We start from the raw sequence: 72,089 nt of genomic DNA, 5'->3' as shown, positions 1-72,089 counted from the left end.
CGTGTGTGTGATGCATGTCTTCTAGCCCCACGTCTTTCTCCCTTTTATTTACCAGCTTATGATGGTTAGATTAGGGCACGTTTCAACTAGCATACTTATGCTCACATGTTTGTGTCCATTCATCTGTCTTGCATGCACCGGGCTCGGCGCATCATGCTAATTGCATTGTATTTCAATTCCAATTTGAATACATGTATCAAGTTGCATTTCACATGACATCTTAGAATAGCCGAGCCTATTTCTAGTTGCATTTTGCATGTGTTGCATTAGCCATCTTAACATGAACTAGGATCATGTATTTGATTACTAACTAGTTTCTGTTTTGGCTTGGAGTACTAGGTAAGCATTTACGCTTTAGCATCCTTGCATATGTGTGATTATTGCCATGACAGCATGCTTACCATGAGGCTATTTGCGTATGTGATATAACTGCCTGAATGCCTGTGGGTGAAGGTTGGATTGCTTGAATAGAGACAATTCATTGAAATCTGTATTTTAGCCTACTTGCGAGTAGCAAAACTCAAACCATTTTTCTGAACAAACGGATATGCAATGCTTTGTTCCAAATTAGGCGATCTAGTCTATACTTGTTTTGCTGTGTGCATCACATAGTAATTCTAGCTAATTAACCAGAATAAGAGCACATGTGTTTTCAAAAACAAGATATCATGTTTAGTAGTGGCCGATCTTTGATCGGGCGAGCGGGGGTGCTCATAGCTGACCTTCCCCAATCGTACCTAAGTTCCCGAGCCGAGGCAACTTTGGTGATGATGGACACGTGGCCTTAGGCAATGAGTCAGTGTTTCCTAAATTTTCCAAAAATAAAATATTTAGGTGGCGACTCTGTATCTAGCAAAGCAGTCCATGTTTGGCACTTCTTTCTAAAAATCTGTTTTCAAAACGATTTGCTAGATTTGGACTCTTTGGTGATTTATCAATCTCACATTGCACATTGTGAGATCAGATTAAGAACCGTAACGATTTGAGTCCTGAACTGTCGTGAGCCCATACGAATAAAACGGGATTTTCCTCCCGGGACGTTCGGGGACGTCTACACCTACTTGCGAGTAGCACCAAACCATTTTCAAATAAACAAAACATGAAATGTCTTGTTCCAATTTAGGCGATCCGGTCTATACTTGTGTGTTGTGCGCATCACATAGTAATTTTAGGGTAATAACCGGAATAAGGACACATATTTTCAAAACAAAATATCATGTTTAGTATAGGCTGATCTTTGATCGGGTGAGCGGGGGTGCTCATAGATGACCTTCCCCAATCGTACCCAAGTTCCCGAGCTGAGGCAACTTTGGTGATGACAGACACGTGGCCTTAGGCACGAGTCAGGGTTTCCTAAATTCCCCCAAAATAAAATATTTAGGTGGCAACTTTGTATCTGGCAAAGCACTCCATGTTTGGCACTTCTTTCTTAAAAATCAGTTTTCCAAAATGATTTGTCGGATTTGGACTTTTTGGTGATTTATCGGTCTCGCATTGCACTTTGTAGGATTAGATTCAGAACTGTGACATTTGAGTCCGAACTGTAGCATGAGGCCTTCGGGGCATGTCTACACCGGCTGGCCACTGATGCAAATCTCAGTAGAATGTTGGTAAGGTGGAACAAAATTGTTCTGGAAGTGTTCAACTGTGCAAATAGAGGCTTTCGGGAGCCAAACGGTGGTCTTTTCGGGTGATATTCGAGCATGCAAGTGCACGTCCTTTGTTTCCCGAGGCAGAGTAGTTAGATGCTTAGTTTAATTACTTAGTTTACTTACATTTGTGTTGTAATTATTTAGTGAGCTAATTAATTCATTTATTGTTGTAATAATTAGTTAATTAGTTTAACAATTTATTTGGTTTGTAATAATTAGCTTAATTGGCTTTAATTAGCTTAGCTTAATTAGCTAGTTAGTTTAATTCATTCGGACCCTCCTGCGCGAGGGCATTAATGTTGTAATAATGTGTATGTCTTCCAACCCCACGTCTTTCTCATTTTTATTTATCCGCTTTTGATGGTTAGATTAGGAGCATCACATTTCAATTAGCATACCTTATGTTTGCATCCATTCATCTTGTATTGCATGCACCGAGGCTCGGCGCATCATGCAAACCGCATTGTCATTTCAATACATTTTTGAATATGTGTTTAACCACATGTTATAAAAATTGCCTCATATACCATATTAGTAGCTGGGCCTATTTGTCACATTCTTTGTATGTGTTGCATTAGTTATCTTGTATAGTTTGGAATCATGCATTTTTTCTAACTCTTTTATTTTATCTTAGCTTGGAGTACTACGTGAGTTTTTAGTACTTTAGCATACTTGCATGAGTGTGAGTGATTGTCATATCTAACATGCTTGCCATGAGGCTAAGTGCTTGATTGCTATAACTACTTAAATGCCAGTGGATGAAGGCTTGTTGCTTGAATTGGAATGATTCAATGGATGTACGTTTAAGCCCACTGTGTCTAGTGGCAAATTCACAAACTTTAAGCCCACTTTGTTGAGTGGCAAATTCAATCCCTTTTCGAAAAACAAACATGACATTGAATTGTTCCAATTTGAGTAAACTAGTCTATACTTGTGTGTGCGCATCACATAGTAATGCTTTCCTAATAAACGAAACAAGAGCATATAATGTACATAAAAATCATATCATGATTAGTAGAGACCGATCTTTGATCGGGGGAGCGAGGGTGCTCAATTCATGACCTTCCCCTCTCGTACCCAAGTTCCCGAGCCGAGGCAACTTTGGTGATAACGGACACGTGGCCTCTGGCACAAGTCATGGGTTTTCTAAATTTCCCCCAAAACAAAATATTTAGGTGGCAACTCTGTATCTGGAAAACAGTCCATTTTTGATAATTTGATTCAAAATTGATTTTCTAAAAAGATTTGTCAGATTTGGACTCCTTGGTGTTATCAATTTCACATTGCACTTGTGAGATTAGATTCAAAACTGCGGGAGTCCAAACTGTAGGGCTTTCTTTCGAGCTTCCGAAAGGGGGGAGCAAAAAGGTCGAGCTACAACATTGATTTTGATGAAACTTTTGCACCGGTTGCTAGACTTGAAGCTATTAGAATGTTACTTGCTTTTGCATGTTTTAAAGATTTCAAATTGTATCAAATGGATGTTAAAAGTGCTTTCTTAAATGGATGCATTTCGGAGGAAGTTTCTGTTAAACAACCTCCTAGTTTTGAAAGTCATAATACTTGGATCATGTTTTAAAACTTTCAAAAGCTTTATATGATTTAAAACAAGCTTCTAGAGCGTGGTATAAAAGATTAAATAATTTTCTACTTGACAAAAGATTTTCTAAAGGAAAAATTGATACAATACTTTTTAGAAAAACCAAAAAAGATGATATACTAATTGTTCAAATTTATGTTGATGATATTATTTTTGGTGCTACTAATGAAAATTTGTGCAAAGAATTTGCTAAAGATATGCAGGGTGAATTTGAAATGAGTATGATGGGGGAGTTAAATTATTTCCTTGGTCTACAAATTAAATAAACTAATGATGAAACCCATTTAAATCAAATGAAATATATCAAGGATCTACTCAAAAGGTTTGAAATGGAATTATCAAAGCCTGCAGCAACTCCAATGAGCATATCAATAAAAATCAACAAAGATGAGCAAGGTAAATTTGTAGATGAAAAAAAATATCGAGGTATGATTGGTTCCTTACTCTATCTTACTGCAAGTAGACCCGATATAATGTTTAGTGTATGTATGTGTGCACGTTTTCAATCCGCGCCAAAAGAGTCACACATCACCGCAGTCAAACGTATTTCCAGATGTCTTGTTGGCACTCCAAATTTGGGATTATGGTATCCTAAGGGAGCTATTTTTGAACTTTTTGGTTACTCGGATGCTGACTTTGTAGGATGTAGACTTGATCGAAAAAGCATAAGTGGTACTTGTCACTTTCTTGGACACTCACTCACTTCTTGGCTTTGCTAAAAACAAAACTCAGTGGCTCTGTCAACTGCTGAAGCATAATACATTGCTGCCTCTAGGTGTTGTGCACAATTGCTTTGGATGAAACAACAACATCAAGATTTCGGACTTCACTTTGATCATATTCCTATGAAATGTAATGACACAAGTGCCATTAACCTTTTAAAAAAAATCCTACTCAGTACTCACGCACTAAGCACATTGAAATAAGACATCATTTTCTAAGAGATCATGTACTCAAAGGTGACATTGAACTCGAATTTGTGCCTATAAATTGTCAATTAGCCGACATATTTACCAAGCCTCTTAATAAAGAACAATTTTCTTATATTAGAATTGAACTTGGTATGATAAATGCTCCTATATGATGTTTTTTCTTTTAAATATAAATAAATAAATAAAATTTAAATTTAAATTTAAAAATAAAATAAAAATAATAAAATTAAATATATATTATATATATTCTCTCTCTCTCTCTCGATCTCACTCTCTTTCTCTCTTCTCTCGTTCTTCCTCTCATCCTCAGACACCATCTCCATCCTCACCATCGTCCACCACCAGATCCACCATCCACAACATCATCCATCACTTTCATCACCACCATCATCTACCCAAATACTTCACCGATCTACCGAGATGCATCACTGCTCTCCACAAAATCTTCATCACCGATCTTTGACATCATTTTCAATTCCTCATGTTCCATTATCGATCCATCAAGATTCGTAACTAATTCGCCAAGATTCATCACTGATCTACAAAAATTCATCCCCAATCTTCTCCATTATTTCTGATCATCAACATCATCGTCGATCAACATGTTAAAATTATTGTTGCACTGTGTTATATTTTTTATATAGTTGTATGTGCTCCAAACTCTCTTGGATTTAGTAATAATTGCTTCTACCATGTCTAAAGAAATTGTTTTTATCTGTATTTTCTCTTTTTATGCTAGTGCACTTGGTGTGGTTGTTTTTGGCCGAATCTTAATGGCACTCGGTATTAAAAATTAGTAATCTGTTTTTTACAATTTGTGTAATTTTCTTTTGTGCATTAATTTAAGGGGAGATTCATATTATGTAATCTATTTAGATTACATCAATGAAATAAAAATAAAACATAAAAATGCGAATAATCTTAAGAGGGTGTTTGTATATTTTGTGCATAATTTTAGGGGGAGTATATATAATTTTTACTCTATCTACATCAACGATTTTTTTTGCAAAGACAAAAATAATTTTCAAAGAGAAATGCTTGTAATTTTATTTTAGAAGAAGAAAATATTACTTGATTACATGTAAGTTTTCAGAAGGCTGCATAGATTTTTTTTGTTTCACTTCTCTTAACAACTTCTTATGAGCCTCCTTTACATGACTCTCTCTATTTTCGACTTCTTTGAGTCTTAGCATTATAACCGTTGCATAATATTGCACTGCATTCTCCAACTGAGAATTTTTCCTTTCTAGCTCTTTCTTCTCCTGACGAATATTCACTAGTTATTGTTTTAACAAGCGCACCTCGTCTCTCCATTGTTGATTTTCTTGTATTCTTGTCTGTAGTCGTCGAGCCATATTGGAAACCGCAATCAGCGCTTGTGTACTAAGAGCCATAGTGTTATTAATAGCATCGATATCATTCCGATTACCAACAACACTAGGACTCTCAGTTATCGAAATAGCGTGTGACTGCACCATTGGTAACCTCTCATTTGCCTACATTACAGGCACCTCATGCATGTCAGAACCATTAATGGCTAAGGTAAGAAATGACATGATTACACAAGAAAGTAAAAATTTTTTTTCTCTCACAACACTTGATGATTTTGTATCTCTGCCTATCATCTTTATCACTTTTTATACACTCCTTTGATCCAATACTCAATGCATATCTACTCAAATCTTTTGTTTGTTAACATTTTGGGCACTGATGCACCATTTTTTCAAGAGATGCTCCAAAATCCCCACAATGATGACGACAAGACATAAGAACAATTATTATAATTTTTTTCATCTTAGATTGTTTTCTCAAATATGTTTGTTTGATTTTTGTTTTGATTACTGCCAATTATTATTTTATTTTATTTTTTTGTCTCTAAAACCTTTCTATCTCCATATTTTATTTTGATGATGTCAAAGGGGGAGAAAGTTACCAGTTTCAATTATCACATAATTTGTTGATTTTTATTTTGTGTCAAATCCATACAAATATTGTCATCATCAGAAAAGGGAAGATTGTTAATCATATTGTTTAATTTTGATGATGTCCAAAATATTATTTGAAAATTTTGGATTTTTTAATATACATATTATACATTATTTGACACAAAATGTATAATATGTATAATATGTATATTAAAAAATTCAAAATTTATAACATGCGGTTAAACACGTATTCAAAGAATGTATTGAAATGACAATGCAGTTTGCATGATGCGCCGAGCCTCGGTGCATGCAATACAAGATGAATAGATGCAAACATAAGGTATGCTAATTGAAATGTGATGCTCCTAATCTAACCATCAAAAGCGGATAAATAAAAAGGAGAAAGACGTGGGGTTGGAAGACATACACATTATTACAACATTAATGCCCTCGCATAGGAGGGTCCGATTGAATTAAGCTAACTAGCTAATTAAGCTAAGCTAATTAAAGCCAATTAAGCTAATTATTACAAACCGAATAAATTGTTAAACTAATTAACTAATTATTACAACAGTAAATGAATTAATTAGCTCACCAAATAATTACAACACAAATGTAAGTACACTAAGTAATTAAACTAAGCATCTAACTACTCTGCCTCAGGAAACAAAGGATGTGCACTTGCATGCTCGAATATCACCCGAAAAGACCACTGTTTGGCCCCCGAAAGCCTCTGTTTGCACAGTTGAACACTTCCAGAACAATTTTGTTCCACCTTACCAACATTCTACTGAGATTTGCATCAGTGGCCAGCCGGTGTAGACGCGCCCCGAGGGCCTCATGCTACAGTTCGGGCTCAAATGTCACGGTTTTGAATCTAAAAGAGTCCAAATTCGGCAAATCGTTTTGGAAAACTGATTTTTAAGAAAGAAGTGCCAAACATGGACTGCTTTGCCAGATATAGAGTCGCCACCTAAATATTTTATTTTGGGGGAATTTAGGAAACCCTGACTCGTGCCTAAGGCCACGTGTCCGTCATCACCAAAGTTGCCTCAGCTCGGGAACTTGGGTACGATTGGGGAAAGTCATCTATCAGCCCCCCCGCTCAAAGATCAGCCTGTACTAAACATGATATTTTGTTTTGAAAACATATGTGTTCTTATTCTGGTTATTACGCAAAAATTACTATGTGATGCGCACAACACACAAGTATAGACCAGATCGCCTAAATTGAAACAAGACATTTCATGTTTTGTTTATTTGAAAATGGTTTGATGGTGCTACTCGCAAGTAGGCTAAGACGTGGTTTGAATTTGTCACCTCAAGTGGGCTTAAAAGTTTCCGGATTTGCCACCAAACATAATGGGCTTAAAACTGATTAGCCACTCAACAAAGTGGGCTTAAAACGCACATTTGTTGAATCGTTCTAATTCAAACAACAAGCCTTCATCCACAGGCATTCCAGCAGTTTATCAAATAAGCATTTAGCTTCATGGCAAGCATGCTAGACATGGCAACACTCGCATTCGTGCAAGTATGCTAAAGCATAAAAACTCACCTAGTACTCTAAGCTAAGAACATATGAGTTAGAAAAATATGCATGGCTCCTAACCATACAAGATGCCTAATGCAACGCAAGCAATATGTAATTAATAGGCTCGGCTACTAATATGGCATATGAAGCAATTTGATAACATGCGGTTAAACATGTATTCAAAGATTATTGAAATGACAATGCAGTTTTAATGATGCACTGAGCCTCGATGCATGCAATACAAGATGAATGGATGCAAGCATAAGGTACTCTAATTGAAACATGTCGCTAATCTAACCATTAAAAGCTAGTAAACAAAAGGGAGAACGACTTGGAGTTGAAAGACATATATGCACACACACACAGTTATTACAACATTACGCCCTGGCAAAGGAGGGTCCGAATGAAACTAGCTAAGCTACACTACTTAACTAATTATTATAAAACTTGAAATGAATTAACTAACTATTCTATGCCAATTAATTATTACAATACACTTAGCTAATTAATCAATTAGACTAAGCTATTTAATTAATTAATTACACAACATGAACTAATTAACTAATCTACTTAAATAATTACAACATTTGCATGAATTAGTTACAACTAATTAACGAAGAAAATTAACTAAATGGCCTCGGGGAATGAGGGATGCATGCATGCCTGGTTTTTTTTTTACCCGAAGAACAACCACTGTCTACCACTAATTGCTCTGTTGCATAACACTTACACTATTTTCCTCCTCCAGATCAACATTGCTCTGCTTCAGAAGCACAATACTGAATTTTTCACTGGTGGCCGGCTGACCACAGATGAGGGTTTGCCAGCCAACACTGAGGGGTTGCCGGCTGTGGAGAAAGTGGTTCGGAAATACTCTTTAGATCCAATGGGACGCTCGAGATCCTCAGCGCGTAGCCTGAAAAAGAATGAACACTCTGGTCGAGCGTGCCGGAATTAGCACTCCGACGGATAAGTCAGTGTATACTCTCTTGGTTGCTTGTATTTTAAGTTAAGCTTACTTTTTCTCACATGCCTTTCTTTGACTGTTGTTCCTCTATTTATACTCGCTTCCTGGGCCTCGGGGCCTGGCCCACTTTTCACCCATTATCCTCTTATTTATTCGGCTCCTCCCACGATGAAGCAATTATCACTCGGCTCCATAATCCAATAACTATTCGGACTATTTATTGTATTTGGCCTCCGGATCATGCAGGTGTAGACTCGCCTGCGAGAACTCCCAAGAAAATCTCATTTTGTTCTCTAGCTATTACAGTTCGGACTCAATGTCATGGTTCTGAATCTAATCTCACAATGTGCGATGTAAGATTGATAAATCACCAAAGAGTCCAAATCCGGCAAATCGTTTTGGAAAATTGATTTTTAAGAAAGAAGTGCCAAACATGGACTGCTTTGCCAGATACAGAGTCACCACCTAAATATTTTATTTTGGGGGAATTTAGGAAACCCTGACTCGTGCCTAAGGCCACGTGTCTGTCATCACCAAAGTTGCCTCGGCTCGGGAACTTGGGTACGAGAGGGGAAGGTCATGCAACGAGCACCCCCGCTCGCCCGATCAGTGATTGGCTTGTACTAAGCATGATATCTTATTTTTGAAAACACATGCGTTCTTATTCCAGTTAATTAGCTAGAATTACTATGTGATGCGCACAACACACAAGTATAGACTAGATCGCCTAATTTGGAATAAAGCATCACATATCTGTTTGTTTGGAAATGATTGGAAGTTTGCTATTCGCAAGTAGGCTAAAACACGAATTTCAATGAATCGTTCCAATTCAAGTAATCCAACCTTTATCCACAAGCATTCAGGCAGTTATATCACATAAGCAATTAGCCTCATGGCAAGCATGCTGTCATGTTAACACTGACACACATGCAAGATGCTAAAGCATAAACATTTACAGTGTACTCCGAGCCAAAATAAAGAACTAGTTACTAATCAATGCATGATCCTAGTCCATGTTAAGATGTTTAATGCAGCACATGCAAAATGCAATTAGAAATAGGCTCGGCTATTCTAAGATGGCATATGAGATGCGACAAATCGATATATGTATTCAAATAGGAATTGAAATACAATGTAATTAGTATGATGCACCGAGCCCAGTGCATGTAATACAGATGAATGATGCAAACATGCATAGCATAAGGATGCTAAATGAAATATGCCCTAAAACTAACCATCGTAAGCGGTTAAGTAAAAGGGAGAAAGAAATGGGGGTTGGAAGACATGCATCACACATACGCACGCTTATTACAAAATTGGCCCTCTCGACGGAGGGTCCGAAAGAATAATACAAACCATCTAATTAACTAACTAACAAGCTAATTAATTATTACACAACCCTTAACTAATTAAACAAATTAATTAAGCTATGAATACAGTAAAATAGCCTCGGGAAGAGAGACGAATGCATGCTCGGTCGGCTTCGCTCGGAAATCCGTTGCCATGCCTCATGTTGCCTCTATTTGCACTGCTTTGCACCTCTGAAAACTGTGAAAAGTCTTGTGATGCTCTAGAACCACTTCATGGACATGCTGCGAGTCCATCGGCCAAATGGAAAGGCCATCGGCCAAGAGATAAAGGTCATCGACCAAAAATAAGGCTCTCGGCCATACATTGTTAGCCGATCGACATTGAATATGGTCGATTGACCATTTGTTTCTGCTGACTGCTCATTTTGCTGCAACAGAGGACAAACAGAGCATGTCAATGCATTTGCAAGAAAATGTTTGTAACCACACCCCTTATCATGTTTAAGACTCAAAGGAGTGTAGTTCTCGACCCTCGGGCCACCAATCACGCATTCTAATGCATAATGGCCAAAGGAGCCAAGTGTGCAATTCAATATCAAATGAAATGCACAAAACACATAAGGGGCCCCAACCTCTATCATGCTTGATCAAGAGGCAAGGGATGCACACATAATGCAATGCAAACATGCAAGCATGATGCGAACAACTCAAGCATGCAACAAGTAAACATGCAACAACATGAAATCCAAGCATACAAACATGCATGCATACAATGTAATAGGTATGCAACAACAATACCAACAACAAGCATGCAATGACATGTAATCTAACAAGTATGCGAGGTGCTTGAGCATGCAACAACGTGTCAATTAGTAAGCATGTAATAACATGTAAAGATGAACTTAAACCGAAATGGGCAGACCTCAGCCATGCCCAAATCAGTGGCCAAAATGCTATGGAAATGAAGACAAAGGTACATACAAACATGCATGCCAATTGCCTATCACCCAAGCATAGGAGAGCAACTTTCAAGAACACTTAAAAGAGGACAAACATGGACATATGGCATACATGGTAAGCTCTGAAATCATGTATGGAGAGGTGCCAAACCAACTAAATAATGCAAGCATAGTATGCAAGAAAGCCCAAAGCTTGGAACTAACCAAAGGACTCAAACCATGGCCATGAAAAACATGAAGCAAATGGCAAGTATAATCCAAAGCAGTCCTAGATCATGTCAAAATGAGCCTAAAACATGCAAGGACCAAAGCCAAAATAAGCTAGAACAAAGGGCCAAAAGCATGAGGCATACAAGGCTACAAAAGGGGTGTTACACTACACCTATCAAAACCAAATATGGCATGACATAAACCAATAACAACATAGTTGTGGCATGGTAAAACAAGACCAAAAACCTACTTAGATGGCATCCAAATGACCTAAGCATGGAGGCATGCACAATGGTCCATTCATAAGGCATAAAACATCAGCTCTTTAAAGCATTAAAGGAGTGATAAGTGAAAGTATATAAGCATACTATATGGATTGAAATAACATAACAAATGATGCCAAATCACTAAAATGGCCAAAGTAAAGAATGCTAGTGACTTGGACACTCAAAGCTAACAAGCTAGATTGCATGGTAGCTATACAAAGCATGACATCTATGATCAAGACAATGCAAAACAGAGCTTTAGCATGTTAAAACAAGGCTAAATGCTTTTGGAGTTGAGCCAAAATCATGCTAAAAACATGGCTTAAAGTACAAAGCATGTTAAGACAATTTCATGGAAATGCACTACAAGTGCATGAGGCATGCAAAGGATAACCAAACCAAACCTAAACAAAGGTATGACATGGTAAGGCAACACCAAATACATGCTGAAATGGAGTCAACATAAGCTAGAAAGACATGCTCAAGCATGAAGCATATAAGACTAGTTTGTGTGATTTACACTACAAGTGTATTAGGCATGCATGGAGTGACAAAACCAAGCAAAAATAGTGTTGTATCATTGCAAAACAAAGCCTAATACATACTGAAATAAAGCTAAAACAAGCTAAGCAAACATGCTACCAATATAAGCCATTTATACTAGCATACAAGACAACAAGGAGAGGGGATGACCCTCTCCTATTTAAGACCTCAAAACCACCTTTCCACCACTGAAAATCCTCTGGATTTCAGTGGTAGAAAGGTCATGCAAAGCCAAAAACAAGGGCCAAAAGGGATGGCCTAAAACAAGGCCTAATAAGGCCTAAGAGGGGGTAGATGATCCCTAACCAAAAAATAACCTTAAGCAAAGATCTAAAGCGTCAAAAATCAGAACTTATTGTAGTTTAGAGTCAAGCTTAAAACAATAAGAAAAAGGGTCTAAAAGCTTAAGCAAGAATGGGGTATTAAAATAAGTTTGCTCACCCTTGTAGAACCTCTTCAAGAACACCACTCCAGCGACTTTTCCATGCTTAAACCACTCCAAGAACTCTGAAACTAACTCCCTATTGCTAGGTGCTCTAGTGCAAAAGTAAGACAAAATCACACTTTAAGGCACAAATACACACACAAATCAAGAGAGAGGGAGATATAGAGATAGATAGATACAACTTTTCTAACCCTATTTTTCAAAACCTTTGAGAAGGGAGGAGGAGCTCCCTTCTTATAGAATTCCAAATTCTAAAGCTTCCTAAACAAGCTAATTAAGGGGCAAATCCCTCAATACACGTGTATGGAGGGGGGGAATTGTGGATGCTAGCTATGACAACTGGCATAAAATATTTGCATAAAGTAGATGAACAGGGCTCGATCAGAAAATATGGCTGATCGACCAACATAAGTGCCGATCGACCAAAAAGAGTGTCGATCAGCCAAAACTTTTGGCCGATGATAAGAAAACAAGGCCGATGGCTTCATGCCTTGGCCGGTGGGTTGAGAGAATGGCCAACAAGCCACCCTCTTCCCTTAAAAGCAAAAACACAAATGCTTGGTCCACAACCAAGCACAAAACAGGCAAGTTGAGAGATCTTGAGGCAAGGCGCGTTACCGAGACCTCCGAGAACTCAAAACGAACACGAGCATGGATGATCATCGAGTGTTCAAACGATGACGTCCAAGTCTTGAGGACGGTCAAAAATGGGGTGTCTACAGCAGGATAGGGCCGAATAATGTCTGTTTCCTAGGCCTCTAAGTGTATACTCGGCTCATCTAATTCTGCTATTATTCGGCTCCCTCAATTGCCCCCCAAACACCCCATTAACAACAGTTAATTGGTGTGTTTGGTTTTGAATTTGAAAATTCAAAAAACATAAGTTAGGCGGCTTCGCCTATCCCAATGTGAATGTCAGAACGCACACGCCTTTCGGTCATCATTATACGTTCCAGCCTCATTCGTGCATTTCTTGCATTTATTACGATTTGAAACTCCGGTCTCTTCAAATGTATGCTTTTCGAATACTTGAGCCTCCTGGACTGCCAGCTGATATTCTTCCTCTGTCTTGCATCTTCTGCAACTTCTTCCTGTCTCTCCTTGTCTCCTTTGCCTCTCATAAGTTTTCTTCTCTTCTTTTTATAATCCTATTTTCTGTGTTTATTTTCGATTTAGTATACCCCTTAGTCCTTGCTAGAATGGCTAAGCATTTGAAAGACCTCCTTTTTGAGCATCGTATTTCTGGGTTCTGACGCCATTTTTCTATCCCCGATGATGTCCATTTGTCACTCATGACGGACAACACTCTTGATATGGAGACAGATGATGAAAATACAATTGTCTTTCCTCTCCTATCCATTACGGAGGGCGGAGTCCGTTTTTCTCTACACCCATTTCTTAGGGCCGTTCTCCGCCACTGGGGTCTGATTCCTTCCCAACCCAATGTAAATTTTTTTCGAATCATAATGGGGCTCGTAGAGGTGAACCGGTGCCTTAGGATCAACCTTGGCATTCCTACCATTCGACACTGCTATGCTTTAGCCAAATCCTCCGGTCGGCATGGACGCTACTTTCTCAAGGCCAAGGACACTGATCATCACTTGCTAACCATGCTTGCCAGCTCTGGCAAACGAGTTGATGATGTGACGGTCCATGTCCGAGGCAACTGGGAATTCAGCGAAGGCGAAGATTGCCTAGACCCTATACCCAGACGGAGAGGCAAACCAGGTTACCGTGTAGCTCCTTGCGTTTATTGATCCTTCTTTTACTTGGCTTTCTCTCCAAGTCTAATCTTTTGTTTGTCCAGGTAATAATTTGAAGAAAATTCTGATCTCAGCCGACGACGCAGTCCTCGCAGAAATTAAGACTGCACTCAAGTTTTTTGGCCGTCTAAGCATACAAAAGCAAGGGAGAGCCACCCATATACTCCTGAAGTACGAGCCAATTTACACTACGTTCTCGACTGTGGAGAACATTCCGATCTCATCCGGCGAACGACATCTTACGTCTCTTGTCTTCCCCCGCTTCAAAAACCTTAGGCAAATTGGTTTTCAAGCTTCTGATTCGGAGCAAGACGTAGAGCCGGCGGTCGAGGTGATTGCCAAAAAAATGAGAGAGTTTGCCTTGGAAGCTGAAGAGGTCGACGAGGCTCTAAACTCAGCGTTTGAGGCAGCCGGCCTTAACCAGTTCAACTCTTCGTCCATTTCGGGTCGGGGGGAATTTTCCTTCGGAGATATTTTTACTAGTTTGGAAGATCTTCCTGACTCCTATCCCGAGAATATGGTGAAGGAATCTCTTTCCCAATTGGCACGAAAAAGAACGCCGAACGATTGGCTGCCCGGCAGAGGGACGAGACCATTAGTTCCAAACTTGCCCTCCCTGAATCCTCCGAGCCAATTGTTGTGGTTGAAATGGCTCAAACTTTTACCATCGAGACGGAAAGGTCAGTTGAACGGTTGACTTCAGAGGCCGATAAGGGGAGGGAGAAGCATCCTGCCGAGGCCGAGGCCGTCTCTGAAGAACACGCAGTCAAAAAATGGCCGCGCTTAGAGGAGTCGGGTGTGTTTGTGTTTTGTGGTTCAGCCAAAGATAAAAAAACATATTGATCTCCTCTGACGCATCGACTGTGAGAGACCCAGTCGTGGCGTTGAGCTTGGCTTCATCGGCCTTGTTGCCGGCTGACAATGAGGCTTTTCGGGCGAAGCCGAATGTGTTGGCAATAGCATTAGCCGCTCAAACGGTTCTTCTGGTATATAGCTTGATCTTGTCTTTTGCGTTTCTGCATATATTTTTTTGGTTTTAATTTTTTGTTTTGCAGATGGTCGGAAGGATAACAGAGATAGGCTGACGCCAGCATGACGTCGTTGAACAAATTGGCCATTTAAGATTTGAGGTTGAGGGCGAGCGGAGTAGGGCCGAGTTTGAAGCAGCGAGGGCGACGATGGAAAGTGCAAGGGCGGAGGCCGAGATGGAAAGAGCGAGAAATGATGAACAGCATAGATTGCCCGTTGAGCAGAGCGAAAACGCGAGTGATGAAGTGCCCAGGTCAGCCCAAGAGGTGATTGCCAGGCTGGAGACCGAATTGGAAGAATTGAAGAAGGCAAAAGAAAAAGCCGACTCCGAGACTTCCAAGGCGTACGAGGCTGGGCAGGGCACCGCCCTTACAAATTACGTGGAAGAAGTCCCCAAATTTGAGAACCGGGGATTCAAGCACGACTGGCTCAAAGCCCTTGTTGCTGCAAATGTGACATTGGCTATGCCGATTCCATACGAGCAAGTGGACGTTGAGCTGCTGGAGTCTGACCCCGAGGAATGATTAGGGCGACACTCTAGTTGTTTTTGCCAAGGATTTTGAATGTATTTTATTTTATTTTATTTTATTTTTACTCAAGGTGATCTTCATGTATAAAGTGATAACTTATCTGTATTCAGTTTATCAATGAAATTTTTCCTTGCTTTGCATTATTGTCTATATTTAATTGCCGTTATCAATGAATGTTTTTTGCTTTTCACTATTTTGGGGAGCGCTACTGCTGTGTGCTATACATTAGATAATCGTTCCATTAAAAAGATGGATAATTCAAGAATTGGGAAAAAAAGGGTAGCGGCAAATATTCATGATTTAGACTTTGGATTTAATTGAATAGGGTTAAGAGCATGCCCTTGCATTTGACCATATCGGTGCCAGGCCTTGCAATATGTGTGAATGGTAAAGGCATGAGATCCTTTCGGCTTCATGAAATGGCTGAAGCACGATCCTTTTGGCTCAAGGCCGAGGGATTTAGCCGATTCGAGTAGAGAACCATTGGCCGTTAGGATTAAGGAATCTGCCCTTGCCTCAGATATGAACTGGACCGCCGAATGACTCCGGTTCGTGAAATGGTTGAGGCACGATCCTTTTGGCACAAGGTTGAGGGATTTAGCCGATTCGAGTAGAGAACCATTGGCCGTTAGGATTAAGGAATCTGCCCTTGCCTCATATATGAACTGGACCGCCGAATGACTCCGGTTCATGAAATGGCTGAGGCACGATCCTTTCGGCTGAAAACTGAGGGATTTAGCTGATTCGAGTAGAGAACCATTGGCCATTAGGATTAAGGAATCTGTCCTTGCCTCAGGTATGAACTGGACTGCCGAATGACTCCGGTTCACGAAATGGCTGAGGCACGATCCTTTCGGCTCAAGGTCGAAGGATTTAGCCGATTCGAGTAGAGAACCATTGGCCGTTAGGATTAAGGAATCTGCCCTTGCCTCAGATATGAACTGTACCGCCGAATGACTCCGATTCATGAAATGGCTGAGGCACGATCCTTTCGGTTCAAGGCTGAGGGATTTAGCCAATTCGAGTAGAGAACTATTGGCCGTTGGGATTAAGGAATCTGCCCTTGCCTCAGATATAAACTGGATTGCCCTTTCGGCTCAAGGCCAAGGGATTTAGTTGATTCGCGTAGCGAACCTTTGGCTGTTAGGATAAAAGAATTTACCCTTGCCTCAGCCCAGATATTAAGGTTAAGGAATTGCCCCAGTTTGGGGTAAATCTAGAAAGCCGAATACCGGCAGCTTATGGAGTGCGTGCATTAATGAGGTCGCCTCGAGAATGCGGTGCGCCCATGAATTATTAGAGAGGGGGTTGTGTCCAAACAAAACTCAACCCTGTATGTTGAATGTGGGCAGAGAAGAGTGAATGTCTAGCAGACTATTCTTCAACAGTAAAAGAGATGGCACAACACTGGTGGAGCTGGACTCAATAATGAATCGAGGTGGCGAACCTCCCCTAATGGGAGTTAGAGCATCTGCTGAACATGAGAGGCGTCACTCTCCACGTCGACGAAGCAGGTCACCCAGAAGGGAGAAGCGCTAATGAGGAAGTTCCTCTTGCCCGTGTAGTGAAGCTTGTGGGCCACCATGCCCATTGAGTTTTGCAGTTTTTGTCGAGAACAAATCGATGACAGAGGCAGATTCAATCATCCGAGATTCAAACGTGGCAGTCGAATTTGCACGCCAGATTTTTCCGCCAGAAGTTCAGCAGTTGATGGTTAGTCGACAAGACTTCGAAGTGTTCCGAAAGGGCATCCATGGGGCGGTGAAGGGGCTATACACCGCCTACGAAATCGGTATGCGCCTTCGTGCTGCTCGACGGGAGATAGAGTAGAGGGATGAACGTATTCGAAGCCTAGAGGCTCGCGCGGAGAAAGCCGAGCGCGAGTTGAGAAAGGTCGAGACTGGTGGGGAACAGTCGGCCAGAAAGTCTAACTTGATCATGGAGGAAATGGTGACCCAACGGTTAATAAGTCATGCGATCACCAATCAAGATACAGCTAGCATGTTTGCGATTTAGTCTGCCAAGACCAAGGCTTACGAGAAAGGCTTCCACGAAGGCCAGAAGGTCGGGATAGAAAAGACCAGGGAAAAAATCGCTGAGGAGGTCTGCCGATACGAGAATCGGGGATTTCAGCACGGGTGGATCGAGGCACTTAAGGCCGCGGATGCCCTCCGTGTAGTATGTGTTGAGTCAACATCACCGTTATATTATGGCCGCAATTTTCCCTTCGAGGCATACGAGATAGAGAAGAGCGACGGTGAAGGTGGTGCCGAATAAAACCTTATGTAAAAATAAATACATTTTGTATTTATTTATTAAATTATTATTTAATTAATAATATACTTGAGGCCAATGTAATGTATTCGAAATTAGTCTAATTCATGAGTGGATTTAACTATGATAGTATGATCTTTTTATTTTAGATCAATTTGTTCGTAAAATGACCATGACTTCAATAGTTTGCACGAATCGCTCCAAATTCAAAGGACTTAGTCGGTCAAAATGTCAATTCCGTAAGGTGCTGCGAATTCGGCCCAAACATATGGCACTCCGAATCCGGAGTCTCATTCGGCCCAGGCGTGACTTGCACGGATGGGGCTCCGAATTCGAAGACTTGGCCAATCGGGGCATCCACGGAGGGCGCTCCGAATCTGGAGTCTTATTCGGCCCAAAAGTGTCATGCACTGATGAGGCTACGAATTCGGAGACTTTTACTTGGCCAATCGTGATATCCACGAAGGGCGCTCCGAATCCGGAGTCTTAATTGGCCCAAAAGTGTCATGCACTGATGGGGCTCCGAATTCGGAGGCTTTAACTTGGCCAATCGTGACATCCACGAAGGGCGCTTCGAATCCGGAGTCTTAATCGGCCCAAAAGTGTCATGCACTGATGGGGCTCCGAATTCGGAGGCTTTTTGTCTTGGCCAATCGTGAGATCCACGAAGGGCGCTCCGAATCCGGAGTCTTATTTGGCCTAAAAGTGTCATGCACTGATGGGGCTCCGAATTCGGAGACTTTTACTTGGCCAATCGTGACATCCACGAAGGGCGCTCCGAATCTGGAGTCTTAATCGGCCCAAAAGTGTAATGCACTAATGGGGCTCCGAATTCGGAGGCTTTTTGTCTTGGCCAATCATGAGATCCACGAAGGGCGCTCCAAATCTGGAGTCTTATTCGGCTCAAAAGTGTCATGCACTGATGGGGCTCCGAATTCAGAGGCTTTAATCGGAGGACTTGAACTGAGTTACACAATGAGAAAAAAAACAAAACTTTGCATTGCAAAAGTGAAATCTGTACATGGCGGATCATTCAAAACAAATATCATGCCCCACAAGTCGGGACTAATGATAGAATTTTCGCAAATGCGAGGAGTTCCAAGGGCGTGGCAGACTCCTACCAAACATGTCTTTGAGACGATAAACCCTCGTTCCCCCGACTGAGTCGATCTGGTAGGGGCCATCCCAGCTAGGACCTAACTTTCCATCAGCCGGCTTCCTGGCAGCTAGAAGCATTTTCTTTAGGACCAATTCACCTGGTACATAGCGGCGTAGCTAGACGCGTTGGTTATATGACTTAGCAAGCTGCTGCTGGTACCGGGCCATGGTAGCAAGGGCACGGTCTCTTCGTTCTTCAATCAGAGTCAATCCCAAAGACAACATCATATCGTTTCGGCCCATGTCAAAAACTTTTGATTTCAAGGTTGGGAGGCTGATCTCCAAGGAGATAATTGCCTGTGTTCCGAAGCACAAAGCGAACAGCGTTTCCCCGGTGGACCGTCTCGAGGTTGTCCGATGAGCCCATAATACACTCGGCAGTTCTTCAACCCATCGGCCTTTTGCCTTGTCCAGCCTCTTTTTGATGCCGTCCAAAATGATTTTATTGGAGGCTTCAGCTTGGCCATTACTCTGTGGATAAGCTAGGGTGGAGAAGTAGGGTCGTATACAATACTTGTTGCAAAGCTCGCGGTGGACTCCGCAATCAAACTGGGTGCCGTTGTCTGATATAAGTGCTCTGGGAATGCCAAACCGCGTCATGATATTTCTCCATACGAAATGCTTTACGTCGGTATCTCGAATGTGCGTTAGTGCCTCCGCTTCCACCTATTTCGTGAAATAATCAGTCGTGACGATCAGAAATCGCCATTGAGCGAACGACCAAAGGCTAGTTATGGAGCTTAGCTCTTTAGCAGGCAGGTGAATCAGAGGAGAGAACTTCTAGCACTGTTCGCACTTTTTCACGTAACACTCGACATCGGCTCTTATTGTCAGCCAGTAATACCCCGGTGTCACAGCTCGATGAGCCAAAGAGCACCCGCCAAAATGTGCGCCACAACTGCCTTCATGTATTTCAGTCAAAGCTCTTCGACTTTGTCCGGATGCACACATTCCAGGTATGGACTAGAAAGGGATTTTTTATAAACCTTTCCTTGCAGATCCAAGTAGTATCGCGGGGCTTTGTTTCGCAGCTTGTTCGCTTCTTTCTTGTCCACTGGGAGTTGTTCGGAAGACAGGAATGCAACAATGTGGTCCATCCAACTCGATCCTGACTCTATGACATTGACCTGGACTTCCGCCGAAGGACCAATGATCGGCTCTGGGATGAAACCTACTTCGATGGTCCGTTTAATCTCTGAGTTAATGGCAGAGGCTAGGCAAGCAAGGGCATCTGCATGTGTGTTCTGATCACGTGTTATTTGATTCAATTCATGATGGTCAAATTTTGCCAGCAAGGAGTTAGCCGTTTTCATGTAAGCTGCCATACGGTTATTTTTGGCCATGTACTCCCCCTTTAGCTGATTGATCACTAGTTTTGAATCACAAAATACAAGTAACCGCCGAGCATCCAGAAGGTGTGCATTTTGCAAACCAGTTAGAAAGGCTTCGTATTCGGCCTCGTTATTAGATGCTTCGAAGCCGAGTTTGACGGCCTGCTCAATTATTGCGCCGTCGGGAGCCATGACATGACTCCGGCTCCACTGCCCCATTGATTGGATGATCCATCACAATACAACTGCCAAATGTCCCCCACATAAATTCTCCAATTCGGCTTGGGTTGAGTTTGGTCGGTCTTGAAGTCGGCAACATCCCCAGTGAATTCAGCTACAAAATCAGCAAGCACTTGCCCCTTGATTGAGGTTCTAGGAAGAATTTGAATACTGTACTGGCCGAGTTCGAGAGCCCATTTCAAAACTTGCCCTGATGCTTCTGGACTACGTAGTACTGATCGGAGGGGGTAATCTGTTAGTACCCCAATGCTATGCCCTTGGAAGTAGTGCATCAGTTTTCTTGCCACCATGACGAGGGCCAGGATGAGTTTTTTCAATGGAAGGTAACGGGTTTCGGCGTCAACTATTGCCTTACTCACATAACACACTGGTCGCTGCTCTCCAAGCTCTTCCTTCAACAATACGGCGCTGACAGCTCGGTCGGAGACGGCAGATATAAAATGAGCGGGTCACCTGCCGCTGGTGTTGTCAAAAGTGGAACAGATCGGAGATAAGACTTCATATCGTTAAAAGCGGCTTCACACTCGGAGGTCCATTCAAAAGCTTAACCCTGCCGTAGTGTCTGAAAGAATTGTCGGCAGCGGTCCGTGGAACGACTGATGAACCTGTTTAGTGCGGCGGTCATCCCTATCAACTTCTGAACCTCCTTGACCGACTGAGGGGAGCCGAGTTCCAGGATTGCAGTGATTTGCCTCGGGTTGGCTTCCATTCCTCGGTGGTTGACAATGTAACCCAAGAATTTACCAGAGCCGATCCCAAACGGACATTTGGAAGCGTTCAGCTTCATTCTGTATTTGCGTAGAATGCCGAATGTCTCTTCCAGATCGGCTAGATGAGTTTGCTCTTCTCTGGACTTGACCACCATATCGTCAATGCAAACTTCCATGGTGTGGCCAAGTTGCACCTTGAATATGGCAGTGACTAGTCTTTGGTAAGTTGCCCTTGCATTCTTTAGCCTAAAAGGCATAACCTTATAGCAATAGGTTCCTCTTGGGGTGAGGAATGCAGTTTTATCTTGGTCCTCCAAATGCATGGCAATTTGTTGGTAGCCCCTGTAGGCATCAAGGAGGCTCATACACTGGTGACGTGCCGTAGCATCTACAAGTTGGTCAATTCTGGGTAGGGGAAAACAATCCTTGGGGCAAGCTTTGTTTAGGTCAGTAAAATCAATGCAGACACGCCAAGCCCCATTTTTCTTCTTCACAACCATAGTATTCGAGAGCCATGTAGGGTAGGTCATTTCCCTGATAGCTCCTGCGTCAAGCAACTAGTCAACCTCTTCAACAACGGCGGCAGTGTGCTTTGCGGCTGACCGCCAGCTTTTCTGTATAATCAGCTTACATTTGGGGTCGACATTCAAACGATGCTGAGAGACAGATGGATCTACTCCCAGCATCTTATACGGCGACCAGGCAAACACATCAAGGTTGCTGAGTAAGAAGGTAATTAGCTGCTATCTGTCGACTTCGTTCAGAGAGGTATCGATCATGAAGAACCTGTCCAGATTCCCGGCAATTTCAATTCGATCCTGGGTTTCCGTGGCCTTTTCGCTTGGAAGCCATCCGACATTGTCAAGTCTCTCTCGATTCGGTACCTCAATAGAATTCACTTCCAGCTCTCTTGGTGTCTTCGCGACAAGGAGATAACATGCTTGTGCCGATTTCTGCGAACCATAGATTTACTCAACGCCTCTTTCAGTAGGGAAATAGAGCAATCGATGATAGGTGCTTGGCACGGCCTGCATGGTGTGCAGTCAAGTTTGGCCCATGATGAGGTTATACGGCGAGGGCAGCTTGATGACCAAGAATTCCACATCCACTGTTCGCGAGCTTGCTCGAACTGGTAGTGTGATTTTGCCGAACGGATACTTTGGATTGGCGTTGAAGCCAAATAATTGATAAGGAGCTGGAGAAAGATCCGATTTGGTGAAGCCGAGTTTGGTGAATGTCTTGTAATACATAACTTTCGATGTGCTCCCAAGATCAATGAGTACACGCTCAACGGTGAATTGGTTTACGTGTAACTCGATTACCAAAGGATCGATGTGAGGAAGTGTCACTCCGGCCAAATCTGAATCATCGAAGGCAATGCTCGTAGCTTCATGGGGCCATTTAGCCGGGGTGAGTTGACTTTGAGGGTCGAGACGCGATTGAATCGTATGCACCGCGGATGTCGCTGGTAGGCTGTTATAGACTGCCCAAAACTCTGATCCGCGCGCAAGGGCGCGAATTGTAGTTCTAGCTACTACAGTTCGGATTCCTGTCACGGTTCTGAATCTAATCGCACAAAGTGCAATGTAAGACTGATAAATCACGAAAGAGTCCAAATACGACAATTAGTTTTTGAAAAATCAATTTTGAAGCAAAAAGTGCCAAACATGGACTACTTTGCCAGATTTCAGAGTCGCCACCTAAATATTTTGTTTTTGGAAAATTTAGGATACCCTGAGTCATGCCTAAGACCACGTGTCCGTCATCACCGAAGTTACCTCGGCTCAGGAACTTGGGTACGAGAGGGGAAGGTCCTGAAATGAGCACCCCCAATCGTCCGATCAAAGGATCGACCTCTACTAACATGATATGTTATTTTTGAAAACACATGTGTTCTTATTTCGATTATTAATCTAACTTACTGCGTGATGCGCACAGCACACAAGCATAGACTCAATCGCAAGAATTGGAGCAAAACATCTCATGTTTGTTTTTCGAAAATGGTTTGAAGTTGCTACCCGCAACTAGGCTAAGACGCGGATTTTGCCATCCTCAACTGGGCTTAAAAAATGATGATTTGCCATTTCAAGTGGGCTTAAAACTCACATTTTGATGAATTGTTTCAATTCAGGCAATCAAGCCTTCATCCACAGGCATTCATGCAGCTATAGCAGTTAAGCATATAGCCTCATGGAAAGCATGCTAAACATGGCAGTCACTTACACGCATGCAAGGATGCTAAAGCGTAATCACTCACAGTGTACTCCAAGCCAAAATAGAAGCTAGTTAGTAATCAATGCATGATCTTAGCTATGTTAACGATGCCTAATGCAACACATGCAAAAATGAAACTAAGATAGGCTTGGCTATTCTAAGATGTCATGTGAATGCAACTTGATAACATGTATTCAAATTGGTATTGAAATACAATGCAGTTTGTATGATGCGCCGAGCCCGGTGCATGCAAAACAGAAGAATGAATGCACACATGCAAGTATAAGGATGCTAATTAAAATATGCCCTGAAACTAACCATTGAAAGCAGGTAAGTAAAAGAGAGAAAGAAATGGGGTTGGAAGACATGCATCACACACATGCACATTTATTACAAAATTATGCCCTCTCGAAGGAGGGTCCGAATAATAAACTAACTAGCTAATCTAAGCTAATTAAACTAATTATTACAAACCAAAACTAATTAACTAATCCTAGTTAACTAATTAGTTATTACAACACGAATTGATTAGTTAAGCGCATTAACTACTTAAGTACAAGACCAAAGCATTAGCTAGCTAAGTAAAACAGCTAAGTAAAGCAGTAAAAAGAGGTCCTCGGGGTGAGGGGTGCATCCATGCTCGATCGCCTCGCTCAGAAATCCATCACTATGCCCCGAATTGCCTCTGTTTGCATTTGATCTCTAGAACACTACACAAACCTCCAGATAGCTTCTACTTCAACATGGGAACCTCCAGGAGGGCTGTCGACCAGAAAAGGGTGGTGTAGACCACCTGTCGACCACCTAAGTATGCTGCAGACCAGAAAAAGTGGTCGGCCAGCTACTTTTTTTGGTCTGCCGACAGAAAATTCTGCCAAGCTCCATTTTGCTGCAACAGAGAACAAGAAGGGGCACAATAATGCATTTGCAAGGTATGTGTGCACAACCACCCTCCCTATCATTTCTTAAGCTCAAGGGAGTGTGGTACTCGACTCTCAGGCCACTAACCGAGCATCGCAATGCACGATGGCGAGAAGCCAAGTTTGTACAATTCAATGTCAATGAATGCACAAAAAACACATAAGGGCCTTAACCTCTATCATGCATGATCAAGAGGGTCGGCGACCGAGAAACGCAATATGTTTCATCACTTCAAGTACAAAACATGCCGTATTCCTTGTGTTTGGATCAACACTCGATTCAAACACAATGCAACACATACAACATGATCAACCTATCAATGCTAATGGCATGCAAAAGATTCCAACGTATGAACAATGCATGCAAGGCAAGTTTAGAAGCTTAAGGCATCAAAGCTAGGAAAGGGCATCTCACAAGAGGCATGCGTAGACGTGCCCCAAGAACTCTCTGAAGGCTCTGCGCTGTGAGGGCGCAAAATTCTAATTTGCTCTCTAGCTACTACAGTTCAGACTCATGACACAGTTCTGAATCTAATCTCGCAAAGTGCAATGCAAGACCGATAAATCATCAAAGAGTCCAAATCCGGCAAATCGTTTTGGAAAACTGATTTTTATAAAGAAGTGCCAAACATGGACTGCTTTTCCAGATACAGAGTCGTCACCTAAATATTTTATTTTGGAAAAATTTAGAAAACCTTGACTCGTGATGTTGAAATGCATGACAATGCAATTGAAAGATGCATGACAATGCGTGATTGGAATGCATGACAATGCTAATGAAAGATGCATGACAATGCATGATGTTGAAATGCATGCCAATGCAAATGAAAGATGCATGACAATACGTGAATTGAAATGCATGATAATGAGCATAATTTGATAAGGTGCATGATAATGCAAATGAAACACGTGAAACAAACGCGGATGAAGGGGGGGCAAGACAATGCGACCTAAGGGAGGTGCACGACAATGCAAGCATGGCGTGCGTGACAATGCATATAGTACGTGCATAACAATGCAAATAGGCGCGCGTTACAGTGCTCATAGAGACATGCATAACAATGCAAGGGGTGCGCGCTACAACGCTTATAGAGACGTGCATAACAACGCAAGCGTAGTGTGCACTACAACACAAGACAAAAACATTGTAATGCAACGCATTTAAAGAAATTTTCGAATCTCGCAAGATACAAAAAGGACATGAAAAAGGATACACCATACGCGTACCAAGCATCGCACACGGAAGGTACGATTTGAGGTTGACACGGAGGCCGATTTGAGCTTTAACAGCATAGTTTCTTGCACTTTCTTAAGGAATTAAGGTCCCAAACATCATATCTGACCCAAACAAGAGTGTGGGAGGTGCATCGACCACAAGGGGAGGCCACCGGCCAACCATCGGCCATAAAATAAGCTCATCAGCCAAATATTTAGCCGATCGGCTAACAATTTGGCCGACCGGCCAAAAATGGCAGTTTCGGGGCAGTTTTGTCCTTTGGCCACGGGTCTTTAAATATAAGGTTCCAAACCTTATATTTCCACTTCGCCCCAGCTCGAAAATCCCTCCCCTTTCTTCCTAGGTGATTTTTCTTCCTTCGATCCGTGTTTTTCTCTTGTTTTCGACTCTTTTCCATCGTTCAATTCGCGAAACTCTCCCCGTTTCGCACACTTTGAACTGAACAAATCTTGGTTTCAGTGCCCTTTTCTTGGTTTCCACCGGTTGGGTTTTTTTTCCCCGAGTCATACCTCGATCTTCATGCCTTTTCTACACCCTAACCTTTTCTCCCATTTTCACCCTCTCGGGGTTGACTTTTGGGTTGACTTTTCACATTCTTGCCCATTTTTGACACTTTCGTCCGTTTTCGCACTTTTCTTGAGATGGCTGACGACATTCCATAGGGTGGGAGTCCTCCAGAGATGGGCGTGGACCCCGAGGTCGAGCTCCTACCTCTTCACGTCCGACCATTTGATCCGGCGACCTACAGGTCAGTGATACATGTGCTCCCTCCTGATAGCCTCCGCCACTTCAGGAGCTATGCGCGGGGCGTTCCATTAGAGCTTTTGTTGCGCGAGCCAGAGTCACATCTGTCTTACAGAACCGCTGAGGTATATTCTTCCTCTGTTTCATTTTCTGCAAAGTAGAACACATAACTGCGAGTAGGCCCCTTCTTGCTGCTCTGGTAGAGAGGTGGTGGGACACCACCGACTCCCTCCACCTTTCTACCACCGGGGAGATGACAATGACTCCCTTTGACTTCTCCATGCTCACAGGCATCGGAGTAGGGGGTGATCCGATCCCCTTTGATGCAGATATGGACGAGTGGGACGCCGTTCAGCTATACTTGCTAGGCACTCACCCACCTCTTGCCCGGGCAGGGTTTGTGAGGTACTCATGGTTCGAGGATCACTTCCGGATCCAGGCGCCTACTACTCGGGAGAAGGAGGAGCAGTATGCTCGTGGCTTTATTACGTTCCTGCTAGGGACCACACTCTTCACCGACCGGGCAAACACCGTCGTTCTCTACCTGCTGAGCGCATTAGTGGACGTGACACATGTAGACGTCCCCAAGCGTCCCGGGAAAATCCCGTTTTGTTCATTGGGCTCACTACAGTTTGGACTCAATGTCACGGTTCTGAATCTAATCTCACAAAGTGCAATGCAAGATCGATAAATCACCAAAGAGTCCAAATCTGGAAAATCGTTTTGAAAAATTGATTTTTAGAAAGAAGTGCCAAACATAGACTGCTTTGCCAGATATAGAGTCGCCACCTAAATGTTTTTATTTTGGGAAATTTAGGAAATCCTGACTCGCGCCTAAGGCCACATGTCTGTCATCACCAAAGTTGCCGTGGCTCAAGAACTTGGGTACGGGAGGGAAAGGTCATGCAATGAGCAGCCCCGCTCGCCCGATCAAAGATCGGCCACTACTAAACACGATATCTTGTTTTTGAAAACACATGCGTTCTTATTCTGGTTTATTAGCCTAGAATTACTATGTGATGCGCACAACATACAAATATAGACTGGATCGCCAAATTTGGAACAAAACATCTCATGTTTGTTTTTGAAAGTGGTTTGCTACTCGGAAGTAGGCTAAAATGCGGATTTTGCCACCCTCAAGTGGGCTTAGATAATATGGTGATTTGCCACTCTCAAGTGGGCTTAAAACTTGCAATCAATGAATTGTTCTAATTCAAGTAATCCAACCTTCACCCACAGGCAATCAGACAGTTATATCACATAAGCAGTTAGCCTCATGGCAAGCATGCTATCATGGCAGTCACTCACACACATGCAAGGATGCTAAAGCATAAACACTTACCGAGTACTCCGAGCCAAAACAAAAGCTATGTCAAGAATGCCTAATGCAACACATGCAAAATGCAACTAAGATAGGCTCGGCTATTATAAAATGTCATGTGAAATGCAATTTGATACATGTATTCAAACAGGAATTGAAATACAATGCAATTAGTATGATGCGCCGAGCCCGGTGCATGCAAGACAGATGAATGGATGCAAACATGCGAGCATAAGGATGCTAATTGAAACATGACCTAAAACTAACCATCGAAAGCTGGTAAATAAAAGGGAGAAAGAAATGGGGGTAGGAAGACATGCATCACACACACGCACACTTATTACAACAATTGTGCCCTCTCGACGGAGGGTCCGAATAACAAGCTAATTAGCTAATCTAAGCTAATCTAATTAAACTAGTTATTACACAACAAAATGAATAACAAGCTACAGCTAATTATCATACAACTCTAATTAATCAACAAATTAACTAAGTAAACAATTTAAATAAGCATGTAAACTAAATGAAGTAGGCCGCCCTAGCTCTGCCTTGGATGGCGAAGGATGCATGCATGCTCAAATCGCCTTGTTTGGAAATCCCTCGCGACGCTCCGACTTGCCTCTGTTTGCAATTGACCTCAGACATTGCACAAAGCTCCAGAAGGCTGAAACTCTACCAAGGGAACCTGTGGGAAGGCTGTCGACCAGATATTGGCCTTGGAGACCAGCGGCTGACCACCTTTTGTGGTGAAAACCAGAAAAACTGGTGAGCCTGCCACTCTATCTGGTCGGCCGACCAGTTTCTGCCCCTGGTTTCTGGTTTTCTGCAACAAAAGGCAAGAGAGAGAGATGACAAAGTATTCACAACACATGTGTGCACGACCACTCTCCCCATCATTGCATAAGCTCAAGGGAGTGTAGTCCTTGACCCTCAGACCACCAATCACGCATCTCGATGCATGATGGCCGAGGAGTCGAATTGCATGACTCAATGTGAAATGAACGAATATACAAGCACCTAAAGCCAATAACTCCATCATGGGTAGTCAAGAGTGTTGGCGACCGGGAATTGAGGTACGTTTTATCACTTCGAGTATGAAACGTGCCTCGTTTCCTGTGTTTGGACTAACGCCTATTCCAAACGCAATGCAACGAACAAGACATGTACCAACGCATTTTTAGCATGCAATCTTAATGCAATGCAACTAAGTCATGCAAACATGCAAGGAATAACATACAAACATGCAACTAGCCTACACAATGCTATGAACTAACAATGGCATACTCAATGCACATGACACTTAGCATACACAATGCACATAGAAACTAACATACAAAATGAGATGAACAAGGCATGCACAATGCAATGATCAATCATGTGACAACATGGCGTACTCAATGCTATGAACTACAATGGCATACTCAATGCAAAATGGACTTAAACCAAAATGGATGGGCCTCAGCCACACACAAATCAGTGGCCAAAGATGATGAAGACAAGGCTCCAAAACTTATGCAAACATGCCTAATGCAATGGCCCCAATCCTACGGCATAAAACACAACTTTCCAAACGCATTGAGAAGGATGAAATATGGAGTGCATGGACACATGTTCCAACTCTAAAATGGCATACAAAATTACTCCAAATGATGTAAACAACTCACACAATGCATGTTGAATGGCTCAAGCACCGAAACTAGTGAAGTGTATTACACTGTAGGCATGCAAGGCAATGCTCAAATGGCCAAACCAACTCCAAACAGACCCTATGTAGGCCAAAATAGGGGTAAAAGTGAACTAAGATGATGGCTTGAAAGGCACAAAAATGAAGCTCATGTAATGGCTCACAAATGGGGTATAATGATGCAACTCTCAAGCACATTGAAAGAGTGACAAACATGAGAATATGGCCAAGAAATAAGCTCTGAAATATCATTCCTCATAGTTCCAAAACATGCAAATACCTCAAGTTAAGCATGTAAGGGACCTCAAAAACTCAAAGCTAGGCAAGGCTATTACACTACAAGCATGCGTGGCAAGCATCATTTGACCAAGAGGCCTCAAAACAGAGGTAATGCAGCCCAAAATAAGAACAAAATCATTTTGGATCTAGGCCAAAATGCTAGAATAGAGGACTAAAACAACATGCATTTCAAGCTAGTAAACATGATTTACACTACAAGCATATGAAGCATATGAGAGGCTGCCAAAACAGCCAAAAAGAGAATCATGGCATGCCAAATGATGGCCAAAAACCCACTGAAACATGACCAATACATGCAGGAATGAGGTACTACTTTGATAAGCCATGAAAGGGATTATTCTACACATGCAAGAGGCAAACACAAGGTGACCAAACTAGTCATAGACAGAGTCTAGGTAGGTCTCAAAAGTCACCAAAAAGGGACTGAGCCAAGCCTTGGAAGTATGAAATATGTGCTCCTTTGAAGAGCCAAAAATGCAAACAAACAAGGCCAAAAGAGAGAGGGTCTCCCCTCTCTGATTTAGGCCCTCAAAACGACATGCCAACCCCTAAAAATCTGCTGGATTTCAGTAGTTAAAAGGCCAAGCAAAGATCAACACAAAGGTCTCATGGCATGGCACAAAACAAGGCTAAATAGAGCATGCAAGAGGGTAGATGACCCTCAACACCAAAAGAGCCTTAAAAAAACATGAAAAACACTTAAATATGAAGCTTTTTTTAGTTGACAACAAAGCCTAAATACGCATGAAAGTATGGCTAAGAGAATGATCAAAATAGAGCTTAAAAAGAGGGAAAATGAGTTACCCTTGAAGCTCAACAAAACCCGCAAGTTTTGGGGACCAAAAACCAACTCTTCAACCTCTAAAAATACCCTCCAAGAACCTCAGATCAATGGTGGGGGTGTGTGGCTATGAGGTGTGGTGCAATAGGTCAAGAACAACACACTTTTGAACCCAAAATATAGAGATATAGAGAGATATATATTTTTGCCTTAGCCAAAATCTGAACCTCTGCAAAGGAGAAGGAGGGTCTCTCTTATAGAGGTTTGAAGCTAAAGCTTCCTCAAGAAGCTAAAAACTTGGGTGCAAATCCACCATACACATATGGAGGATACAGTCTGTGCCTTCCAGCTGGCACAGCTGGCATCCACACAATCTGACAAAACAGGAGGAAACCAGTCGACCAGAAAAGGTGGTCGGCCGACCAGGGCAAGTGGTCACCCAGATAAAAAGTGGCCAGCCAAGGGTATTGGTGGTCTCCACACTGAAAGCAAGCCAATGGTGGGGTGGGAAACCAGAAAATGTGGCCCAAAGATCAAGAAAAGCAATTTCCCGACAAGAAAATCGGCTGGCGGGGAAAAGCGGTCTCCAAGGGGAAAAAGTGGTCTCCCACCCTTGTACCACCTCCCAAACAAGGAAAACAAGGTACATACCAAAAATGAACCAACACGAAGACAAAACGAGAGTTCGGGAGGCAAAGCGCATGGCTGGGGGCCTCGAAAACTGGCTGTTGAGCACAAAAAGTGGCATATGACTGCAAAAGTGGTCTCCCAGACCACAGTGTCCCTGTAGGCAGAGGAACAAGGTGTGTTCCCAAAAAACGTGCCAAACAAAAATGTTAAGCGGTCTCGAGCCGAGGTGCACGACTGACGGCTCCGAAAATCGAAAACTGATCTCCAAACGGGAAACGTGGTCTACAACTACGAAGAGTAGCCTACGACCACTGAGAGATGGTCTGCAAGACCTCTCCCTCCCTCTGGGAAGGGAAGACAAAACTTGGTCCGCGAACCGAGTCAAAGTACAAAGAGTTCAGAGGCCCGGAGGTGAAGCTCTTAGCCAAAAACTCTGAAACCTCGAAACGAGCATGACATGCACTATCATCGAGCGCTCAATTGGTGACGTCTGAGTCTTAAGGTCGGTCAAAAATGGGGTGTCTACAGTTGCCCCTCTTTGACAGAACTCGGAAGTCATAAGTGACGGGAGTGAATGTCAAAGCGCAGAGACTTAGACAAATAGGCAAGATAACAAAGAGATGTGCCCGCAGGCAGGGGCAAAATGCAAAGGACATGCAAGATGCCGAACATAACTTATGATCATGCAAAAAAAGCTGTAACGAAGCAATCATACACAATGAATGCGACAGTTTAAGCAGGCAAATTCAGACCAAACTACATTACCTGCAGAAAGAATGTAAGAAAATTATGCAATTCTCACAGACATGTGCGATAGATACATAAAGGTGAACGAAGTGTGATAGATACACTAAGTCGACAAGCATGTGTAATAGATACAAAAAGCAAACATAGTGTGATAGATATACAAAGTGAGAGTGTGATAGATACACAAAGTGAGCGTGTGATAGATACACATAGTGAGCATAGTGTGATAGATACACAAAAGGTGTGCATAAAGTGTGATAGATGCACTAAATGAACAAAGTATGATAGATACACTAAAGGTGAACACGAAGTGTGATAGATGCACTAAGTGAACAAGTGTGATGGATACACAAAAGGTGAACACAAAGTGTGATAGATGCACTTAGTGAACAAGTGTGATGGATACACAAAAGGTGAACACGAAGTGTGATAGATGCACTAAGTGAACAAGTGTGGTAGATACACAAAAGGTGAACACAGAATGTGATAGATGCACTTAGTGAACAAAGTGTGATGGATACACAAAAGGTGAACACAAAGTGTGATAGATGCACTTAGTGAACAAGTGTGATGGATACACAAAAGGTGAACACAAAGTGTGATAGATGCACTTAGTGAACAAAGTATGATAGATACACTTAAGGTGAACACGAAGTGTGATAGATGCACTTAGTAAACAAAGTATGATAGATACACTAAAGGTGAACACGAAGTGTGATAGATGCACTTAGTGAACAAAGTGTGATGGATACACAAAAGGTGAACACAAAATGTGATAGATGCACTTAGTGAACAAAGTATGATGGATACACAAAAGGTGAACACAAAGTGTGATAGATGCACTAAGTGAACAAAGTATGATCGATACACTTAAGGTGAACACAAAGTGTGATAGATGCACTTAGTGAACAAAGTATGATAGATACACTAAAGGTGAACACGAAGTGTGATAGATGCACTTAGTGAACAAAGTGTGATGGGTACACAAAAGGTGAACACAAAATGTGATAGATGCACTTAGTGAACAAAGTGTGATGGATACACAAAAGCTGAACACAAAGTGTGATAGATGCACTTAGTGAACAAAGTGTGATGGATACACAAAAGGTGAACACAAAGTGTGATAGATGCACTAAGTGAACAAGTGTGATAGATACACTAAAGTAAATGAAGTGTGATGGATACACTAAGGTAAATAAAGTGTGATGGATATCCTAAAGGTGAACACGAAGTGTGATAGATGCACTAAGTGAACAAGTGTGATGGATACTGTAGACACCCCATTTTTGACCATCCTCAAGACTTAGACGTTACCATTGGAACACTTGGTGATTACCTTTGTTTGTGTTCGTTTGGAGTTCCTGGAGGTCTCGGTTACGCGCCTTGCCTTAGGATCTCCGAACTCGACTGTTTAGTGTCTGGTTTTGCACCAAACACTTGTGTTTTGCCGTGGAGGGGCGGGGAATACCTTGTGAGGCATCCCCACACATCACCGGCCATGGCCAGAGGCCATCGGCTGGTGTTTTGTTGCCATCGGCAATGTATATTGCCGGTCGGCATTCTTTGTTGCCGGTCGGCAGTCCATTTTGTCAAAATGGCAATTTTGAGCAGTCGACTACTGTTCATCCGCTTTTGTAGATATTTTAATACAGCTGGCTTGCATTTTGTTCCCCTCCATACACGTGTATGGAGGGATGGCTTCCTTGTTAGCTTCTTGAGTAAGCTTTACAAGATTGGCTTCTCTATAAGAGGAGCCCTCCTCTCTTGGCTTGAGGTTTAGACAAAAAAGGGTTAGAAAAGTTGTGAGAGAAGCTTTGGTTCTAGGTTTAGGATTTTGTATCTATCCTATATCTATATCTCTCATTCTCTTGTATTGTGTGTGTTTAGGCTTACTATTGCACACAAACACATAGTGTTACACCTTTTCTTGGTTCTTGAAGGGCCAGAGGTTTGTTCTTGAAGCTTTGGAGCTGTTTTGAGCTCAAGGAAGGGGCTGGTCCATCATTTGTGAAGAAGGTCAACAAGGGTAACAATCTTACCCCTTTTTACCCCATTCTTGCATACTATTTTTGCCTATTGTAGAACTATTTTTGTGTTTAGTGTGTAACATAAAAAATTTCTATTTTTAGGCCCTCTAAATAGTTTGTTTAGAGTGTTTTGTGATTCGGGGTTGTTGGACCCCTCTTAAGCCTTGTAAGGCTCCATTTTGTGCCTTTTTGAGTGAGCTCCGAGACCTTGGTGTTTGGGCCTCCTCACCACTGAAATCTTGAGGGATTTCAGAGGTGAGGATGGTGCCTTGAGGTCCCAAGAAGGAGAGGGCCACCCCCTCTCCTTGTTGTCCTTGAAAAGGGCCATTTTTTCCTCTTTAATGAGCACCCAGCTAAGCCTCATGTTGACCATGCCTTGGCTGTTATTTATGCTTATTTTGCCATGAAATAGCATTGTTGTATGTTGGTTTTGGTACACCATGCTTGCTTAGCATACATGCCTTGTAATGCCACTTTGTTGCCTTAACATGCCTTAGGTCGTAAACCATTGTTCTAGCATGTTTTAGGCTTGGCTTTGTGAAGTTTTTGTGCTTATTTTGCTATGTTTGAGGTCTGTCCTTAGTTGTTTGGGTTGACTTTGGCATGCTTAGTATAGCCCCTTTGCATTTTTGGTTTGTTGGCCTTAAGTGTGTGAATGTATAGCATGCATCCTTGCCTTAATTTAGTGGGTTGGGACCATTTGCCTTGTTATTTCAGTCCCTTTAACATGCTTGTATGCTTGCCTTGGATGCCTCTTCGAAGCTTTGAAAGCTTGTCTTGCATGCTCCATGTTTTGGTCATTGTGCATGCTTTTGAATTTGAGCCACTTAGATGCCATCTAGGTGTCCCTTGGGTGTTGTTTAGGTTCACCTTAGACCTATTTTAAGTCCTCTTAGCCTTGTGAGGCTCGGTGGACTTAGTCTCGGTTTAAGCCTCTTGGCTTGTCTTGGGTTTTTGGCTTTGTTTGCATGCCTTGTTTATCTTGTTTAATTGGCTTAGCACCTTTTGTAACATGATTTTCAATACTTACCTTGCATGCCATTAGTCCATGTTATGCCTCTTTCAAGTGCGCTTGAGAGTTGCCCCTTTTGTGCTTGAGTGTTAGCCTTTTAACATGTGCATGTGTGTATGTGTGTTTAGTCCTCACTTCATAGCATTTTGGCCACTGTTTTAGGTCTATTTAAGGCTGCCTAAATCATGTTCAAGTCCATCCTATGCTTGTTTGCATACTTACCTTGCATGTTTGTTTGCATGCTTGCATGTACATCTTGCATTCCCATGTTGCATCCTTAGCTTGCATGCCTAGGTTGCATTGCATCTAGCATGCATGTGTTGTTCCTTGATCTAGTGATAGGAATTGGGCTTTGGTTTGTTGGTTTGCATTGCATTTGACATCAAAATGTGCACACTTGGTCCCTTGGGCCATCACGCATGGAAATGTGCAATTGATGGTCCGAGAACCAAGGAGCATGTCCCTTTGACTCACACACATGATAAGGGACATGATTGGTGCACATATGGCTTGAATTGCATTGCCATGCAAAGTTCTGTCCTCTGCTGCTGTCAAACAGGTTCTGCAGGAACTTCTTGCCGATCGACTGCATAGAGTGCCGACCGGCAATAAATCGATGGCCGATGGATTCATTGTGTGTCGATGGACACCAAATCACAGCCGGTGATGATTCCCTCCAGCCGGTGGCACTCCTCAACATCCAGTAAGCACATCCTGAGACTTTGGCAGTCTTCAGAGGAGTATAGTAGGGAAACCAGAGGCAGCTTGCGCATGGCAGTGTACTTCCGAGCAGGACCGAGCATGCATTGCATTGGGCTCTCTTCCCGAGGTGGTTTATCTGTTTTCCCTAGATTAGTTAATTTGCTTAGCTAATTAGATGGCCTGTAATATTTAATTAGCTTGTAGGTTAATCATCTGTAATATTTATTTGGTCCCTCCGGGCAAGGGCGAATCTGTAATAAGTGTGGGTGCGTGTGTGTGCATGTCTTCCAATCCCCACTTCTTTCTTCCCTTTTATTTACCTTCTTATGAAGGTAGATTAGGACATGTTTAAATTAGCATACCTTATGCTATGCATGCGTGCATTCATACATTTGTCTTGCATGCACCGGGCTCGGCGCATCATGCTAACTGCATTGGTATTTCAAATCTAACTTGAATACATGCTACTTGTGCATTTTCACATGTCATTCATAGAATAGCCGAGCCTACTCTAGTGACATTCCGTATGCGTTGCATTAGACATTTAAACATGGCCTTGGATCATGCATTGATTGCTAACGAGTTCTTTGTTTTGGCACGGAGTACGTGTAACAAGTCCGCGAGGGACCCCGCTACAGTTCGGACTCGATTTGTGTCACGGTTCTTAATCTGAACCAAAGAGTACAAATCTGGCAAATCGTTTTGAGAAATAGACTTTTAGAAAAAGAAGTGCCAAACATGGACTGCTTTGCCAGATACAGAGTCGCCACCTAAATATTTTTTTATGGGAGAATTTAGGAAACCCTGACTCGGTGCCGAAGGCCACATGTCCGTCATCACCAGAGTTGCCTCGGCTCGGGAGCTAGGGTACAATTGGGGAAGGTCAGCTATGAGCACCCCCTCTCGTCCGATCCGAAGATCGGCCTCTACTAACCGTGATATCCGTTTTTGAAAGCATTATGTGTTCTTATACCAATTATTAGCCTAGCGTTATTATATTATGCGCACAGCAAACAAGTATAGACTAGATTGCTTAATTTGGAAAGAAACATTGCATATCCGTTTGTTTTGGAAAATGTTTTGGAATTTGCTACTCGTAAGTAGGCTAAAATATGGATTTCAACGAGTTTTTCCAACTCAAACAACCCAACGTTCACCCACAGGCATTCAAACAGTTTATCACATAAGCATCTAGCCACATGGTAAGCATACTGTCATGATAGCATTCACACGCATGCGATGATGCTAAAGCATAAATACTTACATCGTACTCCAAGCCAAAACAATAAACTGGTTAGCAAACATGCGTGATCCTAGTTCATGTTAAATTGACTAATGCAGCACATACAGGATGCAATTAGATAGGCTCGGCTAACCTAAACATGGTATGTGAAATGCTACAACTATCACATATTCAATTTGAAATTGAAGTACAAATGCAGTTAGCATGATACGCCGAGCCCGGTGCATGCGAGGCAAATGTATGAATGCACGCATGCATTGCATAAGTGTAGACACCCCATTTTTGACCGCCCTTAAGACTTGGGCGCTACTGATGGTTTGCTCGATGATGAAAGGTGTGCAGGGCAAAGGTTCAATTTCTTCGGCAATGAGAGGGCCAAATCCCAACTTCACACCCCATTTTGGACCAAAGCTATTTTGAATGGTTTTTAGACCTTAAAACCCCCTCTTTCAAAACATTTTTGAAATAAAGTTTCTACGATGTTTCGAGACTCACATTTTGTTAAAAAAAAAATACGCTTTTCGATAAACCGAGCAAGGACAAAGTGGAAATGAATGAAAGAGGGATGAAATCATTGAAAAATCTTTCAAAACACCTTGCTTAGGGGTTTGAAGTTGAAGAAAAGAGGAGAAGAGGGGAGAAGCCAAGTTGAAGAAGAAGATAGGCAAGAATTGCTAAGAGAGGGACGAATAGTCCTCGCTAAATCAAGCTTATTTGTCTATACGCTTTGATTTAAGGTATGAGGCCACCACCGTTGGAAAGAAGACTTCCGGGGCTTCATTTTTCATTCAAGAATCTCTTAAATCCGAGACCGGAGGGCGGAGATATGATTGGTTGAAGTTGGGCATCATCCCGGTTGGACCGAAACTGAGTAGCCTTCACTAAAACAAGCATAACTTTTTTCACAGTTGGAATTTTGATACAAGGATGATGCCATTGGAAAGCTTACTTCCGGGGATTCAATTTTGACACAAGAATGACCTGAAAAGGAGTTCATATGAAGAAGTTATGCCTGTTTGAAGTTGGACCTGCAGAGCAGATGTTTCCTGCCGACCGGCCAAAACAAATGGCCGACCGACCAAATAGATGGCAGACCGGCCAGAAAAGATGGCTGACTGACCAAGTTTGCTAGCCGATGACCTTCCGGAGAATTCTACAGATTGAATGGATGCCAGCTGTGCCAGCTGGAATGCACAGACTCTGCTCCCCATGCACGTGTGTGGCTGTTTTGCACCCTTTGCACCCCTTTTGACCCTCTTTTTTGGCACCCTTTGCTCAATGCTTCTTGAGGAAGCTTTGACCCCTTGTCTTGGCTTCCTCAAGAAGCTTGCACCTTTGCATTTGCTTCTCTTAGAAGCTTGGTCCCTTTGACCCTTTTGTATAGCTTCTTTGAGAAGCTTTATGCCATTTCCTTGCTCTATAAAAGAAACCCATCCTCCTCCATTGTTTTGGTTCAGCAAAATCAGACCTAATACATACATATAACATATATATCACCCTCTCTCTCTACATTTGGGTGTGTTAGAGTGTTCAAAGACCCTTGTTCTTGGCCTATTTGCACTACACCTTATAGCACCACACCACCACTCCATTCCAGCAGCTTGGAGGGCCTTCTCAGAGGCTAGGAGGCAGCTTTTCTTGGTCCAAGAGGTAGCAAAGGATTGGTCTTCAAGGGTGAGTTGATTTCTCCCTCTTTCTAGCTCATTTTTGCAAGTTTTCTTAGCCCCTTTTGCTTGCTGTTTTGAGCTCCGACCATAACTGGAAATATCATTTTTTTTGAGCTCATTTTTCTGTTTCATTAAGGGTCTTACCCTGTTTGGGACCCCCATCTTGCACTTGCTTCATTACCCCTTTGTATGCCATAATCTTGCATAGTATTTTTGGCCTATGTGTGATCTGTTTTGGAGCATGATGTAAACTGTAGATAGGCTTATTTTGAGCCCTTCTTCAACATTGAAGAAGGGCTCATCACTGTTCCTCTTTGGTCCCCATTTTTGCATGATTTATTAGCCTATTGTGTCTCTGTTTTTGGACTTTGGTCCGAACTGAAAATGGCCCTATTTTGACCCCCTCTTCATGTTTCATTAAGGGTCCATGGCTGTTTGAGACACCCTTTGTATACTTTATGTTGTAGCTCTTTTTTGGCCTTAATCTTGCATAGTATTTTGAGCATACTTGTATACTGTTTTGGGCTTGCCCATCAACTGTAAAAGGTCATATTTTGGGCCCCTCTTTAACATTGTTGAAGGGCCCTAATTTGTTTGGGGTCAGCAGCTGTGAGTGGCTTCTTTATCTCACATTTAGGGCCATTTTTGCATGCTAGTTTTTCCCTATGTGTGTTTGTTGTTTGGCCTTGTTTAAAACTGAAAAAATGCTTGTTTTGGGGCTGCCTAGAATCTGTCTTCACATGTCATAATTGAATAATGCATGTTTTATATAGCTATAGGCCAATGCATGGGCCTAGTTTTGCATTTCGGTTTCATTTCATGCATTGGGTGCTATTTTGCCGTGATTCGGGGCTGTTTTATACCACATTTTAGTGCTGAAATTACATGCTTGTATGCCATATTTCATGCCTCGCCATGCCTTGTTAGAGTTTCATACTATGCCTTAGGTTTGGTCCTCGGTTTGCGTGCATGCGCGCACGCGTTTCGAGAGTCTCATTTTCATCTAATGGCCACCGATTTTGGCATGCTTGCAAGCTATCCATGTTAGTTTTAGTCCATCATCTCATGTTGTTGCATGCCATGTTTACTTACATGTTTAGGTTGCGCGCCTAGTATACATTGCTCATTTGCATGTTCATGTTGCATACTTAGCCTCCATGCCTAGGTTGCATTTCATTGAGCATGCATCCCTTGCCTCTTGATCAATCATGATAGGGGTTGGGGCCCTTTGATGTGTTTTGTGCTTGCATTTCATTTGATATCAAAGTTGCAAAACTTGGCCTCTTAGGCCATCATGCGTAATTGATGGCCCGAGGGTCGAGGGTCATGCTCCCTTGAGTCCCTTGCATGATAGGGAGTGTGCCCGCGCATACATGTGCTTGAAATTCTATGCCATGCACTGTCTGTGCTTGTTGCTGTCAAAAACCAGCTTCTACAGGAAGTTTCTGCCAACCGGCACTGAAGAATGCCGACCGGCAAAGGATATGAGGCCGATGGACTTGAAAGCAGCCGATGGAAATTTCCCATGGCCGGTGGTCATTTCACTTAGCCGGTGGTGTTATGCAGTTCTCATTGAAGATACCCTGAGACTTTGGCAATTTTCAGAGGAGCAGGGCAGCATTAACAAAGGCAGCAGTGGCATGGTATGGGTTTCCGGGCTTTCGGGGAAAGATAAATCCGAGCATGCATCATTCACGCATCCCGAGGCGGGGGCTGCGGCCATCCTCTCTTTGCATTTAATTTGTTAATTAGATTAGAAATTTTGTAATAATTAATTTAGTATTATTTATTCGGACTGTAATATTTATTTGGACCCTCCGAGTGAGGGCAATTCTGTAATAAGTGTGGGTGAGTGTGTGAAAGTCTTCCAACCCCCACTTCTTTCTTCCCTTTTATTTACCTGCTTATGATGGTAGGTTAGGGCATGTTTAAATTAGCATGCCTTATGCTATGCATGCGTGCATCTGTAACATGGCCGCGGGGGACCTCGCCACAGCTCAGACTCGACTTTTCGTAGTCACGGTTCTAAATCTGAACCAAAGAGTCCAAATCCGGCAAATCGTTTTAGGAAAACTGATTTTTGAAAGAAGTGCCAAACATGGACTGCTTTGCCAGATACAGAGTCGCCACCTAAATATTTTATTTTGGGAAATTTAGGAAACCCTGACTCGGTGCCAAAAGGCCACGTGTCCGTCATCACCAAAGTTGCCTCGGCTCGGGAACTTGGGTACGATTGGGGAAGGTCACTTCGTGAGCACCCCCGCTCGCCCGGTCATAGACCGGCCTCTACTAACCATGATATCAATTTTTGAAAACATTGTGAGTTCTTATTCCGGTTATTAGCCTAGGTTACTATGTGATGCTCACAGCATATAAGTATAGACCGGGTCGCCCGAATTGGAACAAAACATTTCATGTTTGCTTTTGAAAATGGTTTGCTACCCGTAGGTAGGCTTGAAACATTTTGATGATTCATTCCAATTCAGATAACCCAACCTTCACCCACAGGCATTCAGGCAGATATATCAGATAAGCACATAGCCTCATGGTAAGCATGCTATCATGGCATTCACTCACACACATGCAAGGATGCTAAAGCATAAAACTCACCGAGTACTCCAAGCCAAAATAGAAACTATATTAGAAATCATGCATGATCCTAAGTGTACGGAAATGCCTAATGCAACACATGCAAAATGCAACTATAGTAGGCTCGGCTAATCTAAGATGGCATATGAAATGCTACAACTAACATGTATTCAACTTGGTATTGAAAGTACAATGCAGTTAGTATGATGCGCCGAGCCCGATGCATGCAATACAGATGAATGATGCAAACATGCTGTCATACTGTATGCTAATTAAAATATGCCCTAATCTAACCATCAAAAGCGGATAAATAAAAGGGAGAAAGACGTGGGGTTGGAAGACATACATCACACTCACCCACACTTATTACAGTTGTGCCCTCGCTCGGAGGGTCCAAATAAATAATACAGTCCAAATATTACAGTCCCGAATAAAAGAATATTACAGAATTCTAATTAATTAATGAATTAACTAGAAAGAAAATAAACTGGCGTGCAAGCCAGGGACTGCTTCGCTTCTGGTGGATGATGCATGTCCGGACTGTCTTGCGCGGAAAACCACCGGAATGCCCCAATTAGCCTCTGTTTACACCTGTTCTTGAAATGCGTGCCAAGTCCCAAAAGGTTGTTGATTCTTTGTTTTGCTGCAACAGAGAGCAGGAAAGGGGCATAGCAATGTATCTGCACAGATATATGCATGTCTCGATCTTCGTGCCACCAATTACGCATACCGAGGCATGATGGCCGAGGAGTCGAAATGCACAACTCAATATAGGATGAATGCACATGAAACTACAGCTAAAACCTAACTCCATCATGGATAATCCGGAGTGTCGGTGACTGGGGAATTGAGACACATTCCGTCACTCGGAGTACGAAATGTACCTCGTTTCCCGTGCCCGGGCTAACTCCTATTCCGGACATGATGCAATATGCATGATATGCATGAAAATGTAACTAATATACAATCTTAGCATGCACAATGCTATGGAATGATATGCCTCGAAATACGTGCACTCGGGCACGCAAACCGAGAAAAAGACGGAATGCAATGAAAATGAGATGCTTCGAAGTACGTGCGCAGGGGCACGCAAACCGAGGCGATAACAGAATGATGAAAATGAGATGCCTCGAAGTACGTGCACACGGGCACGCAAATCGAGGCGATGACAGATACAATAAAAATGAGATGCCTCGAAGTACGTGCACACGGGCACGCAAACCGAGGCGATGACAGAATGATAAAAATGAGATGCCTCGAAGTACGTGTATACGGGCACGCAAACCGAGGCGATGACAGAATGATAAAAATAAGATGCCTCGAAGTACGTGCACATGGGCACGCAAACCGAGGCGATGACAGAATGATAAAAATGAGATGCCTCGAAGTACGTGCACACGGGCACGCAAATCGAGGCGATGACAGAATGATGAAAATGAGATGCCTCGAAGTACGTGCACACGGGCACGCAAACCGAGGCGATGACAGATACAATAAAAATGAAATGCCTCTAAGTACGTGCACACGGGCACACAAACCGAGGCGATGACAGATACAATAAAAATGAAATGCCTCTAAGTACGTGCACACGGGCACGCAAACCGAGGCGATGACAGATACAATAAAAATGAGATGCCTCTAAGTACGTGCACACAGGCACGCAAACCGAGGCGATGACAGATACAATAAAAATGAGATGCCTCTAAGTACGTGCACACGGGCACGCAAACCGAGGCGATGACAGAATGATAAAAATGAGATGCCTCGAAGTACGTGCACACGGGCACGCAAACCGAGGTGGTGCATACGCAATGCAAATGACATGGAAAATGACAAATGGACTTATACTAACATGAGAGAGCCTCAGCCACACTCACATAAGATGCCGATGGCAGAAAATGAGGTGCCTCGAAATGCGTGCACACGGGCACGCAAATCGAGGCAGTGATAAAATGCAATGAAATGGCATGGAAATGACAAGTGGGTTTATACCAACATGAGTGAGCCTCAGCCACGCTCACATCGGATGCCAGCGGATAAAAACGGAGTGCCTCGAAATGCGTGCACACGGGCACGCAAACCGAGGCAATGATAAAATGCAATGAAACATGGCAAAAATGATATGCAAGCATACTAATGGAATTTCAGCAACAAAATATGGGGGAAAACAGTCTCGAAATGAAGCGAAATGACATGAAATGCAAGGAAATGACCCGAAATGCAACATTAGGCATCCGAAATGGCCTATAGCCATACTAAACATGCACAACATGGACATGAAATGCAAAGACAGAAGCTAGACAGTCCCAAAATAAGCACTTTTCCAGTTATAAACAAGGCCAAACAGCAAGTATAGGTATGGCGAAAATAGCATGCAAGAATAGGGGCCAAAAGAGGGGTAATGAAGCAAGTGGTATAAGAAAAACTCAAACTGAAAAATTTCCTTCTACAACACTAAAGATGGACCAAAAATATGAACATTTACAGTATATGGAAGCCTCAAAATCAGTATACAAATATGCTAAAAATGGGATGCAAAACAAGGCCCAAAAGGTGCCATAACATGAAGTATATAAAATAATCACCAAACAGGAAAAAAGTGTGAATGAAACATGAAGTATAGGCCAAAACAAGGCCACTTTCAGTTCGGACCAAGGTCCAAAAACAGAAGCCAAGAGGGCTATCAACTTATGCAAAAATGGGGCCAAATAAGGGATTGAACTACAAGTGATACATGGAGACACCAAACAATGTTGAGCCCTTCTCCAATGTTGAAGAGGGGCTCAAAATAAGCCCTATATCAGTTTACAACATGCTCGAAAATAAATTGCTCATGGGTCAAAAATAGCATGCAAATCTATGACATACAAGATGGTCAATGAAGCAAGTGTATTATGGAGGGCTCAAACAGGGTTGAGCCCTTAATGAGAAGTGAAGATGAGCTCAAAATATGGCCCTTTTCAGTTAGGGCCGAAGCTTGAAACCAAAAATAAATGAGGCTTAGAAATAGATCAAAGGAAAGGGTCAAAAGGATCAAAGTGTAACTTACCCTTGAAGATCCAAGCTTTTGTTACTTCTTGGGTTGATTTGCAGCTTCTTTAGCCTTCAAGAATCCCTCCTAGCTTCTGGAAATGAGATGGTGGTGGTGGAGCTTGGTGGTGTAGAAGGAATGAAGATTATAGACTTAGGGTTTTTTGAAGAATTGAAGAAGAAGACAATGGAGCTTAGGGTTTGTCCTTGGAGAAGAATTTTTCTAACCCTAAAGAAGAAGACCCTCAGCTGGTTATAAGGTCAAGAAAGGGGTGTAAAAGGGGGGTGAAATGGAGAGGAATCCTCTCTCCCAAAATATCCCCCGGATACAGAAAATATCTGGGGGATATTGCCCCACAGCTGGAAAGGGTACAGTGAGGAGAGCACGGCCGGCCGCTCACTTTTGCTGGAGGTGGCCGGCCGGCCACACCCCCTAGCCGGCCGGCTAGGGGTCAAAAGGGTCAACCAGCTTTTCTGGCCGGCCGGGTATTGGGGAGGTAGCCCTATGTGTGTACAACACAACCATGTAATTGAAATTCCAAGAAAGTGGGCCCAAGGGGTTCAACAATGGCTCGGAAAGAGGGGGTCAAAAGGGTCAAGTTGACTTACTGGCCGGCCATGAACTTTTAGGGGCCTCTCAGGTGTGTACATCACAGATATGTGGTTCAAAGTTCAAGAAAAAAGGTCCAAGAGGTTCAACATTAGCCCGGAAGAAAGGGGTCAAAAGGGTCAGGTGACCTTAATGGCCGGCCATGAACTTTTAGGGGCCTCTCAGGTGTGTAGATCACAGATACGTGGTTGAAAGTTGGCAACGCTAGCTCTAAGGTATTCAACATTAGCCCGGAAGTGCGAAAAACGGGCGCCGGGAGGCTCGGGAGGAGAGATAACTGGTTGCTGCAACAATTGCTGGCCTCCCACCCTTCAGTGACCTTCCTCGGGATAAAACAGAGGTACCTGCCAAAAATGAGCGAAAACCGTTGCAAAACGAATGTTTCGGAGCCAAAACACGCAGTTCGGGGTCCCGGAAATGGGCTGTTAAGCACCGAAAATTGTATTCGACCTCGAAGTGGGTTTCTCAGCTCCCAGTGCCCCTCAAAATGGATGAAATAAGATGTATGCCAAAAATCAGAGCAATAGGAGATGGTTAAGCGGTCCCGAACCGAGGCACACGGCCTGACGGCTCCGAAAACCGGGAACCGGACTCCGAAATGGGCAAAATGGCCTACGGCCACCAAATGTAGCCTACGGACATTGAGAGATGGTCTACGGGACCTCTCCCTCCCTTCAAGAAAAGAAACAGAGAAAACCGAGTCTGGTTCGCAAACCGAGACAAGGCACAGAAAAGGGTTCGGAAGTCCGGAGGCAGGGCTTACGGCCGCGACTCTGAAACTTCTGAAGGAGCACATTATACAACATCACCAAGCGCTCAATTGGCGACGTCTGAGTCTTAAGGTCGGTCAAAAATGGGGTGTCTACAGTTGCCCCTCTTTGACAGAACTCGGAAGTCACAAGTGACGGGAGTGAATGTCAAAGCCAAGAGACGACCCATTTTTGACAAGGCCGAAGACTTAGACAAACATACTGGATAAACAGAGATGCGCCCGCAGGCATGCCCGCAGGCAGGGGGCAAAATGCAAATGATATACAAGAAACCGAAGGTAACCCAATGATCGTGTAAATGCAGCAAGCTGTAATGAAGCAAGTATTCGCAAATAGATGCAACAGTTTTAAGCAAGTATGCAAAGCAACAACTACATTTCATGCAGTTAAAAATGCGGAGGATTATTCAATCCCCGCCACGTCTCACACGGAGAAGATACGATACCTGCGCGATTCGTCTGGTCGCACCAGCCTCAATTGAACCGTACATACAATATCGTGCCTGCAAAAGAGAGAAATTGCAACAAGTACAATATGCTAACAACAAATATTTAACGCGATTCCGAAAGTTTCGATACACGCGGCGTCGGTGAGTGTATGCATCGCAATGCAAGAGTGGAACACGCGCGACAACGCATGCTCCAACACAGAGGTATACAAATAACAAGAAATGTACATGACAATGTGAGTATGCCCATGAGAATGCAAGATATGTGCATGAAAGTACAAAACGAGTATGAATCAGGGTGTTCATTCGTCGTGAAACAACGAGTACGGAAACGCGTGTTTCGGCGAAGGTAACTCGATCACGGCCTCCGATCTGCTTCTTTGAAAGGTTACAACTCATTCAAAAAGGATACACTTTGATTTTGATGAATGATGATGAGACACATGTCAGAACTTGAAACCGAAGTCCCGACGGAGCAATTTCGCGACCGGAAGTGTACTTTTCTTGAACTTTTTCAGGTCCCGGGAACTCCGATCTTCCTCAAAATTTGCAGAGAGCTAGGTGAGCATGTGGGGAGCATGGCCGGCCACTTATCTTCCCAAGGGGGGGTGTCCAACCGGTTTCCACAAAAGCTAATGGCTGGCCGGCCATTTCTGCAAAAAGCAGATGGCTGGCCAGCTATTATTAGAGGCCGGCCGGCCATGCCCTTTTCCGGGGGGCATTTTGGTCTTTTTGCCTCCTTTTTGATGCTCTTTCAAACCAAGGCTTGAGGCTTATAAATGGCACCCGAACCTCACTTCATTTCGTGCCTCTTTCAACACTTTTCTCTCCAGTTTTGAGTTTTACGCGCGTTTTCCAACACCTCGCGCAAATTGTTTTCGAAAAAACACTTAGTTTTAAACACTTTGGAGCGATTAAATTCCGGCTTCGGAGCTTCTCTTTGCATTTTCACCACTTGAGGTAAGTTCATCTTAATATTTAGAATATTTTCTCGGGAGTTGACTTTTGTTGACTTTTTCCAATTTTGCTCATTTTGCTCATTTTTGCTCCCTTTTGCAGATTCTTGAAAATGGCAGGCAATTCTCCTCACGGCGGGGGTTTCCCAGGTGCCGGAGATGATTTCGATCCCACGACTCTACCTCCGAGGACTCGACCTTTCATGCCCGAGAGGTACCGTCCGGCAGTGCACGTCCTCCCTCGTGCCGTTTTCCGTCATTTTACCAGTTTCGACGAGAGAGCACCTGCGGATCTGCTTCTCAGAGAGCCGGAGCAGCATCTCTCTCACGAGGCCCGAGAGGTATTTACCTCATCTTCTGTTTTTTACATTTCGCACCCTTGCCATGCTTAAACATTTAGCTTGTGACATAGTACTTTCCTTACATCTTGAACATGTAGTTTCAACACTTGAATTTTCGAACACTCGGTTCATTAATTAATTGCGAACACACAGCCCACATTAAAACACATGGCTCAAACACTGATTTGTCGAACACTCAGCCCGAATTCGAAAGTGAACACACAGCCCACACTTTAAATGCAAGTTGAACACGCAGCCCAAACTTCAAATTTTTCTGAACACACAGCCCAGATAGATGGTGAACACGCAGCCCACATTTTAAATGGAAGTTGAACACGCAGCCCAGGTAGATAGTGAACATGCAGCCCACAAATTAACTGAAAGTTGAACACGCAGCCCAAAATTCAAATTCTCTGAACACGCAGCCCAGGTAGATAGTGAACACGCAGCCCACAAATTAACTGAAAGTTGAACACGCAGCCCAAAATTCAAATTCTCTGAACACGCAGCCCAGGTAGATAGTGAACACGCAGCCCACAAATTAACTGAAAGTTGAACACGCAGCCCAAAATTCAAATTCTCTGAACACGCAGCCCAGGTAGATAGTGAACACGCAGCCCACAAATTAACTGAAAGTTGAACACGCAGCCCAAAATTCAAATTCTCTGAACACGCAGCCCAGGTAGATAGTGAACACGCAGCCCACAAATTAACTGAAAGTTGAACACGCAGCCCAAAATTCAAATTCTCTGAACACGCAGCCCAGGTAGATAGTGAACACGCAGCCCACAAATTAATTGAAAGTTGAACACGCAGCCCAAAATTCAAATTCTCTGAACACGCAGCCCAGGTAGATAGTGAACACGCAGCCCACAAATTAACTGAAAGTTGAACACGCAGCCCAAAATTCAAATTCTCTGAACACGCAGCCCAGGTAGATAGTGAACACGCAGCCCACAAATTAACTGAAAGTTGAACACGCAGCCCAAAATTCAAATTCTCTGAACACGCAGCCCAGGTAGATAGTGAACACGCAGCCCAGGTAGATAGTGAACATGCAGCCCACAAATTAACTGAAAGTCTGAACACGCAGCCCAAAATTCAAATTCTCTGAATACGCAGCCCAGGTAGATAGTGAACACGCAGCCCACAATTCAAATTCTCTAAACACGCAGCCCAGGTAGATAGTGAACACGCAGCCCACAAATTAACTGAATGTTAAACACGCAGCCCAAAATTCAAATTCTCTGAACACGCAGCCCAGGTAGATAGAATTTGCATGTAGCTTATTTTACTTCATCGGCACACAGCCCATTTCATCTTATTGGCACACAGCCCATTTCATTATCATTGGTATACAGCCCATTTATTTCATTATTGACACATATATTCATTCTGAATGTAGGGTGGTTCCCGCAGTGTGCGAGGATATGGTTCTACCATGGCGCGGGATTGGTATGCTGAGCTCCCGGAGGGCGTCAGGGATTTGGTAGACTTGGCAGGGTTTGGGCCCTTCTGCGCCGGGTTGTCACGCTGTCCTGCCAGGAGGACCTTGATGGCAGCTTTGGTAGAGAGATGGTGGGACACCACCAATTCCTTTCATTTCTCTGCCACCGGGGACATGACCATGACCCCTTTTGACTTTGCTGTATTGACCGGCCTTGATGTCGGAGGTTGGGCCATCCCCTATGACGAGGATATGGGCGAGTGGGAGGCCGCCTGGATGTATTTGTTGGGGGCTCGCCCACCTGTTGATAGGGTTTCAGGGAGAGTCAGGTATACTTGGTTCTCCTCCCATTTCCGGCGGGCGGAGATGGTGCCCGAGACTCCTGAGGAGACAGAGCAGTATGCTCGTGGCTTCCTGATGTTCCTCTTCGGGACTACCCTGTTCGCCGACAGAGGGAACACCATTGGGCTATATCTGCTGAGCGCTCTAGTCGACCTATCACAGGTCAGTAGATATGATTGGGGTGGCGCTGGCCTGGCTACCCTCTACTTTTACATGAGCGCGACCTCCCGCGGGCGGGGCGATTTGCTTGGCGGCTACTGGAGAGCCTGGGAGGTACTTTCTGTCCCCTTGATTTACATTTCTGCTTCTCATTACTTGTACATCGCATACACAGCGCACTTTTACAGTCTGTATTTTGCTCTCAGCATTTCGTACTTACATTCTGCACTGCTTTTCTCAGTTATGGGCTTATGTATACTTCCCATCGTTAGCCCCAGTGCTGGAGGTGGTGGGGATTCCCGTGACCCCATATTCATTGATATTTGAGGGCCCGCACCGGGCGAGGCCTCGAGAGACCCTGGTTCGCCTGCGACAGTACTTCGACACTGTGCGACACTCAGAGGTACTTCAGAACTTTCAGTTCTTTTCATTTTCATCTTTGACTTGCTCTGTATATTCTCGTTCTCTGATTGGTTTATACATTTATCATCCGCAGATTACTTGGCAGCCTTGGGCACCTCTGGGTGATGATCTCCTACTTCAGTATACCGGAGCATCAGGCATCTCCCGGTATAGGGTCCTGCTCGAAGGGCCAGTCGGCAGAGTCTGGTTCCTGGGGGAGCGCTTTCTGTGCCAGGTACGGGGGTATCTTTCTCAGGATGTTCCCGCGGTACCTCCAGCTAGTATGCGGACCGCTGACAGGCTCTCTTACTCAGAGGTAGTCGGCGCCATGCTGGGCAGTGATGCTTTGTTATATGTTGCGGAGGGGGACTACGCCACCTATCGTCACATATATTTGATGCCTCCATTGACAGAAGCTCGTATTCCGATGATGAGACCTGCCGGTATGTCATCCTCGGATCAGGCTCAGGCTCGAGCTACAGACATCCCTTCTTCTAGCAGGGCTGGCGTATCTAGAGGTGGGAGTAGACCGTTTCCTCCGAACCCGTCGATTCATCCTCATCTGGGATGGCCAGATATGCCTACTGAGTTGATGGCGTGGCAGTATGGGACTAGCTCTCCGATTCCGATTCCACTAGAGCCTCCGATGCCCAGTGATCGATACGCCATTGATTCGGACTCACCGCCGGTATGCTCCACTTTTGTCATTCATCATTTCAGATGTTTAGACACTCTCTTGTTCACTGATGATTACGAGCTCATTTTTTGCAGCCATCGCGAGGGTACATGGAGGAGATGGTTGGGCTGGTGGCCACACTCGAGGGCATGGTCCTACGCAGGGAGGCACAGTTGTCTGTCGCGGGCATTCAGGTACCCTTCAGTTTTTTGGCATTTATCATACTTCTGATGACATGCTGATTTCTACTGCATCGATAGACTACTTGTGTAGAGCACATCTGACACACACCTCACTTGTACACTGTATTTACATGCACCCACTTTACGTAGCTTTTGCTTGTATCTGCATCTGATGTATATATTTGGACTGATGTATTTGAATTGAACTCTTTGTTTTCAGATGCCTTCATGGTCCGGTCAGCCACAGACCAGGCCACCTGGGCCTCATTGGGGAGCTGGGCCATCTGGGCCTTATCAGGGGGAGGGGTCATCTCGGCCTTCCCGAGGAGCCGGGCCATCTAGGCCTTTTCGAGGAGCTCGAGGGGGGCCTGTCCGCAGACGCAGGGCTCATGTTGTGGAGGCGGAGTCTGATGAGGAGGAGGAGGAGGCTACCGACCGTCAGTTCGAGACATCTGTCGAGGAGGGAGGCTCCGGTTTTGGCTCGGGGAACAGAGGCGAGGCTGAGGAGGATCCTGAGGACGACAGCTCCGACTCTGATGATGGTGTGGAGGTTGTTCCACAAAAGAGGACCAGGCGTGCTTCTCGTTCCCGTTCCCGAGGATTTTGATGTTGCTATTTCCTGCTTTATTTTTCTTTTACTAGTAGTTTGTAGCACTTTGCACATTGTTAGGCAGTTTTGTTTTTGTAAAACCTGTACCTTTTGTTTGTTGTAAAGCATGATGAAATGAAATAGCTTTTGAAGAGGTGTTTGTATTTTGAACTTTTAGCATCGTATCGCATCATTTATTTCGCACAAAAAATGAATTTGAAAGGAAATGTACGTTGTGTAATCACCAAATCAGGTAGTGAACCGACGCAACAAACTAAACAACTCAATTTACTAAGATATAACAGAATCTTTAGCAAGTTTACAACTCGATAAGCAAAATGCAACAACGCAAATAAACAAGACTTTAACAAAAATTGCTTAAACAAAGAGTAATGACTCAAAACACAAAACACGTCCGCTCGACAAACAACTCGATAAGCAAAATGCAACAACTCGATAAGCAAAACTCAACAACAACAAAGTGTACTTCTGACGATCTGGGCATCGGAACGCATCCGGAATGAAGGCCTTCGACTCTCCCGTTGCATGGAAATGCTTGGAGTTCTCCTTCGAAGAGTAAAACAGGGCCGAGGAGACACACTACAGCATTGCTAGCCATCCCGAGGAGCTGGCCGGCCATTTTTGCAAAAAGTGAATGGCTGGCCAGCCAGAGATATGCCACGGCATGGAGGACTAGAGAGCTTCTGGCCCCCTGCTTCAACCTTCAGTTGCACTTTGTCAGATGAATGCGTGGATTGGCTCAAAGAGGAGGTACAATTTGGGCCCAGCTTGGCATCAGATGCTCCGTCCAGCTCTGGAAGGGGACACGGAGATACTTGATTCAACTATGCCCCAAATTTATTGCTTATTTAGCATTTTCAAGTTTTCTTTATGACTGTACTAAAAATAAGCAACCTCGATTGTAATGCAAGAGCAAGAGAACTCTATTTTGAAATCAATGAAATTGAAAGTTATGGTACTGAAAATTTTCCACTTTTGGTCCAAAAATGGTCTAAGTCGTAAAAAGATTGATTTGAACAAAGTCAACTTTTATTAAAACTTTTTCAAAATTATTTTCGATGTGGATCAGAACTGGACATGCCGAAAATCTGTCACTGAAATGCATAACCCCAGATCCCTGCAACTGGAAAGTTGCCCCTAGTCTGAAGAACAATGTGGCACTCCAAAGCAACAGAAAGTTGCCCCTAGTTTGAAAAGCACTGTACCGGAGATCACGGTAAATGCTGATAGATAAAGATGACTGAGATGATCGAAATGGACAAAGTTGATCGGGGAAAAGTTTATGACTGAACTTCAAGACGAAGCTGCCTACGTATCCCAAAGATGGGAATCAAGTCTTACGTAGTTCAGGCTTAGGTTCGCTCGAGTATTTTCACTCTCCTTTTGCGCTCTAACTTTTGCCAAGGCCGCCCTTTGCGGGTTTTCAACCTTGCGAGCTCAGTTTTTATATTTTCTAATTTTTTGTGCTCTGACTTTTGCCTAGGTCGCCCTTTCGGGTTTTCGGCCTAGCGAGCCTCTCAAGGATAGTATTTCTTCAACTTGTCCATATTGATTGGTTGTGAAAACTCCAAGCCATCTAGATCCATCAAAACCACAGCCCCACCTGACCAGATAGCCTTGATGATGTAAGGACCAGTCCAATTAGGTTTGAACTTACCCCTTGGGTCGTGGATGGGAGCTCGGTTGTCCTTGAGCACCAAATCTCCTTCTTTTAGATTCCTGGACTTAACCTTCTTGTTGAAAGCCCGGGCAATTCTGCGTTGATAACCTTGGATGTGGTACAGTGCTTTCAGTCTTCTTTCATCAAAGAGCATGAGTTCTTCGAATCTGCTTTGCTGCCAATCTGCTTCGGCTATCTGGCATTCAGCCAATACTCGTAATGATGGGACCTCAATCTCAATGGGTAGAACAGCCTCCATTCCATAGACCAATGAATATGGAGTTGCTCCAGTAGAAGTTCTGATTGAAGTCCTGTAGCCCCACAGAGCAAATGGCAGCTTGTCTGGCCAATCTCGATAGGTTTCCACCATCTTCTGTAGTATATGCTTGATATTCTTGTTGGCGGCCTCAACTGCTCCGTTGGTCTGTGGCCTGTATGTAGATGACTTATGAAAAGCCACATTGTATTTCTCCAACAAGTCTATCACTTCTTTCTTGAAGTGGGAACCATTGTCTGAAATTATTTCGTTTGGCACCCCGTAGCGACAGATGATGTTGTTCCTGATGAACTTTGCGACATGCGACGCCTTCAACACTGCGTATGATTGGGCCTCGACCCACTTTGTGAAATAATCTATCGCTACTAGGATAAACTCATGCCCGTTGGACCCCTTCGGGGTAACAGCTCCGATCACATCAATTCCCCAGACTGAAAAAGGCCACGGCGAAGTCATGTTGTACAGTTTTGACGGCGGGATGTTCATGCGATTTGCATGAATTTGACATTTGTGGCATCGCCGAACAAAGCTAATACAATCCTCCTCCATGGTTGACCAGTAGTAGCCCTGTCTGAGGATCTTTCTGGCCAGCATTACTCCATTCATGTGTGCACCGCACTCCCCCCCATGGATGGCTTCCATCAGGCGTTTTGACTCTTCAGCTTCTACACAGAGCTTATGCATTCCCAGATGACCCCTTTTGTACAAATTTCCCCCGCAGATAACGAATTGAGCAGCCATTCTTCTGACAGCCCTCTTATCTTTGGCATTTGCCCCTAGTGGATATGTCTCCTTTTCCAAGAAGTTCCAGATGTCGTAATACCAGGGGTTGCCATCTTGAACCTCATCTATGGCAGAAATCGACTCGTATGCCGGCACGAACTTCTGATCAATAATGACTGGACGCATCCGGACTCCGGACGGGATGTCTATCATAGAAGATAGAGTTGCTAGTGAATCTGCAAACCTGTTGTTCTCTCTTATGAGGTGGGTAAAATTTAGCTTCTCAAACCGAGGAATTAACAAATCCAAGGTTTGGTGATAGATTATCATCCTTTCCTCCTTGACCTTCCAATCTCCTTTTGCTTGAGACACAACAAGGTTCGAGTCCCCAATGACGTCCACTCGTCTTGCCCCTAGTTCCAGGGCTGCCTCTAGGCCAGCAATACATGCTTCATACTCTGCTTCATTGTTGGAAACCTTGAACCGGAGCTTGAATGCTAAAGGAATACGGGAATCATCAGGCGCTATCAGCAACACCCCTATCCCATACCCATACTGGTTTGACGCTCCATCAAAGTACATCGTCCAAGTTTCATCTTCGACGTGCAGAATGGCTTCATCTGGGAATAGATACTCAACCGCTTCATCCCCCTCAACCGGGTGGTCGGCAAGGAACTCTGCTACCGCTCTGCCTTTTACTGACTTGCGCGTCACATACTTCAAATCAAATTCGGAGAGCAACAGCAGCCAACGAGCTAGCCTACCCGTAAGTGCTGGTTTCTCGAAAAGATATTTGATGGGATCCAAACGCGAAACCAACATTACAGAGTGGGCTAACAGGTAGTGCCGCAGCTTCCTGGTTGCCCATACCAAGGCCAAACAAGCCTTCTCCAGCGGTGTATAGCGGGTCTCGTAATCCAGCATCTTTTTGCTCAGATAGTATATGGCCCTTTCCACTTTGTCTTCTGACTCCTGCGCGAGCATGCAGCCCATGGTAGTCTCAGTTACCGAAAGGTACAGTATCAACGGTCTCCCCGGTTCTGGCGGTGACAACACGGGTGGGTTCTGTAGATACTCCTTGATCTGCTCAAAAGCTACTTGACATCGGCCGTCCCATTGGAATTTCTTTCCTTTCTTCAGGAGACCAAAAAGTGGTTCACAAGTCAAGGTTAATTTAGAAATAAACCGTCTTATGAATTGCACTTTACCCAGAAAGCCTCGCACCTCCTTTTCAGTCTTTGGTGGTGGCATTTCTAAGATGGCCTTGATTTTGGAAGGGTCGACCTCGATGCCCCTTTGTGTGATCAGAAACCCTAACATCTTCCCTGCTATAACACCAAACGTGCATTTCTGGGGATTCAGTCGCAGCCGAAACTCTTTGATCCGTTGAAAGAATTTTTGTAAGGCGGTGTAGTGGCCCTCTCTATCTTTGGACTTGACAATCATGTCGTCCACGTACACCTCGACCTCCTTATGGATCATATCATGCAATATTGTAGTCGCTGCCCGTTGATACGTAGCTCCAGCATTCTTCAGCCCGAATGGCATCACTCTATAACAATATGTCCCCCACGGGGTAGTGAACGCAGTCTTCTCCCGGTCTTCGGGTGCCATCACTATCTGGTTATAGCCTGAGAAACCATCCATAAACGAAAGCAAGGCGTGTCCTGCCGTGAAATCTACCAATTCGTCGATGTGCGGCAAGGGAAAATCGTCCTTCGGACTGGCCTTGTTCAAATCTCTGAAGTCTACACAGACCCGAATTCTGCCATCCTTCTTTGGCACCGGAACTATGTTGGCCAACCAAGTTGGATATTCAGATACCAGCAGGAACCCTGCGTCAATTTGTTTGGTGACCTCTTCCTTAATCTTGAGGGCCCAGTCCGGGCGAATCCTTCTGAGTTTCTGTTTGACAGGGCGGGCCTCTGGATCAAGAGGGATCCGGTGCTGTACAATCTCAGGATCGATTCCAGGCATGTCTTCATAGGACCACGCGAAAACATCTTTAAAATCTTTTAATAAAGCGACTAAACGCTCGCGCTCCTCTGAAGACAACGTGGACCCGATCTGGACCAGCCGCGGGTCCTTCTCAGTACCAACATTTACAGTAGTGATTTCATCCATTAAAGGTTTAACAAATCTTTCCTGCTCTTGATTGATTAATCGTTGCAAAACTGGAGGAATTTCTTCCTCGCTGTTTTCATCAAAATTTTGAAAATCCTGATTTAAGCAATAAATCAAAGGCACAGAAAAATACTCGGAAACCACATCCACATCATTCTCATTAAATACTTCCAAGCCGTCAGATTCCTCTGTTACAACAGACTCAAAAGAAAATGAAAAAGACGACCTAGACAGGACTGTGGTATCCGGGTTATCACCCCCAGGAATACCGGACTCAGACTCAGTCGAGCTGGAATCTGATTCCGACGCAGAAGATTCGGTAGAATCAGATTCCGGCTCACTACCTGACCCGGAACTGCTAGATAAAAAGCCTTCTTCATACTGCCAGATGAGAGAAGGTGCGATAGATGCATCCAAGATCGGCGCTGGAAAGCCCGCAGCTATTTCATCTCCAATCACAGAAACCAAAGAGTTATCCCCCAAGCACTCTTGGCCGATCGGAGGATCTGATAGTAGACTCGCCAGTGCTACCCCCATTTCCAACTCTGTACTCTCAGGATCCACTGCTTCACACTGCTCAGTCCCAGTTGGTGGGTCTGTCTGCGCTTCGGCAACGTCATCCCCAGATAATTGTATGTCGAAGAAGATTTCAAAACCAGGCACGCGCTTCCCCTCCGCGTTTTGCCATGGCTCCGGGAAGCCGCAGAATGGAAAATCTTCCCCCTCCCGGACGAAACGTCCGTTTAGGGTACCCCAGATGGGCCTGTGTATTAAGTCAAATGGCTTCCCAGCCCTCTTTGCCTTGGCTCTTCCGGCCATTTCTTTTCCTTTCCTCAACCAGTCCTCTTTGGTGGGCAGATAACCCAGTCCAAAGGTGTGAGGGTTGTGTGGCACTTCGGCCAACACTGAGACGCCTTTCCGGCCACTTCTCCCTAATCCCATCCCAGGGGTATGTTTTAGCTTGTTCATGAGGTAGATGGATTGTGCGCTGACATACATGCCCGCATTCGCAGCCATGACATTCTGCACCACTTGAGCCTCGGCCAAAGTGAACCCCGACAAAAACACATCCTCCGTGCCGTGCTCGATCTCCAAGACAGGTGTAGACACTTCCGGCGGCGGATGGATTGATGAATTCCCAAAAACGATCGCTACCCCTTTCCTGTGAGGGTATTTCAGCATTTGATGTAGGGTGGAAGAGACTGCTTTGACCTGGTGCAACCACGGTCGCCCCAAAAGTAAGTTAAAGGTTGCGGGAACGTCCAAGATATGAAATTCGACATTGTGTTGTCCTGGACCAACCTTAGTTTGAATTTTAACAGTCCCCATCACTTCTCTACTGGTATTGTCATATGCCCTGATCACTTGGGTGGTTGGGATGAAGTCCGCGGGTTTTAACCCGATTGCATATGCCGTTCTGGTTGGGCAGACATTAATCGCAGACCCGGTATCAACAAGTACCACCGGAATCCACTTATCTCTACATTCCACAGAGATATAGAGAGGTTTGTTATGATTTGCGCCCTCAGGCGGTAGCTCCTTGTCCGAAAAAGTTAATGCCGGGGAACCTCCTCCCGGAAAAACCAGCCCAACCAGCTGTTCAGGCGTGGTGTCTATGGAAAGTTTCGACTTGTCCATGGCAGATAGGACAGCTTCTCTGTGCACTCGTGATGCCATTAGTAGTCCCCAGATGGAGATGTCTACTTGTATTTTCTTTAACTGTTTCAGCACAGCTTCATCCTCAATCTGTTTCTCCTTCTGTCTCTCCGCTTCTCTGTCTTTCCCAGATGCTTCGGGTTGGTCTAGGTGTGGGGGCTTGAAGTACCGCCCACTTCTTGTCATGTGGTCCACTTCATCAAGATACCAAGTATCATCTGGTTGGCCATTTCCCCAGTCTTCATCGGTGTGGGCAAGACACAAATCGTCATCTTCCCACCACATTCCGCTGGCAGCCAACAGACATCTGTCCGGCTCCAGTCTACTCGCACTTTCAGTGCTCTCTGTCCAAATGCTCGCAGCATTGTCTGTCTTTGTGCACACAGCACTTTCGGTCCCCTCAGGGCCCTTCGCCTTTCTGGCTCTCTCAGCTTCCTCAAACTTTCCTTGTTCCAACTGCGTCAGTACAGTTGTTTGTTCAACAGTTCCCACATCCGTAATGCCCATGTCCTGAGCGGAATTCTTAACACCGGCGCTCTCCGGCGGTACAACTTGATTTTCGGCCGTTCCGGCCACAAGTGATGTTTCTGCCCCTGCCGGGCTCTGTTCTGGTTGGGCTTCCCCCACTGCATCCGGTTGATCTTCAAGCCATCCAGTGGCCTCCTCTGATCCCTCATAATCATTCCAGTTAATGGACGCATCCTCCAACTCCTGATCATCGCGAAATTGCAAGTTAGCAAAGTCCTCCTCTATGGTTGTCGGCTCATCTGCCCATAGCCCAGATCCATCCCCTCGGATCATGCACAGTTCTCCTGTCTCGGGAAATTCTACAATTAGCCCACTTCGAATCGTTGATAGGATGTGCCTGCTCGGATCATAAGCTCCCTCAGCAAAATTCTGCCCAGTCCCAGATTTAACAGACTCATTCTCTCCTAAAATCTGCCCTGCCTTGTCTTCGATGGTCACCACCACCGGCTCCGGTTGGGTTTTGGAGACGTCCACCATGCACAAAAGGTCAGTGCAAGCGGGGAGGAGCACCTCCGGCTTGGGTAGGTGGGTGGGTGTAATATAGATGCTAGGATCGTAAGACACGACCCCAGTCTGGATGAAATTAATTCTGTTGGGAGGGGGAGGTTGGTTATGTGGTGGAAGAGGGTTAGTTGTGACATTAGGTTTATCAGGAGGCGCAATTACCTGTTTGTCAATAAGATCTTGGACCTCATGACGTAATCTGTAACAACGGTCGGTATCATGACCGTGTTGTTGGTGGTATGCGCAATATTTTGACGGGTCATATGAGGGGGGAAGTGGATTTGGTAATGGTTTTGGTTCCCGGGGTTTTAAATGATTTTTCCTGATCAGTATTCCCAGAACCTTGGACAGGGGCATGTATAGTTGGGTGAAGGTTCTTTGGCCCCGGGGTTGGAATCGGTTATTTTGTGAGTTACTTCCGGACGCGCCGGAGAATGGTGTGGCAGTCATGGGCCTTGGAGGGGGAGGGGGAGTGGTGGTGACCATGCCAACTTCCGAGGCTCTTGTATTAGCAGCGCCGCTCGGGCCTGCATTGTTGTTACGATTAAAGGTCCTCCTCGGTTGTTCTCTGTCCTGGTCAAACAGGCCTTGCCTCATAGCATCTTCTATTTGCACCCCCATATCATGTAAATCTGCGAAAGTAGGGAAGGGGACCACAATCATTCTTTGCATTAACTTGGGGTGGAGATTGCGCACAATCATCCGGATTTGATCTCTGTCAGTGGGCCTTAAAGTCATCGTCGACGCCTTTGCCCTCCATCGGATCACAAAGTCCGAGAAAGATTCCTTAGGCTCTTGCCTTGTTGTTTCAAGATCACGGGTTGTGATCTCGATCTGAGTGTTATACGAATATTGTGTGACAAAGGCCTCAGCCATCTCGTCCCAATTCTTCTTCACCTCATCCGATAATCTTGCGTACCAATGGGAGGCCACACCCGACAGGGTTCGGCCGAATAATGAGAGCTTCTGTTGTCGTGTAAGGCCCATTGGCCGCAAGACATCCGCAAACAGTCGGATATGGACCATGGGGTCACCAGTCCCGTCAAAACGGTCTATTTGTGGCATTTTGAACCTATCGGGGAGTGTTACGGCCTCCTCGGTATATCCATCTCCGATATCCGGCATAGCCTTAGTCCCTTGGGATTTTTTGAAAAGCTTCTGCAGTTTGCTCAATTTCAGAGCTGTTTGATCAACCTCGACCTCGGATGGAGAGTCCGGGTGATTGGATGTGTGGACCTTGGACAGTTGTGGTGGAATCGGGGGCGGGACAGGCCCCGTTGGAAGACTCGTGTCCTCTTGCAGAATTTGGACAGCCGGTACGGTATTCTGGGTGTTAGGAGGGACGTCCTGAATAACAGGAGCCTTCTCAGGTAATGGGGCTCCTGCTGGAGGAGGAATCTGGTGTGAAGCAGATGCTGTACTCTGTTGTTGCAGTCTAGTAATCAGTTCAGCCTGCTGAGTCATAATTTCAGCTTGCTGCTTAGCGAGTTCATCTCGGCGGACGGCATCTTGTTGCATAGCCCGCATGGTTTCCTGCATCTGGCGCATCATTTCCTCAACTCCTGTCGGTGTTGTCATACTGCTTCGATTTGTCTGAGCTACTGGCAGATTTGTCTCAAGGGGGATCTCAGTCCAACTGTCCACTGGTGGGGGATACCACTGTTCTGGTGCTCTCAATTCAGATGTACTGCGCTTCCTTTGCTTCCTTCTTGTAACAGGGGGTAGAGAATGGAACACTGGCTGTCCGTCGATTAGATCCTCAGATCGGTGGAGTCGACGACCTCGTGTCCAAGGTGCTTGGGGAATGCCTGTTGGGTCGGAAGCAATCGTGCTAAAACTGACCTAGCAAAAGATAAATAAAGCGAAAAGGAAATAAATAAACAGATAAACGGGCAGCATAACAGCTTAAAATAAAATGCAAGACACACAGTCAAAAAAGCTGAATAACATACTGTCCTCAAACACTGGTTATTATCCCTGTATCACTGTCCCCTAACACAGAATCTGATATCCGCAGATAACTGATCCTAAAATACTGGCTGATGCCCGCAGGCCTGATACCCAAACTTATGCACTGAATTGATGCCCACAGGCTTGATACTGACAATTCTGAACTGATGCCCGCAGGCTTGATACTCAAATTCGTATACTGATCTGATGCCCATAGGCCTGATACTGTCAACACTGAACTGATGCCCGCAGGCCTGATACTCAAACTCATATGCTGATACATGCATTCCTGTAGAGACGCACTCTAAAGCACATAACAGATAAGTGAGAGCCAAAACACCCCTATGTTGGGGTAGGGTTTCCCTGTCCTATTTTGTTAGGAGCTAGGGTTTCACTATGCACGCAGCGATTTCAAACAACCTATAAACGGGTAAGCATCCTGTCCTAGTTTGGAATGGTCACTATGGATCCGAATATGCACTAGGTCGAATGGTCAAAGAGGGTGCCCCGGTAAACCGGGGTTTGTGTTCCCATACTGGCAGAGCCCACAACCGGTCAGCCTTATGGTCATGCCTTGACAAGACAAGCCTCCGGCAAACCGTTCAGGAATAGCAGATGGCAAACACGGTGTCCTAGGCGCACCAATGCAAATGCAATGCAAAGAAACACACAAGTGTAGTCAAAAACAGATATCATGAGTTCGAGTCAAGTTCTCTAAATCCCTAGCAGAGTCGCCAGAAACTGTAACATGGCCGCGGGGGACCTCGCCACAGCTCGGACTCGACTTTTCGTAGTCACGGTTCTAAATCTGAACCAAAGAGTCCAAATCCGGCAAATCGTTTTAGGAAAACTGATTTTTGAAAGAAGTGCCAAACATGGACTGCTTTGCCAGATACAGAGTCGCCACCTAAATATTTTATTTTGGGAAATTTAGGAAACCCTGACTCAGTGCCAAAAGGCCACGTGTCCGTCATCACCAAAGTTGCCTCGGCTCGGGAACTTGGGTACGATTGGGGAAGGTCACTTCGTGAGCACCCCCGCTCGCCCGGTCATAGACCGGCCTCTACTAACCATGATATCAATTTTTGAAAACATTGTGAGTTCTTATTCCGGTTATTAGCCTAGGTTACTATGTGATGCTCACAGCATATAAGTATAGACCGGGTCGCCCGAATTGGAACAAAACATTTCATGTTTGCTTTTGAAAATGGTTTGCTACCCGTAGGTAGGCTTGAAACATTTTAATGATTCATTCCAATTCAGATAACCCAACCTTCACCCACAGGCATTCAGGCAGATATATCAGATAAGCACATAGCCTCATGGTAAGCATGCTATCATGGCATTCACTCACACACATGCAAGGATGCTAAAGCATAAAACTCACCGAGTACTCCAAGCCAAAATAGAAACTATATTAGAAATCATGCATGATCCTAAGTGTACGGAAATGCCTAATGCAACACATGCAAAATGCAACTATAGTAGGCTCGGCTAATCTAAGATGGCATATGAAATGCTACAACTAACATGTATTCAACTTGGTATTGAAAGTACAATGCAGTTAGTATGATGCGCCGAGCCCGATGCATGCAATACAGATGAATGATGCAAACATGCTGTCATACTGTATGCTAATTAAAATATGCCCTAATCTAACCATCAAAAGCGGATAAATAAAAGGGAGAAAGACGTGGGGTTGGAAGACATACATCACACTCACCCACACTTATTACAGTTGTGCCCTCGCTCGGAGGGTCCAAATAAATAATACAGTCCAAATATTACAGTCCCGAATAAAAGAATATTACAGAATTCTAATTAATTAATGAATTAACTAGAAAGCAAATAAACTGGCGTGCAAGCCAGGGACTGCTTCGCTTCTGGTGGATGATGCATGTCCGGACTGTCTTGCGCGGAAATCCACCGGAATGCCTCAATTAGCCTCTGTTTACACCTGTTCTTGAAATGCGTGCCAAGTCCCAAAAGGTTGTTGATTCTTTGTTTTGCTGCAACAGAGAGCAGGAAAGGGGCATAGCAATGTATCTGCACAGATATATGCATGTCTCGATCTTCGTGCCACCAATTACGCATACCGAGGCATGATGGCCGAGGAGTCGAAATGCACAACTCAATATAGGATGAATGCACATGAAACTACAGCTAAAACCTAACTCCATCATGGATAATCCGGAGTGTCGGTGACTGGGGAATTGAGACACATTCCGTCACTCGGAGTACGAAATGTACCTCGTTTCCCGTGCCCGGGCTAACTCCTATTCCGGACATGATGCAATATGCATGATATGCATGAAAATGCAACTAATATACAATCTTAGCATGCACAATGCTATGGAATGATATGCCTCGAAATACGTGCACTCGGGCACGCAAACCGAGAAAAAGACGGAATGCAATGAAAATGAGATGCTTCGAAGTACGTGCGCACGGGCACGCAAACCGAGGCGATGACAGAATGATAAAAATGAGATGCCTCGAAGTACGTGCACACGGGCACGCAAATCGAGGCGATGACAGATACAATAAAAATGAGATGCCTCGAAGTATGTGCACACGGGCACGCAAACTGAGGCGATGACAGAATGATAAAAATGAGATGCCTCGAAGTACGTGCACACGGGCACGCAAACCGAGGCGATGACAGAATGATAAAAATGAGATGCCTCGAAGAACGTGCACACGGGCACACAAATCGAGGCGATGACAGAATGATGAAAATGAGATGCCTCGAAGTACGTGCACACGGGCACGCAAACCGAGGCGATGACAGATACAATAAAAATGAAATGCCTCTAAGTACGTGCACACGGGCACACAAACCGAGGCGATGACAGATACAATAAAAATGAAATGCCTCTAAGTACGTGCACACGGGCACGCAAACCGAGGCGATGACAGATACAATAAAAATGAAATGCCTCTAAGTACGTGCACACGGGCACGCAAACCGAGGCGATGACAGATACAATAAAAATGAGATGCCTCTAAGTATGTGCACACGGGCACGCAAACCGAGGCGATGACAGATACAATAAAAATGAGATGCCTCTAAGTACGTGCACACGGGCACGCAAACCGAAGCGATGACAGAATGATAAAAATGAGATGCCTCGAAGTACGTGCACACGGGCACGCAAATCGAGGTGGTGCATACGCAATGCAAATGACATGGAAAATGACAAATGGACTTATACTAACATGAGAGAGCCTCAGCCACACTCACATAAGATGCCGATGGCAGAAAATGAGGTGCCTCGAAATGCGTGCACACGGGCACGCAAATCGAGGCAGTGATAAAATGCAATGAAATGGCATGGAAATGACAAGTGGGTTTATACCAACATGAGTGAGCCTCAGCCACGCTCACATCGGATGCCAGCGGATAAAAACGGAGTGCCTCGAAATGCGTGCACACGGGCACGCAAACCGAGGCAATGATAAAATGCAATGAAACATGGCAAAAATGATATGCAAGCATACTAATGGAATTTCAGCAACAAAATATGGGGGAAAACAGTCTCGAAATGAAGCGAAATGACATGAAATGCAAGGAAATGACCCGAAATGCAACATTAGGCATCCGAAATGGCCTATAGCCATACTAAACATGCACAACATGGACATGCAATGCAAAGACAGAAGCTAGACAGTCCTAAAATAAGCACTTTTCCAGTTATAAACAAGGCCAAACAGCAAGTATAGGTATGGCGAAAATAGCATGCAAGAATAGGGGCCAAAAGAGGGGTAATGAAGCAAGTGGTATAAGAAAAACTCAAACTGAAAAATTTCCTTCTACAACACTGAAGATGGACCAAAAATATGAACATTTACAGTATATGGAAGCCTCAAAATCAGTATACAAATATGCTAAAAATGGGATGCAAAACAAGGCCCAAAAGGTGCCATAACATGAAGTATATAAAATAATCACCAAACAGGAAAAAAGTGTGAATGAAACATGAAGTATAGGCCAAAACAAGGCCACTTTCAGTTCGGACCAAGGTCCAAAAACAGAAGCCAAGAGGGCTATCAACTTATGCAAAAATGGGGCCAAATAAGGGATTGAACTACAAGTGATACATGGAGACACCAAACAATGTTGAGCCCTTCTCCAATGTTGAAGAGGGGCTCAAAATAAGCCCTATATCAGTTTACAACATGCTCGAAAATAAATTGCTCATGGGTCAAAAATAGCATGCAAATCTATGACATACAAGATGGTCAATGAAGCAAGTGTATTATGGAGGGCTCAAACAGGGTTGAGCCCTTAATGAGAAGTGAAGATGAGCTCAAAATATGGCCCTTTTCAGTTAGGGCCGAAGCTTGAAACCAAAAATAAATGAGGCTTAGAAATAGATCAAAGGAAAGGGTCAAAAGGATCAAAGTGTAACTTACCCTTGAAGATCCAAGCTTTTGTTACTTCTTGGGTTGATTTGCAGCTTCTTTAGCCTTCAAGAATCCCTCCTAGCTTCTGGAAATGAGATGGTGGTGGTGGAGCTTGGTGGTGTAGAAGGAATGAAGATTATAGACTTAGGGTTTTTTGAAGAATTGAAGAAGAAGACAATGGAGCTTAGGGTTTGTCCTTGGAGAAGAATTTTTCTAACCCTAAAGAAGAAGACCCTCAGCTGGTTATAAGGTCAAGAAAGGGGTGTAAAAGGGGGGTGAAATGGAGAGGAATCCTCTCTCCCAAAATATCCCCCGGATACAGAAAATATCTGGGGGATATTGCCCCACAGCTGGAAAGGGTACAGTGAGGAGAGCACGGCCGGCCGCTCACTTTTGCTGGAGGTGGCCGGCCGGCCACACCCCCTAGCCGGCCGGCTAGGGGTCAAAAGGGTCAACCAGCTTTTCTGGCCGGCCGGGTATTGGGGAGGTAGCCCTATGTGTGTACAACACAACCATGTAATTGAAATTCCAAGAAAGTGGGCCCAAGGGGTTCAACAATGGCTCGGAAAGAGGGGGTCAAAAGGGTCAAGTTGACTTACTGGCCGGCCATGAACTTTTAGGGGCCTCTCAGGTGTGTACATCACAGATATGTGGTTCAAAGTTCAAGAAAAAAGGTCCAAGAGGTTCAACATTAGCCCGGAAGAAAGGGGTCAAAAGGGTCAGGTGACCTTAATGGCCGGCCATGAACTTTTAGGGGCCTCTCAGGTGTGTAGATCACAGATACGTGGTTGAAAGTTGGCAACGCTAGCTCTAAGGTATTCAACATTAGCCCGGAAGTGCGAAAAACGGGCGCCGGGAGGCTCGGGAGGAGAGATAACTGGTTGCTGCAACAATTGCTGGCCTCCCACCCTTCAGTGACCTTCCTCGGGATAAAACAGAGGTACCTGCCAAAAATGAGCGAAAACCGTTGCAAAACGAATGTTCCGGAGCCAAAACACGCAGTTCGGGGTCCCGGAAATGGGCTGTTAAGCACCGAAAATTGTATTCGACCTCGAAGTGGGTTTCTCAGCCCCCAGTGCCCCTCAAAATGGATGAAATAAGATGTATGCCAAAAATCAGAGCAATAGGAGATGGTTAAGCGGTCCCGAACCGAGGCACACGGCCTGACGGCTCCGAAAACCGGGAACCGGACTCCGAAATGGGCAAAATGGCCTACGGCCACCAAATGTAGCCTACGGACATTGAGAGATGGTCTACGGGACCTCTCCCTCCCTTCAGGAAAAGAAACAGAGAAAACTGAGTCTGGTTCGCAAACCGAGACAAGGCACAGAAAAGGGTTCGGAAGTCCGGAGGCAGGGCTTACGGCCGCGACTCTGAAACTTCTGAACGAGCACATTATGCAACATCACCAAGCGCTCAATTGGCGACGTCTGAGTCTTAAGGTCGGTCAAAAATGGGGTGTCTACAGCATCCATACATTTGTTTTGCATGTACCGGGCTCGGTACATCATTCTAACTGCATTTGTATTTCAATCCCAAATTGAATACGTGCATTAATTGGTTGCATTTCACATGCCATGTTTAGGTTAGCCGAGCCTACTCTAATTGCATCTTGCATGTGCTGCATTAGTCAACTTGACATGAACTAGGATCACGCATGTTTGCTAACTAGTTTATTGTTTTGGCACGGAGTACGATGTAAGTATTTATGCTTTAGCATCTCGCATGCGTGTGAATGTTAACCTGATAGCATGCTTACCATGTGGCTAGATGCTTATGTGTTATAAATTGTTTGAATGCCTGTGGGTGAAGGTTGGATTGTTTGAAAATATTCGTTGAAATCCGTATTTTAGCCTACTTGCGAGTAGCAAATTCCAAAGTACTTTTTTTTTAAAGACAAACGGATATGCAATGTTTCTTTCCAAATTAGGCAATCTAGTCTATACTTGTTTGCTGTGCACATAACATAGTAATTCTAGGCTAACAATTGGAATAAGAACACATAATGTTTTCAAAAACGGATATCACGGTTAGTAGACGCCGATCTTCGGATCGGGCGAGAGGGGGTGCTCATAGCTGACCTTCCCCAATCGTACCCTAGCTCCGGAGCCGAGAAACTCCGGTGATGACGGACATGTGGCCTTCGGCACCGAGTCAGGGTTTCCTAAATTCCCCCATTTTAAAAATATTTAGGTGGCGACTCTGTATCTGGCAAAGCAGTCCATGTTTGGCACTACTTTTTCAAAAATCTGTTTCTCAAAACGATTTGCTAGATTTGGACTCTTTGGTTCAGATTAAGAACCGTGACACAAATCGAGTCCGAACTGTAGCATGAGGCCCTCCGCGGGCTGGTTACAAATACACGTTATCAAGTTGTATTCACATGACATTTTAGGATAGCTAAGCCTATTTTAGTTGCATTTTTGCATGTGTTGCATTAGGCATTGTTGACATAGTTAGGATCATGCATCGATTACTAACTAGCTTCTGTTTTGGCTCGAAGTACACTGTGAGTGTATATGCTTTAGCATCCTTGCATGTGTGTAAGTGATTGCCATGTTATCACGCTTGCCATGAGGTTAACTGCTTAAGTGTTTAACTGCATGTGTGTTTTCAATATAATATAGCATGTTAGTAGAGGCTGATCTTTGATCGGGCGAGCAGGGGTGCTCATTTCAGGACCTTTCCCTCTCGCACCCAAGTTCCCGAGTTGAGGCAACTTTGGTGATGACGGATATGTGGCCTTAGGCACGAGTCAGGGTTTCCTGAATTTCCCAAAAACAAAATATTTAGGTGGCGACTCTGAAATCTGGCAAAACAGTCCATGTTTGGCGCTTTTGATTCAAAATTGATTTTTCAAAACCAATTGCTAGATTTGGACTCTTTGGTGATTTATCAGTCTTACATTGCACTTTGTGAGATTATATTCAGAACCGTGATAGGAGTCCGAACTGTAATAGCTATGAACACAATTCGCGCCCTCGCACGTGGAGCAGAGTTCGAGCGGAGTGGCCTGTCAGCCATATTTGGTCACTGCTGGCCATGGATCTTGGCATGTTGGCCATTGATGTGCCCTGCCGGCCATCACTGATGCCCAGCCGGCCACCAGTATATCAACAGATATTTTGTAATATTTTATGCCAGCTGTTTGCACAAGTTGAGCCACCTTCTTGCATGTGTATGGTTGGATCTCTTTGAGGGGATTTTGCATCTTCTATATATACAGGCCCTCTCTTCCATGTAGGGGGGTTAGAAATTTTTGAAGACAAAAAATATCTCTCTCTCTCTCGAATTCTCTCTTTTTAAATATTTTGTGCCTTATAGCCTAAATTCTCTACACTCTTGCATATAAGCCCTTGATCAAACTTGATCACCATTGAGTTGAGGCTGCTTGAGGTCCTATTTGAGCTCTAAAAGAGGATATTGGCTTGGTTTGGCTTGATTTTGGTGCCTAAATTGCATTTTATCTTCAAGAGGTAGAACACTTGTGTTTTAAGCTTATTTTAAATACTTGTTTTGCCATCTTTGCATTCTATTTTGACGCTGGTTTTGACCTCTAAAAATCTCTATTTTTTATGGTCTAAAATGGTGGTTTGAGATTTGTTTGAAATTAGGGGTAGTCCACCCTTCTTGTTTCTTGTTTATTAAGTTGTTGTGCCATCTTTCAAAGCTTTTAAATCAACTTTTTTTGGCCCTTTTAACCACTGAATTTTAGAGGATTTTTAGTAGTAAAAACCATGTTTTGAGGTCCAAAATGGGAGGGGGTAGCCTCCCCTCCTTGTGTCTTATTTGTAAGCCTAGATAACTTAACATGTAAGCATGATTTTCTAGCATTTTATACCTTAATCTCAGCATGTTTTTGCTACTTTTTTGACTACTTTTAGCTCTGTTTTGAGCTGGTTTGGTCACTTGAGGCTTGCTTTGTATGCTTGTAGTGCAATTGTGCTTAATGGTTTAGTTTGTGCTATGAGTTGGCCTCTTATTCTACCTATTTTTAGCTTACTTCAAACATGTTTTAGGACTCCATTTACGCTATTTTAGAACTATTTTGAAGTGTTTGTACCTTGTGAGCTTTGTATTGCATGTCTATGGTGTAGTGATCTTCACTAGTTTGGTGTTTTTGCCTTTTAAACATGATTTGCATGAGTTGCTTACATGTTGTAGTACCATTTTGCATGCAATTTCAGCACATATAATATCTACAACCTCCCTCATTTCATCATTTTTTTCATTTGCTTTGAGGGCTGGTTAACCTTAGGGTTGTGTTTAAGCTTGAGAATGAGATTTGTGCGTAATGGTTTTAATCCTCTTTTGAGGGTTTCTACTAACCAAAGGCATGATCTCTCTCTTGCCTTAAGTCATCCCTTGGTTGACACCTCTCGCATTAGAGGATTCTCACCTTGGACCTAACCGGTTTAAGAATGGATCGGTAATTAAAATGAGTAAACAAAAGTGACAAGTAAAACTTGAGCAAAATAAGCATGTTGTGTTGCATTGCATGTGCTCAATCGGACGTTATATTGAACATAAGGAAGATTGGAGCATTTCATACTCAAAGTAATGAAATGAGCCAATTTCCTTAGTCTCCATCACCCTTGATCATGCATGATAAGGTGGTGGTCTTGAGTCTTGTTTTTGCATACATGATTATTGTGCAACTTAGATCTTTGGCCATCATGCAATGAAATTGCTTAATTGGTGGTTTTGGATCCAAGAGTGCCACTCCTTTGAGGTTTTGAGATGATAAGGAGGGGCACAGTACAAATAAAACCTTGGAAAACCCTTCATTTTTCTCTGTTTGTGCTTTGTTGCAGTATGTTGTAGACACCCCATTTTTGACCGTCCTCAAGACTTGGACGTCACCGCTTGAACACTCGGTGATCATCCATGTTTGTGTTCATCTTGAGTTCCCGGAGGTCTCGGCTACGCGCCTTGCCTCAGGATCTCTCGACTCGACTGTTTTGTGTCTGGTTTTGTACCAAACACTTGTGCTTTGCCTTGGAGGGGCAGGGAATGGCTTGTGGGCCATCCCCACACTCCACCGGCCATGGCTTGAGGCCACCGGCTGTGTTTTGTTTCCACCGGACAAATTCTTGGCCGGCCGGCACTATAGATGGCCGGCCGGCTATCTTTGTTTGGTCAATTGCATTTTTGGCCGGCCGACTACTGTGCATCTGCTTTTGCAAATATTTTTGTGCAGCTGGCATACACTGTCACCCCCTCCATACACGTGGATGGAGGGATTGCCCTCTTGTTAGCTTCCTTTGGAAGCTTTACAAGACTAATTGTTAATAAAAGAGAACCTTTTCTCTCTTGTTCAGGGGTTAGATAACTTAGACAACATTTTCAAAGCTTGAGCTTTAGGGTTAGGGTTTACATATATCCTCTATCTCTATATATATCTCTTGACGTTTCGATCGCATCATCAAGATCCTCAACCTTGGGGCGAACTGTAGGTGAAAAAAGCCAATCCGAAACTATTCCAAGTCTGGGTGATGATGTGGCAACAACAACTGGGCTCCGCTCTGACATAGCAATTCAATCCCTTGGCCAAGCAGAAGCAAGTGGCAGAGACAAAGCCGGGGCAGGTATTGATCTTCATGTACAACTTCAGTGGGTTATCAAGGCATTGAAGGTTAAAGGGCTAAGTAGGCAGGAAGTGCTTACAGTTGTGGCAAAAACGGTGGATGACACTTTTGCCACTCGAGATAAGGGCATTCTGAGTCAAGGGGCAAACCGGGACAAGGGAAGTTGTACCAGAAAGACTCATTTCAATTCCAGTCCTACACTCGAAAGAGATCGACAAACCCAGTCAACACCTGCTGACCCTTTCGCCGGTACATCCAACACAACCTCTCAAACCTCGAAGTACCCACCCCGAGGCAAAAGGTTCTTCGCACCGCTTTATATGTCCTTATCCAAAGCCATGAGTGTGTTGATCGAAAAAGGCCATCTCAAACCCCTTGAGCCTCGACCTCTCCCGAAGAATCTCCCACTCTCACATGATCCGGCCAAGTACTGTGCCTTTCATCAACAAGCCGGTCATGGCACTAACAGTTATTTCCGCCTTCGCCATGAAATTCAAGACCTGTTTGATAAAAAAGCCATCGCTCCACCTAAAGATCCCAAAGCTGTCAGTAACCTCCTCCTTGACCACAATAGCTTGCCAATGGCCAACCATTCCCCTGGCCAACATGTCATACCCGCTAATGAGCCCGAACCCTTTGAGTTTATCCCAAAATCTTCTTGTCTGACCGACATTGTTGAAGAGATAGAAAGTTCACTTGATCTCGATATGTGGAAGATTTATGAAATAGTGCTGCCAACACTGGTGGTTGGAATGAGAAACCTCAGTCTCAACTAAGATAAAAGTCTGAAACCAACCTTTTTGGGCGTGGATGTGTATTGAAGGCGGGTCTGAACCCTCCAGTGGGCCACTTCAAGTTGTTTTTGAATTCTGCGGATGGACTTGGAGAAGGGTAATCCCTTTTTTTGTTTTGTTTGTTTCAGAAATGCTTTATTTTGTTTTGAGTTGTGTATCTTGTAAGTAGTCTTGTTGTGAGTGCTATTTTCTTCCTTTTCTTGCGTTGTAGCATCAGTCGAGTCTTTTCCTTTGAGTCGCTCTCATGTACCCTCAGGTCTTCATCTTTATAAGAAAATGGGAGTCAACTTTTGATCATTTTATTGTGCCTATAGTGATGCATGTGTGACCTTTGGCAAATAGAAAAAGATTTTGAATTTGTTTTTGAAATTGTTTTCTGAATGAAATTTCGCTAATAAGCTTGAGTATTGAGAAGGATCCCTTGAATAGTTCGAGTGAATTTTGACTTGCCAGCACAAAGTCATCCACGATTTCAAGAATTTTCAACCGCTTCTTTTGCAAAGCTTGCGAAGTTAGTTTCAGAATTGTGTGTGGTATCTTACTTTGTCCTGGGGATTCTCTTCGCCATCAGGCGATCATTTTGATAAAGCACAAAGCAGCTTTCAGACCTACAAGCACAAAGCAAGTTTCAGATTTCACGAGCCATAAAATCTCTCCCTGGTGCTTTTATTACTTCAAAAAAAAAAGAAACAAACAACAGAAAAAGAAA

At 44.0% G+C, this 72,089-nt stretch overlaps 1 protein-coding gene across 1 annotated transcript; it reads right to left on the bottom strand.

Annotated features, from left to right (window-relative positions):
• Window positions 1-19,214: 19,214 nt before the first annotated feature.
• LOC145822422 (uncharacterized) lies at window positions 19,215-60,168 on the bottom strand. Its single transcript, XM_082919404.1, has 2 exons — window positions 59,962-60,168; window positions 19,215-19,763 (listed from the first exon to the last, which is right to left on the bottom strand). Exons 1-2 carry the CDS (start codon window positions 60,166-60,168, stop codon window positions 19,215-19,217), a joined length of 756 nt encoding a protein of 251 aa, XP_082775530.1.
• Window positions 60,169-72,089: the final 11,921 nt, after the last annotated feature.

Source organism: Camellia sinensis, chromosome 1 (genome assembly GCF_055761805.1).
Source record: "Camellia sinensis isolate YWXY chromosome 1, ASM5576180v1, whole genome shotgun sequence".
In the NCBI taxonomy this organism is placed as follows: Eukaryota; Viridiplantae; Streptophyta; class Magnoliopsida; order Ericales; family Theaceae; genus Camellia; species Camellia sinensis.
The sequence above is the reverse complement of the archived record's forward strand: the minus strand, read 5'-3'. Positions and strand labels throughout refer to the sequence as shown.

Coding starts and splice junctions, on each gene's coding strand:
- LOC145822422 (XM_082919404.1), bottom strand. CDS start 60,168: ATGCGGGCTATGCAACAAGATGCCGTCCGCCGAGATGAACTCGCTAAG. Junction 19,764..59,961: donor CTCCTAACACCCAGAATACC/GTACCGGCTGTC, acceptor TTCACGAAATAG/GTGGAAGCGGAGGCACTAAC.